We start from the raw sequence: 72,089 nt of genomic DNA, 5'->3' as shown, positions 1-72,089 counted from the left end.
AAATAATAACAAGATTCATCTTAGGTTTCATTCCCCTTAGGTATTTAGGGGGTTTAGCTCATAATTGTAAAGGAAAACATCTCATAAGAATAATAAATACAAAACATAATGAAAACCTAAAAACTCCTGAGGGAAATTGAAGGGAGATTTTCCATCTTGAATGTGAATCCGGCTTCTGAGATGGATCAATCGACTTTCTTCGAGTAATTCCTTGCTTTCTACTCTGTATGTCCCCTTTAATCCTCCTCTAGGGTGGTTATATAAGCTTTAGAATGCCTCCAAACCCTCAAAAGTGGCCTTTTTTGAATAGAACTAAATTTAGGCTCGACAGTGACACCCCGTGGGCAATAGCTTCAAGCTGTGGTTAAGGCTGTTAAATAGGCGCGGGCATGTGGTCTACCCGTGTGAGGAAGCCCAGGCCATGTTGTTTTCCCATGTTGGCCTGTTTTCTCCGTTTTTTTGCCAATTTCTCACTCTTTTTACTCTCCTATGCTTTCCTGAGAATAAAACATGAAATTAAAGGATTAGGAGCATCGAATTCACCAAATCTAAGGAGAAATTATTCATAAACGTAGTAAGTATGGGATAAAAATATGTATGAATTACGATTTCTCAGTGGGCATTCGAAATAAGGACACACGGCCGTGTCCCAGCCCGTGTCCAAACTTAGGAGCTCTCTAACTTGGGTCAAACAGCCAAGCCGCACGCCCATGTGTTAGGCCGTGTGAGCATTCTATTTTGTGCAAATTAAATATACAGGGGACACATGGCCGTGTCACCTGGTTGTGTGTCACACACGGCTGAGACACATGCGTCTCTGCCCGTGTGGGCAAAAATAGGCCATTTCCAAGCCATTTTCTCGCCCAACTCGTCTTCAACCTAGCTCAACAATTTTAAACATCAATAAGTCATAACAAGGCATTCTAATCAAGCCAAAATCAAGTCCTAAACTTGTGTTATCACAACATACAACCAATATGCCTTTAGGCACCTCAAATAACATCTTATAACATGTCAATCAACATCCACAATCACCTATTGGTCCAACCACTTATCTACATAAGTATGCCAAATATACCAATTCAAACTAATCATCAATATACTTATAAGTTCACCATCACTCAAACATATCAAACAAACATCAAACATGATAAGCCATATATATATACATATATATATCAAAATATAACAAACACAAGTCATTCAAATGGCTAATCACAACAAAACATTTACATACCAACATTTGGCCAAATTAACATATACATGCCATTTAATCAAAATTGATTTACTAAGTATACCGAAAAGGCCGATGGATAGTGTGAAGTTGCTCCGACTAGCTTCCAACCAAAATGAGCTTCTGAATTACTATAAAATATGGAAAATAAAAGAGTAAGCATTTAATACTTAGTAAGTTTGTATAATATGGGATCTAACTTACCATTATTTCACATATAAGGTAAACATACAAGAAATATCCAAATCAACTTGGCCAAAAGCCTAAGCACATATCCTCATCATGTTAGCCATGTAAACACATATAATAACCCATAAACATGGTTGAACATAGTCACCAAGCAAGTTCCATACATGTATCATCCATCTCATATTTCAATATATCATGTAATATCATTTCCTTGTAATTTCATGTATCTACTGATAATAGTTCGTATTGAATTCACATTTCTTATAACAGAACATTGCTTGTTGAACCTTTTAAAATATCATTGGATACATGGGTAGTACACACGAGATGTACAAATCTGTAATCCGTCAATTCATTTACAGGTATGCCCATACGAGCATGTAAATGGGAAGCTCTTTCGAGCCATGTAACGGGAAGCTCTTGCCAGCCAAATATCGGGAAGCTCAAGAGCGCCATTAATCGGGAAGCTCATGAGAGCTAAATATCAGAAAGCTCCTGGGAGCCATGGTGTGTCCACAACACATGCAGGACCACAACCAATCAAGAACACTTAATGACATGTCATTTGTATCCATCGATTTTTTAAGGTTCAAAAGGGACACGATACTTATCAGATATGTGATCAAGAAATACACATGGCAATTTATACAAATTTCATACAATAATATTCAATTTAAAACATATAAATATAAAATTTAGTTACACGAACTTACCTCAACAAGTGTGCGTAGATTCGTAGGCTACTAATCCGATACTTTTTCTTTGCCCCGATCTAACTCTGCATTGGGTCTATCCGGATCTATACAAATGAGTTTAACTCAATTTAATATATTTACTATTCAATTCAATCCAATATACATCTTTGGAAAAATTACCCTTTTGCCCCTATACTTTTAATTAATTATGATTTAGTCCCTAGGCTCGGAAAATGAAATTCATACAATTTAATCCTTATTTCAAGCTGAGCCGATTTCCATATATATCAATAGCAATCTATGAATTTCCTAAAATTTAGAATTTTTCCATGAATTTATCATCTTTTCAATTTAGTCCCTAAATCATAATTTCATCAAAATTCCTTAACAATATACTTTTAAATATCAATCAACATCTCAAATTCATCATTTAATAACTAAAATCATATAGATTCATCAATTGTCACTTCAAAAATTTTGAACAAAATTAAAAACTAAGGTAAGGTTTAGTTGGACCTAATTGTAACAATCTTAAAAACATAAAAAATTTATAAGAAACGAGTAAGAATTGAGCTCACATGAAGCTAAAATATGAAGATTGTTTATTTTAGGCATAATTGTTTCTTAAGTCATCCCTCATTTATTAATTAAACCATTTAGTCACTTAATTATTAAAATTTGCAAGTTTTGTACCTTTTTTAATTTAGTCCTTTTTAATTAATTAACTATCAAAACGTTAAAATTTTTCAATGAAACTTTAATACTACCTTAATGACACTCCGTAAATATTTATAAAAATATCTACGGCTCAGTTTATAGAAACGAGGTCTTGATACCTCACTTTCTAAAACCACTTGACCTAATAAATCATTATAAAATGCAAATAACTAATTCAAAAACCTTTTAAAAACCATATTTGACTCGTAATATTTAATATTTATGAACTTACTTGCCGAATTTAGTGGTCTCGAACCATTATTCCCGACACCAATGAAAATCGGGCTGTTACAATTCTCTCCCTAAATAATTTTCATCCTCAAAAATCTTACTACTAAAGAGGTTCGAATATTGTTTTCTCATAGTTTCTTCGGGTTCCCGGGTAGCTTTTTCTATTTCGTGTCGCTGCCAGAGAAGTTTTACTAAAGCTACCTTTTTATTTCTCAATTCTTTCACTTCTCGTGCCAGAATTTTAATCGATTCCTCACCGTATCTCATGTTAGACTAAATTTCAACTTCCGTCGGAGAATAACATTGAAGGATCTGATAGATACCATCGTAACATAGAAACATGAAAGACATTTTGAATCTTTTCTAGTTCTGAAGGTAAAGCTAATCGGTGCACAACAGGTCTGATTCTATCTGTAATCTCATACGTCCCGATAAATCGTGGACTCAACTTTCCTTTATGACCGAACCAGAGAACTTTCTTCCAGGGAGAAACTTTCAAAAATACTTTGTTGCCAACTTGAAACTCTATTTCTTTACGTTTGAGATCCGCATAACATTTCTGACGATCAAAAGCTAGTTTCAAGCTATCTCGAATTACTTTTACTTTTTCTTTAGTCTCGCGGATCAAATCAACCTCGTGTATCTTTTTCTCACTGAGCTTAGTCCAATATAACTGAGTTCGACATTTATGACCATACAGAGCGTCATACGGTGCCATATTTATACTCGACTGAAAGCTATTATTATATGAAAATTTGGCTAACGGGAAATATTTCTCCCAATTACCTTTGAATTCTAAAACACAACACCGAAACATATCTTCAAGAATTTGGATCACACGCTCTGACTGACCATCAATCTGAGGATGAAATACAGTGCTAAAATGTAATCCGATACCCAGAGCTTCCTATATCTTTTCCCAAAATAGCGATCTGAATCTCGGATCTCTATTAGAAATAATGGAAAGTGACACTCCATGCAGTCAGACAATCTCCGAAATATACAATTCTGTTAATCTGTCTAGAGAGAATTCCATACGTACCAGAATAAAATGTGTAGACTTCGTCAAACAATCAACGATAACCCAAATGGCATCTTTTTTTTTAGAGATAGGGGTAACCCCAATACAAAATCCATTGTAACTCTATCCCATTTCCCTTCTGGTATCGTCACTGGCTGTAACAGTCCCGAAGATACCTGATGTTCAGCTTTTACTTACTGACATATTAAACATCTAGATACAGAATCAGAAATATCACGTTTCATTTCCGGCCACCAGTACATCTGTTTCAAATCATTGTACATTTTATTACTTCCCAGATGAACAACCATACTACCATTATGAGCTTCGTGCAAAATTTTATGTACAAGCTTTGGGTTCTTCGATACACAAATTATGCCTCTAAATAACAAACAATCATCGGGTCCTATTTGAAATTTTGAGAAGCTTTCAATTCATTATCACATTTTTAAGCTTCGCAGATCTACTGTAGAAACATCAGTTTAGCCTTTAGCTCGACTAAAATTGAGCCATCATCAGACAATGACAATCGGGTATTCAATGCTCGTAAAGCAAACAAAGATTTTCTATTTAGAGCATTTACAACTACATTTGCTTTTCCCGGATGATAATCAATAATCAACTTATAATTCTTCAATAATTAAAGTCATCTATGTTGTCTCAAATTAAAATCTTTTTGTGACATCAGATACTTTAAACTCTTATGATCGGTAAATATATGACATTTTTCACTGAACGAATAGTGCTACCAAATTTTTTTCAGTGCCAAAATAATAGATGTCTAAATCATATGTCAGATAGTTCTTTTTATGTGGCTTCAACTGTTTGAAGGCATAAGCTATTACTTTACCGTCTTGCATCAAAACACAGCCTAAACCATTTAATAACGCGTCACTGTAAATCACAAATTCCTTACCCGATTTAGACTGAACCAGAACTGGTGCTTCAGTTAACAGGGCTTTCAACTGATCAAAGCTTTGCTGACATTTATCAGTTTATTCAAATTTCACATCTTTCTGTAATAGTCGTGTCACCGGTGTAGCTATCATCAAAAATCTTTTTGCAAATCTCCGATAATAACCAGCTAATCTCAGAAAATTTCTGGCACATTTTTTGGTGGTTTCTAGTTAACAATAGCTGAAATTTTATTCGGATCAATTTTGATGCCTTCAGCCTATACTATATGCCCTAAAAAACTAACTTCTCGAAGCCAAAATTTACATTTGCTAAATTTAACATACAGTTGTTTATCTCACAAAGTTTGCAAAACAATTCTCAAATGCTCAGCATGTTTAGTCTCATCTCAGGAATATACCAAAATATCATCAATAAATACCACATAAAATCTATCAAAATACGGTCTGAAAATTCAATTCATCAAATCCATAAATACCGTAGGTGCATTAGTTAAACCAAACGACATCACAAGAAATTCATAATGTCAGTACCTGGTTCTGAATGTTCTTTTCGGCACATTATATTCTTTCTCTCGTAGCTGATAATAGCCAAAACAAATATCAATCTTCGAGAACACTGTGGCACTTTTCAACTGATCAAACAAATCATTAATGCGAGGCAGCGGATATTTATTCTTAATTGTAACTTTGTTAAGCTGATGGTAGTCAATGCATAATCTCAATGATCCATCCTTCTTCTTAACAAATAGAACTGGTACACCCTAAGGTGCAAAACTAGGTCGAGCAAAACCCCTATTAGTCAGTTCTTGCAACTGTGCTTTCAATTCTTTTAATTATCTAAGAGCCATTCTATATGGTGCTATCGATATCAATGTTGTTCCCAGTACCAAATCTACAGCAAATTCGACTTCTCTGACCGACGGTAATCTAGGTAACTCTGTTGGAAACACAACAGGATACTCACAAACCATTGGCACTAACTTAATCTTCAACTCAGATACTTTAGTGTCCAACACATAAGCAAGATAAACATTACAACCTTTTCTCACATAACTTTGTGCTGACATAGCTGATACCACATTAAACAACCAGTCCAATTTATCTTATTCAATACAAAGCATTTCACCATTCTGACATTTTAATACAATATGTTTCTGTTTACAAATTACCATGGCATCATGTAAAGTTAGCCAATTCATACTCAATATCACATTAAATTCATCGAATGGTAATAGCATCAAATAGGCCGGGAAAGAATAACCCCGTATCATTAACGGATAATTCTTGTAAATTTTATCAACCATCACATACTAGCCTAGAAGGTTCAATACTTTAACCACGAATTTAATGGGATCGATAGGTAAATTTTTACTAAACACTAAATTCATACAAATATATGAATGAGTTGAACCAAGATCAATTAAAGTAGTTACATCAGTATCAATAAGAGATAAAGTACCGGTAATAACATCTGGCACAGAAGCATATTCACGTGCACAAATAACATAAGTCCTAGTTGGTGCTCGTGCTTCGGATCCTAAAGTGGATTCTCTTGTCACACCACAACTACCACTCGTATTTCCAGGATTATAAGGTGGTCTACCTCTTGCAACTGTGTTGCTCAGCCTCGAAGTTTGCATACTCTCTTTTTCAGATTTCTCCGGGCAATCTCTAAGACAAGGGTCAAAGGAACCACATCTAAAACAAGCTCCACTCTTTATTCGACATTCACCAAAATGTAGTTTGTTACAGTGTTTGCACTTAGGTTTGATGTTTCTAACACTACCCGTACTCACTACAAATGTAGCTTGAGATCTAGGATTGGAGCGTCGAGTACTTCTATCTCTACCGAAATATCCCGCAGAAGTAGTAGAACGGTCATGATATTTCTTTAATTTCTTTTATGTTGATTGGTATAACTTTCCCATCAGTCTTTTACTTGGATTTTTGGCTTCCATCTCAGCTTGTCTTTTCTCTTTGCTCAGCTCTTAAGCTTTATATGCCCAATCAACCAATACAACAAATTCTTTTAACTCAAGAATCCCAACTAACAGTTTTATATCTTCGTTTAAAGCATCTTCAAACCACTTACACATTGCAGTTTCAGTCGAAATTCATTCTCTAGCATATTTGCTCAATCGGAAAAATTCTCATTCATATTCAGATATTGTCATATGACTCTGTTTAAGCTTCAAGAATTCTTTACGTTTCTGGTCAAGAAACCTCTAACTGATGTATTTCTTTTGGAACTTGGTTTGAAAGAATTCTCAGGTGACCCTTTCTTTCAGCACAACAAAAATTAATGTGTTTCACCACCGATAAGCTGAATCTTTTAACAAAGACATTGTACATTTAATATATTTAACCGGTGTACAAAATAATTCATCAAGAACTCCGATAGTATTTTCTAGCCAAAACTTAGATCTTTCAGGATCATCCTCAACTATAGCTCGAAATTCTTCTGCTCCGTACTTAGACGAATTTATCAACAGGAGGCTTGCCAACTTTGATAAGTTCTGTACTTTAAGAAATATCGGGAACCGGTTGAAGAACAGGAGGAGGTGGAGGTTGTTGTACAGCCGGATTTGTTCGTACAAACTCAGCAAACAATTCATTCATCTTTTGGAAGAAGGCTTCTTTAGCCTCTCCTCCTCGGCCCTTAGATATAGGCCTCCTACTACTCAAAGCTACTCTTTCCACAGAGGCTTGAGCATTACTTTCAGTTTCTTCGGAATCATCTTGGTTGAATGACATTACTATATGAAAACATATTTTAAAATGGTCAGGAGATATCACACTATCACGGGTTATATAATGGCATGTATAGCTAGACTCGTATATGCTACGCTAGTCCAAGAATCGACAAAATTGTAGCTATGATACCAATAAATGTAACACCCCTAACCTGTATCCATCATCGAAACAGGGTTAGAAAGCATTACCAAAATTTACAGAATAAATAAACAAATATTTCATATCATACAACATTCATATTAGAAACGAATCAAAATCAAGCATAATGTCCTTTATGTGAGCCCTCGAGGCCCAAAATACACTTTAGAAACAAGTCGGGACTAAATCGAGTGCTCAAAGAATATTTCAGAAAATATTAAAAATTTTCAACAGTGCAGGGGACACACACTTGTGTGGTTAGGCCCTGTGGCTCACACGGCCAAAAGACACGCCCGTGTCTCAGCCCGTGTGGGCATTTGAAATAGGAACACTTGGCTGTGTCCCAGCCCGTGTCCAAACTTAGAAGCTCTCTAACTTGGGTCACACGGCCAAGCCGCATACCTGTGTGCTAAGCCGTGTGAGTATTTTGTTTTGTGCAAATTAAAGATACAGAGGACACATGGCCGTGTCACCTGGCCATGTGTCACACACCGCTGAGACACACGCCCATGTCTTTGCCCGTGTGGACAAAAAGAGGTCATTTCCAAGCCATTTTCTCGCCCAACTTGTCTTCAACCTAACTCAACAATTTTAAACATCAATAAGTCATAACAAGACATTCTAATCAAGCCAAAATCATGTCCTAAACATGTGTTATCACAACATACAACCAATATGCCTTTAGGCACCTCAAATAACATCTTATAACATGTCAATCAACATCCACAATAACCTATTGGTCCAACCACATATCTGCATAAGTATGCCAAATATACCAATTCAAACCAATCATCAATATACTTATAAGTTCACCATCACTCAAACATATCAAACACACATCAAACATGATAAGCCATATATATATATAAATATATCAAACACAAGCCATTCAAATGGCTAATCACAACAAAACATTTACATGCCAACATTTGGCCAAATTAACCTATACATGCCATTATAATCAAAATTGATTTACTAAGTATACCAAAAAGGCCGATGGATAGTGTGCAGTTGCTCTGACCAGCTTCCAACCAAATTGAGCTTCCAAATTACTATAAAACAGGGAAAATAAAACAGAGTAAGCATTTAATGCTTAGTAAGTTCATATAACATGGAATCTAACTTACCATTATTTCACATATAAGGTAAGCATATACGAAATATCCAAATCAACTTGGCCAAAAGCCTAAACACATACCTTCATCATGTTAGCCATGTAAACACATATAATAACCCATAAACATGGTTGAACATAGTCACCAAGCAAGTTCCATACATGTATCATCCATCTCATATTTCAATATATCATATAATATCATTTCCTTGTAATTTCATGTATATACTGATAACCGTTCGTATCGGATTCACATTTTCTTATAACAAAACATTGCCCGTTGAACAGTTTAAAATATTGTTGGATATACGGGTAGTATAAGATGTACAAATCTGTAATCCGTTAATTCATATACAGGTATGCCCATACGAGCATGTAAACGGGAAGCTCTTTCGAGCCATGTAACGGGAAGCTCATGTGAGTTGTACAACGGGAAGTTCTAGAGAGCCAAATATCAAAAAGCTCGTGAGAGCCATGGTGTGTCCACAACACATGCAGGACCACAACCAATCAGGAACACTTAATGACATGTCATTTGTATCCATCGATTTTCTAAGGTTCAAATAGGATACGGTACTTATCGGATATGTGATTAATAAATACACATGGAAATTTGTAAAAATTTCATACAATAATATTCAATTTAAAACATATAAATATACAATTTAGTTACACAAACTTACCTCGACAAGTGTACGTAGATTCGTGGGCTACTAATCCGATACTTTTTCTTTGCCCCGATCTAACTCCGTATTAGGTCTATCCAAATCTATATGAATGAATTTAACCTTAATTTAATATATTTAATATTCAATTCAGTCCAATACACATCTTTGGCAAAATTATCATTTTGCCCCTATACTTTTAATTAATTACGATTTAGTCTCTAGGCTCGAAAATAAAATTCATACAATTTAATCCTTATTTTAAGCCTAGCTAATTTTCATATATATCAATAGCAGTCCATGAATTTCATAAAATTTAAAATTTTTCCATGAATTTATTATCTTCTCAATTTAGTCCCTAAATCATAATTTCATCAAAATTCCTTTACAAAATACTTTTAAATATCAATCAACATCTCAAATTCATCATTCAATAACTAAAATCATATAGATTCATCAATGGAAACTTCCAAAATTTTTAACAAAATCAAATCTAAGGTAAGGTTTAGTTGCACCTAATTGTAACAATCTCAAAAACATAAAAATTATAAGAAATGGGTAAGAATTGAACTCACATGAAGCCAAAATATGAAGAACTAGCTTAAACTCTTTCTCCTATGGCTGTTTTGGCCTAGATGAAGAAATGTCTAGAAATCCTTAAAATCCAATTTGTTTGTTTTTTTATTTCAATTTATTTACTATTTTACCATTAATTGGTTTTATTTTATTATTTTTTCCTCCTTATGCTGCCTCATCTTTTAATTTATGCATAATTATTTCTTAAGTCCTCCCTCATTTATTAATTAAACCATTTAGTTACTTAATTATTATAATTGGCAAGTTTTGCACCTTTTTCAATTTAGGTCTTTTTAATTAATTAACTATCGAAACGTTAAAATTTTTCAACGAAACTTTAATACTACCTTAATGACACTCTATAAATATTTATAAAAATATCTACGACTCAGTGTATAAAAACGAGGTCCCGATACCTCACTTTCTAAAGCCATTTAACCTACGAAATCATTATAAAACACAAATTACTAATTCAAAAACCTTTTTAAAACCATGTTTGACTCGTAAATATTAAATAATAATATTTACGAACTTACTTGCCAAATTTGGTGGCCTCGAACCACTATTTCGGACACCACTGAAAATCGAGCCGCTACAGTTTCATTGTAACACTTTACTATATTATAATTTGATTCATATACTTGCAGACACCACTGCTTACTTTTAGTTTTCTATCCTTTTTGCTATAGTATTTCTAATTCAAACATTCGCACATCTTGTGACGGTCAACTTCACAACCTGAAATCCAACCTGTCCTTACAACCTGAAATTCAACTTTCCATGCAAAGCGGAACGTCCCATCACTTCTCGCCACCTCGCGAAATGGTTTACAAGGGAGATGTGCAAGCTTGACCTCTCAACCCTTGATTCGACCCATCCTTACAACCCTAAATTTGACCTTCCTCATGAGGTGGAACGTTCCATTGCTTCTCACCACCTTGCAAGATGGAGTACAAGGGAAATGTGCAAGCCTAATCTAGAACCTAACCCTCCTCTCGAGGTGAAAAGCCCTATCGATTCTCGCCATCTCATAAGATGGAGTACGAGGGAGATGTGCGAGCCTGACCTGGAATCCAACCCTCCTCACGAGGTGAAACACCCCATCGCTTCTCGCCACCTCGAGAGATGGAGTACAAGGGAGATGTGCGAGCCGCAAGATGGATCGCCCTACCGATATGACAACCTCGCGAGGTGATCTCATCGCATCTCTCCACCTTGTGAGGTGGAGCACAAAGGACATGCATGCATTGGTCGCTTTTTATGATAATACCTAGGTGTGAATTCTACTAAAAAGACATGTCTAAGGATACGTGTCAAGTCTAAGAGGAGCATGTGTCATATGCATGGCACCTAATTATCTCCTACCATGTCACATTAGGAAATCAAGCCTTATAAATATAGAAGAATTACTCCCAAGAGGGGAGACAAAGACAGAAAAGAACCTTAGCACTAGACAAATAGTTGTCCATGTTCCTTTTAGTCTACACACGAGTTTATTTAAGCTCATTCTAAAATTATAAATATATATAATCATTAAAATTATAAAATATTATAAAATATCAAAGAAGGTCTAATTTATTTATGAAAATTAAATTGGAAACGATACTTAATTTTTTTCATTTATGAAAATTTAAAATATCAGTTAAATTTTCATTAAAAAAATGATACCTTCTCTTTATAACAAGTATTCCATGAGATTATATCATTAAATTACTTTTATAAAATTTAATGATATTTTATAATTTAATAATTTTCTTTATAATTTTAGAAAGAAAATGAACGAACGAGTGGCCAGGTTCAAATACATTTGGACAACCATTTATCTAGATTCATTTTAAACTTAAATTTTTTTAAAATATTTTTTAATTTTTATGAAAAGAATTGATTTTTTTTTTCAGATGCGGCAATACTAAATCAGCATCCATTGGCTATTTAATGGCATTTAACGGTCATGTCAACATTGTTGTTAGTTTCTAAAGATTAAAATTGATCAAAGGATTTCACCAATTAAAATTGTCCGATTCAATTTAATGAAAAAAAATGAGAGAAGCTTAATTTAAAAAAATAATCTTTTGACAATCTTGTATACCATTACACCTTGTAAGGCCCAATTTTAGCCCGGGCTAAACACACCCAAACTTTAAACCCAATTTCAAAACCCAAAGCCCAACTAAACCATCAACCCAAACTAAACCCCAACTAAACCATCAGCCCAAACTAAACCCAATCCCAACCAAACCCAAACTTTAGACCCAATTACAAAGCCCTAAACCAAGCCCAACAATACAGCCCAAAATCAGAAAAAACAAATAATAATAACTAAACCCTAAGTGCGCCGCACCTAGGGTCTTCTGATCAGCCGCCACTAGCCACCGCCCTCTACCATTCTGACGTCGCCACTGCAGCACCGTCAGCACTGCCCGTTTACCTGCAAAAAAAAGTAGAATAATCATTTTAGTTAAAGCAAGTTATAAATGGCTATAAAGCCATATGAACCCAATGTATTTTGATTCGATTTTGGGGACAAAAATACAACAACAAAAAAAAACACAGATTCAAGCACACCAAAAGAAAAATAGCAAGTATTTGAAAAAGAATAAACAAAGTTAGAAGCGTGCTAAGGTCTTTCTTTTTTTTCCTTGTTTTTCCTTTTTTACAAAACCGTTTATATACACATACATATTTCTTTATTTCTTTTTTGTAAAAAACTACATATATATATCAAAAAGAGTAAAAAAAAATAAAAAAAGAAACTTACCTCTTTTGATTTAGCCAGAAAAAAGGGTGACTTTTCGCCTTCCATCTTCGGCGACCGGCAACCGGCGCGGTAGTTGGTGGTCGAACCTTTGGCCGGATTCTGGAGAGGGAGAGAGGATTGAGAGGTTTTCTTTGTTTTTTTGGAGGACAGTGTTAAAAATGAAAAAAAAACCATGAAATTTTATCTTAAATAGCAACCATTAAATGACGGTTTTGAAAGTTGAGTTCATAGGCCAAAACGACGTCGTTTTGGCCTCTGACCCGTGACTGGACCAATTTTCCCTCAGGAACCATGTGTTTTTAATCGAAAGGGCTAATTATGCTTTTAGCCCTTCCGCTTTTTTATTGTTTTACAACAAGTTTCTTTCATTTTAATTTTTTCCCTTTAATTTATTTCGTTTCCAATTTGGTCCATCTTGAAGCTGTGCGTTTTGGGCGTGGGGATTATTTCTCATTTTGGTCCCTCATTTTTATTCGCGCGTTCAATTTGGTCCTTTACCTTTTTTTTAATTTTTGATTTTACCCAAAACTCTGTTTAAAATTTCAATTTGGTCCCTCTTTTATTATTATATGTTTAGATTAATTAATTTAATATTATTATTCTCATTATTATTTTCTTTTTTTTTGTATTTCCTTATTTGTTTTTATTATCTTATTGTTAAATTAATTAATTTTACATTATCACTATTATTATTATATTTCTTTTCGTGTTTACTTACCCAATATTTTCTTTAAATATATTTATCTTATCATTTTATTATTTATTCACTTATATCCTTTTATAATTTCAAACTTAGATTATTTACTTTGTAAAGACTCGAATTTTAAGGTTATCAGAAAAATATATTTTCGGGTCTCCGTTTCTAAAAAATAGATTAGTAAATAATTATTAAAAATATTTATGAAGTTAGTCGAGTGGTTAATTAGAGTTTAATTGAGTGAATTTAGCTTAACTAAGAGTAACTAAGAAAAAGGACTAAATTGAATAATGGGTAAAAGTTGAATTATAGATTAATAGAAAATAAATAGGACCAAGTAGGAAATTATGCCTATCTCAATAGATGAGGCGCCATAGCATGATAAAATCCTAGATTTTTTTTAGATTATATTATTATTTTATTGTAAATTATGTTAATTATATTATAATATTATTTTGACAATTGCATGGTAAATAAAATAAATGAAATAAATAAAAGAAAGACAAATGTATGAAAATGATTTGATATAAGTGTATAAATAAAAATATACACATTTGTAATACAAGTATTTGATAATAAATAGATATTTATTTAAATATTAAATTATTGTTATAATTATTAATTATTATTAATATTATATTATATTATGAAATAAATTAAAATAGTGACAAAGGTGTGGTAATTATAAAATACATGTGTAATAAATTGAATACATACATTTGTAATATGTATATTTAATTATTAGTAGATATTTATTATTTATAAAAGATATTTATTAATTAAATAATTATATTATAATATTTTTATGAAATAAATAAATAAAGATATGACAAATGTATGGTGATAAGTGAATACATATGTACTAATAATATACACATGTGTAATTAATAAATAATACTTATTATTTAAGTATAAATAATGTTATATTATATATAGATATAAAAAAAGAAAAAAGAAAAAGAAAGAAAAGAAACAGAATAGGCAAACGTGAAGCAGGGGAAGGGAAGAAAGAAAGGAGAAAAGAAAGAAAAAAAAGGGAAAATTAGAGGTTTGAAGCTTTAAAGTTTAATAGGTAAGTCAGTTTAGCCATTTTTACTTAATTTTGATGTTTTAGAAGCTTTGGAACAAGATTTTGATGAAATTAAGTTGATATTTTGAAAGTTATTAGATTTCTAGATAATGTTCATGGTGAGTAAAATGATGAAATAAGGGTTAAATTGATAGAAATTCAAGTTAGAAATGAAATAAGGATTGAATTGTAAAGTAATTCATAAGTTTTATGTTGAAGGGCTAATTTGAGGAAATTTCGAAACTAGTGAAATAAGCTGAAAATTTAGTAGTCAAATTTGAGTTTGGATGGAACTTGAATAGAAATAGAGTATGAATTAAGTTAGTAAAGTGAATGAATTAGTTAGGACCTAATTGAAAATAAGGTGTAAATTGAATAGAAATTCAATTATTTGTTATAATTAGTGCTAAAAATTAATGGTATAATTATTTTAATTCCTGTAGCTAATGTTGTCTCGGGAAATCTCGACTAAGCAAGGAAAAAGACAAAAATAACGGGAGTTAGCTCGGAAATTATGGTTTGTATTTCTATAATCCGAACTTAATACTTCAATTGTTGGATTTATTATTTAATATATATGTAGTAGGTGTTTTGAGATGATTATTTGAATTGGATTGAATATTGATTATATTGAATTGATTTATGAATATATGTGAATGTTTGAATTGAAATGAATATTGATATGGAAATTGAATAATAAATATTTGTTATATTGGAAAATATATGTAGTTGGAAGTGTGATGAAATTGATAGAAAAATGTGATTATTGTGAAATTGAATATTTATTGGTGAAAAGTGAATGGAATTATATTGAATTGAAAATACATAGTTAATTAATTAAAATATGAATTAATTGAAAACTGAAAAGTGAATTAAAATACCCTATTAACTGGTCGAGCTAGTCGGATACAGTTGGCATGCCATAGGATATGGAAGAGTAGGGTTTTGCCGGCTTACTGATCAGGCACTTATGTGCCGACTGCTGTTACTGTTACCGTTACTGTTACCGATTCGGCACTTTGTGTGTCGAATACTGTTACTGTTATCATTACCGATTCGACACTTTGTGTGTCGAATACCGTTACTTTTACCGTTACCAATTCAGCACTTTGTTTGTTGAATACTGTTACTGTTACTGTTCCGGATTCGTTCCGATGACGTACTCTGTGTGCCGTACTGCTATTGTTACTTTTACTATTCTAGCTTCGGCCGATGAGGCACTATGTGCTGTACTGGTGTGTTGGTTGGATCCGTGTATCCGTTTAGGTTCGAGTCATGTTAATAGGGGTAAATAAAGGAACTGAAAAGATCGACTGTTATTGAATAGTTTAATTGTTACTGTATATTTGATTTTTTACTGAATAATTGACTGTTACTGGATAACCGATCAATTGACTGATACTGAATAACTGATTATTATTGAATAATTGATTGTTACCGAATAACTGACTAGTACTGAATAAATAATTGTTCTGATTGATTTATTGTTAATGAATATTACTGATTGATTAATTGCAATTGAAAAATAATAAATGATTTTGAATTTAAAGTAGACCAAAACATTGGTTAGAAAGTGAATGTTTGAATACTCATTGAGTTTGAATAGTTCAATATATAAAAATTAATTTATTTTATAATTGTTTAAGTGTTCAGATTATAGAAATACCACTGAGTGTATACTCAGCGTACGGTTTGTTTCCGTGCGCAGGTTAAGTTAAGGCTAGACCGTTGAATCAGCATCCCAGGTCGATTCCGAATTCAATAAGGTAAAGTATGTTGATTAATGGTAATGACATGTACCTAGGATGTCTTATGAGAGTCATCTAGGTTGTGAAAGTATTGATGAAATAAGTAAATTATGGTTGACAATGGTGTATAGTATGAAGTTGAAATAATTGATAAAGTAAGTGATGACATCTAGGTTGTGAAAGTATTGATGAAATAAGTAAATTATGGTTGACAATGGTGTATAGTATGAAGTTGAAATAATTGATAAAGTAAATGATATACTTAAAAAGATTTATTGGATATATAGGTTATTAAATGTTTTAGATTGGTAAGATTTGAATATATTTAAGTGTATTTGGATTATTTGAATGTTGGCAAATTGTATTGGTTGAAGTTTTAATTTGCAGGGTTAGAAACATTTATTTTAATAAATGACTATAATTGAACTGTACAGACCGGTAATGCCCTGTAATCCTGTTCCGAATACGGATATGAGTTAGAGGGTGTTATATACTTATTACAAATATTATTATTAGTTATTTATTTATATCCTTTTACAATTTCAAACTCTTTTTTTTTCTTCTCTTTTCTTTCTTTCCTTTATTATTATTATTATTATTATTATTATTATTATTATTATTATTAGCCGTTTACATACCATTTATTTTTGTATTTGTTTACTATTATTTTTAGTTTACTTATTATTCTTTTTCTTATTTGTAATCAATATATTAGTTTCATTTATTTTCTTATTCTCGTCCTTTTATTATTATTGCATTTATTTGGTTATGCATACTAGCATCATGATTTATTTTTACACTTTACCACAAATTTGTGTTACATTAGTGTTTTCCCGTCATATGTGATTTTGTTTTTATAAGCAATTAATATTTCATATTTTGAAATTCGAAAAGTCGTTCCCTAACTTATGGAGTTTTGATTTTCTCGATAAATCTGAATAAACGAACGTTTTTAAAGCATAAATTTTTTAAATAATCTCGGAAATTACAGAAAGGTTGTGTTCTAACTTACAAAATATGATTTCTTTCTAAAAACCGAGATAATCAAACCTCTTCCAAAATAAATAGTTTTCGGTGTTTATTCTTGTTTCTGGGATTTAAGATATTGTGTCCTAATTTACAGGATATAATTTTTTTTCCTCGATTAACGTGGAATATGCTCTTTTCTCAATTTTTTTAAATATTTTAACAAAGGATCGTATTTTAAAAATCTTTTCAAATTCTCAATTCTCGACACTAAGACATTAATTAATCAACTAGGTGTCAATTTTGGGTATTACGAGGGTGTTAATCCTTCCTCGTACGTAACCGAATTCCGAACCCGTTTTTCTGAATTTCGTAGACCAAAATCATCGTTTTAATTAATCGAACTTCTTATTAAAATGATCAAATTGCAAGGTGATCTGATCACACCTCATAAAAAATGATTGGTGGCGACTGCCATTTTTCATTTTCGTTTTCAAAATAAAAGTCGACCCCTTTTTCAAAAAATGGTTTCGACACACCTAAAATCATTTAAATTCCGTTCAATTCATTATAATTAACAACAGCCTTATTATTTTTAAGAATTCATTTCCACTGCATTGCTGCAATATTAACACAAAATCATTTAAATTTAATTATAAAGTGTATATTAATATAAAATAAGCATTTAAAACTTTCAACATGTTTTAAGTAACACAATAGGCATTTAAGTCACATTTAGATAAACATTTTTTATAGTCAGGTATAAACTGCACGAAATCAAAGTTTATTTATAACAATGCACATTTGTTCAAAGTTTATGTATAATTTTGAGATTAATCCCTAATATATATAGGTGGTAAAGTTTAGTTAAATGTAAATACATTTATAATTATATTGAGATGAAAACTAAATCTTTTGTATTGAAATAGCCTTAATTAATTTTTTAATTTTGAAAAAAAATCAAAATATAAAATTCCTATTTTAACAAAAAAAAAAAAAAAGAAAACCCTTGGGCAATTTTGAATTCACCCCGATCTACACACGTAGATGGCATAGTATCTCAAATTTTCATCTTTCTAGAGAAAACCCTTTTTCTTTTGTATTGTGATTCACAAAGAAATTAATTGACACTGTGTTTGAATGAATATTAAAAGACATTTCCCATAACTTGTTTCCTTGCTCAGCCTTCTGAAGAAAAAGATTTCCGAATTAAAGAGAATTTCAGTTGAAAACATAAAGAAGAATATACATTCATTAATCTAATGCTAACTAAATTAATGGCAATCACATATTGCAACTTCAGCTTCTTTCATTTAACAACTTTATTCAATAATATAAATGCGAATTATTGATTTACAATTGGCAAAGGTTTATCGTCTATAAATTAATTTTGTATACTAATAACAAGTGGATGAATTTGGTATTTTGTATAATTTAAAATTATATTTAATACATTATTTGGATATGTTTAGGGGATGATATAATAATTCCTTATGAAAAATGTCAATTAACATGACAATATACATTATAAAAAATTAAAATTTTGAAACTTTTAATAAACAAAATTTAAACTTTGTAATTATGATATAAAAACAAAATTGTTAAAAAATAATGTAATTTATTCTTTGAGATATAATGAGATATATTTTTGAAATTTTCGAAATATACAACTTAAATGAGCATCAGGTGAAAACTACATGCCAAATTACAAAGTTTAAATATAATAAGCTTACTTGCAAATGTTCAAGGAATTATTTTCCATTAATGTCACCCATCACTTTTTCTTGGATGTGGAATTAGACACTGACGTATCTCTTTGGAGGTTCAAACTAAATAATAAACATATATCAAATTTTACTTTTAGGCTTTATAACATGCTAAGAAAAAACTTTATTTCTTTTAATTATGAAACAGATGTAAAAATTAGCACTTACCTCCGATACCACACAGTCAATATGTGAAACATGGTTGCATTCTTTGCAAGAATAAATGCATGTCATGCTCTGGGTTTCTTTTTGTTTCACATGTATCACAATAGTATTCTTCATAATTATCTTCAATCACTAAAGTTGTGAGTACAAGTGGATGCAAATGACGTTTGTTCTTGACGACGGAAGGTAGTGAAATGCATTCAAGATGTATATAAAACATACACTTGAGGCAGCTGAACAACGTGTCCTTACAAGCTTCACCACATGAATCACATTGGGGAGATTCATCACCGAAAAAACCTTTCCCCAAATGTAGAAGATGGTGATCGGCATGGCAATTATGTTTTATCTCACGAAATTGATACTTAGCGCATGAATAGTGCATTGGGAAATTGCATGCTACACAAAAGAACAGCATGCCTTCAACGTCTTCATTGCAGGCTTTGCATGGAGGTCTCCACTCAGATTGGAATGGAAATATGGGAAGAGGATGTTGTGGATGGAACGAGCTCTGAACTTCCTTCGGTATGTGCTTGAGACAAAATTCGTGTAGAAAGAATCTTAAACAATAAGTGCAAGCATATATTATACCGCAAAGGCGTTGTCTACGTGCCATGCAAGTCAAATCAAAGTTTGGCTCTGTTTGTAAAATGCCGATCTTGCATTGTGTAATTAGATGGGGGTGACTAAAATGGTTGAATATGGTTTTGACTTTTCTCACTTTTTGGGTTTCATCTTTTGAAGTAGCACATTTGTTGTCAAGGTTGAATGAACAAAGTTTACAGCTATAACGTGAACCAATACATAGTTCTTCACATCTGTCACACATAAATATTGTTTCTTCTTCATAATCATCATTTCGTATCAATGGGTGAGGATGAAAAGAAACACTTAGTATCCGAGAAAAAAAAAAGGAATTGTTAGAGATAAGGATAATTTATTGTTTCTCCGCTTTCATTTTGGAATTTTAAATATATTATTTCAATTCTACACATTGTCAAATTGTGATATGATTAGTATATTAATAATCTTTGAGAACTAAAATAATAAATTATTACATAGATACTAACCATCTCCAATCCCAAACTTCCATCGTCAAAATTCTCTTTTCTTTGAGGATCTAAATGCATCTTTTTCGGAGGCTCAAGTACCTAAGCACAAATGTTTAGTTTCATACTTGTACCAAATACAACAAAACCTTCGTAATAAGTTTAGGATAGTGAATAACATCGGTTTTGTTTTGGTTTAAAACTTAGTAATTATACATGTGCCATTTTTTTACCACGCACATTTCTATTGTGAGTTAAACGACTACTATTTTAGCTATTACAGTTGTCTTACCTCGGAAAGGAAACAATGAATATATGCAATATAATTGCATTCTGCGTAATAATAAACATGGTGTAGTCAACCAATTTTGTCCGGGCCCATTTAATTTATTTGCAAATAAATAAACCCAAATAAATGAATAAAAGTCCAAGACTAAATAGTTCAAAAAAAAATCCATTTACAAAACACTAAATAACCCATGGCCCAAAACCCAATTCTAATAAACCCATTTTCTAACCAAATACCCCAAAACTTTTTAGCCCAATTACATAATGTCTGGCCCAAATTGTATATTTCCAAAACCCAATAAAAATTAGCCTAAATAACCCCAAAACCCGAGGCCCAATGCACCTAGAATTATTTCAATTTCCTGAGAATGCTAGAAGCTTCTAGAGTAAGCCAGAAGGACACCAAAAGGTTAGCTTCTCACGAGAAATTTCCACGCTCAGCCTCCACGTCACCAGGGGGGCTCCTCCGTACGGCCGTTCCCGCAAAGAATACACGAGAAGAGAGATAACAGAATTTACAGAAGATGACAGCGATGAACATAGAATTTCATTTTTTTACTTTATTCTGTAAATCCAGGCTATAAAAAGCCTCATTTTTGTACTCCAGAGATTTTTATGCACACAGAATATACATCTACATATGCACACTAAATTCTGAAAAAAGGTATTTCGAAAGCAAGTTTATAAACGTGATTTTCAGTTTTTTTTACTGGCTTTTAGTATTTTTCGTTGAATCTTTTCATTTTTTTCTCAATCTTTCGATATTGTATTTCAAAATAAAAAAAGAAACGAAAAGGGGATCTTACTTTTTCAAATTCGCCACGGATTCTTCTTTGCTTCGTTGAGATCGAAGTATGAGGAATGATCTTGAGGCCGCAAACTGGTTTCTGGATTCTGGAAGTTCTATTGTTGGAGGCGGTATGCTAAAGGAAACCCTAAAATAATGGGCTGATAGCATGATTCATTTCAAAAGGGGAAGGAATTATGTTTTAGGTTAAAAAATGATTCAAAAAGAGGGGGTTAGCAGCAGGCCTAAAACGACGCCGCACAGGGGGGAGGGTCCGCGCGTTAACCCGCCTAGAGCCCCGAATTTGTGCCTTTGCGCCTGGAATGGTATATTTTCGCGGAAGGTCCCTCCTCCTTGTACCGCGGCGCAATCTGCTCCCATCTGCGTTTAATCTGCTTTATTCTCTTTTAAATTATCCCTAAAATTTGAAATACTTTTATGTTTTAGTCCACATTTCAACACAATGTTTCAAGATCAGGGATTATTTCAATATTGATCCCTGTAAATTCATGTGTGTTATATATGTGTCTCCTTTAATAGTTTTACTTATTTTGTAAATTTTCTTTTTATTTTACTTTAATTTCGATTAAGTATTTTATTAGATTTATGTTATAAATTTGGGTTTATTCACTTATATATTTTCAGTCTTTTTATTAATGTTGTATATTCATCCTTGTTTTATTTTCGTTTTTTATTTGTTACTGTTTATATCGTTTGTAATGTTAATATTAATGGTATTATTTGTATTGTTGGTTACTTATTTGTTGTAATTTGGGATACTTGAATTTCCATATTGTTGTACATTATTTTATGTGTTATTATACATGTATATACCTCATAATACTTGGTTTTATTCCATGAACATTATTAACATTAAAATTAACTATTTTTTCACATATTGATGTTATTAGTATTTGTTTTTTTAAATAAAATCGCATGTTATATACATTAACTAAATTTTAACTATACATGTACGAAAATTATTGATATACATAATTTAAATACCTTTTTAAATATTAGTATTTTTATGCATATAATTTCTTTTAGATTTATTTACATATCTTTCTTCTTTTTAAAAAAATCCATCATATTTTGTGTATTATTTAAGTTATTATTAAACATATATTTAGAGCATATATTTAATTTGTATTCATTATTAAAGCCAAGATATTTTTATACATATATATATTTTTTGTAGTAAACTCATATAATTGTGTTTTTAAAATTATTACGTATATAAGTTATGTTTAATTCTATAATTCATATTTTAATTAAATGATATTTTGACCTATAATTATTTCTAGCATTTTTACATGTATATGGTACATATTAAATTATTTTTACTATGGTACATGTTATTAATTTCATATAATTTTGTGTAAATATTTTTTCTATGTATATATACATCCTCTCTTAAAATTATTTATGTGTATAATATTTTTAAGAACCCTTTTAAATCATATAATTTATTGTATTTCATATTATTTATATATATATATTTACTTATATAACTTATATATTTACTTCATTTTTTTATTAGTTTTATTTTTTATCAATACAAAGGTTTCATAAATTGACTTTGTATATTATTTTATATCATATATTGTTATTCCTTCATATTTAATATATTATTTAAATTATCTTGTGAATTCTCAATTTTTGAATAAATTTATGTTTTAAATATTTTGTGCATGATTTGATTTGAACTTTGAAATTTATAATAATTATTTCAATAAACATATATCCCAAGTTTTATGCAAATGTGTCAACTTAGATATATTATATGACCATTAATCCTTCATTTTGTTTCATACATATTTTTGTACATCATTTTATTTTGTGTTATGATCATGTATACTATTTTTTTTATTATTCATTATCCATGCTTAAAGAATTTTTTATTACATTATACCTAGAATGAATGTTAGACATATTAAGCAAGGTTTATTGTATTTCGAGTATATTATTTCATATTTTTTTTATTTTTTATAATGCATTAAATATTTCATTAATTTTTAAATGAATAAACATGTTTTTTGAGCAAATTTCTAAATTTCAATTATTTAAAGTTTTTGAAATAAGGCAATATCTAATATTTGGGGAATTCGGAAAAATTATGCTCAATCGTACTGGGTATGACTTTTCCGACGAACCAAATATTTAGATAACCTTTTATACTTTTAATGCATAAGTTTTTTTAAAAAAATTCGAAAATCGATCGTATCTTAAAGGTATAAGTAATCGTATCCAATCGTACTGGGTATGAAATTGCATATCTTCGGAACGGGAAATTTTTGACAGCTAATTTGAGCTATTAAAATTTTTTTTATTTACTTCGAAAAATATTTTTTAATCTAAGGACAGCATCAAATCAATTTGGTACCAGTTTTTTGGGCGTAATGAGGGTGCTAACCCTTCCTCATGCGTAACCGACTCCCGAACCCGTTTTTCTTTATTACTCCTAAACCAAATTTATTTTTCATTGAACAAAGCATTTTAATAGGTGGTCCAATCACATCTAAATCAAGAGATTGGTGGCGACTCCACACTCGGTTTTAAAAGTCGATTCCCATTGTTTTTTAAAATAAAAAAGGGGTTTCGACACATGGATTTTTGGATTCCTTTCTGTCTCACACATATCGCAAAAATAATCTCCCGAATCATCTTCAGCAAAGGGACTTACAAGTGTAAGTGGATGCAAGTGACGTTTATGCTTAAAACTAGACGGTAGTGGCATACATTTAGGATGTACATTGAAATCACACTTTTTGCATTTTATTCCTTAAACGATCTCGGATTATTAAAAGAGCTTTTGTAAGTTCGTTTTAATCTTGAAATTGATTATATAGTTGGTGTTAATAATGTTTTAAACTTGTTAGTATGTATAAACGGCTAAATTGAATTGTAATTGATTGTAATTGCTCCGGAAATGAATTTGGTATCCTGTAGCTCAAACCTGGCAATCGGGTCGGGGATATGGGGTGTTAAATTTAAAAAAAAACAGTACAAGTTCAATATTTTGGCTAGAACTTGAGCTACAGAACTCTATTTTGAGCCTATAATATACCAATTCAAAAGGAATTTAAAGATATAAATATAATTATTTTACGAATCAAGCCCAAAAATGTTAGGAAGGCATCCAAAAATGGCATGAAAGTTTGATGCAAAAATTGGCAAGAAACTTAGAAACATTATCATCGGTCTCTTTAGAATGATCCTACTTGATGCTTTCTACTAATTTTATAATTTTAAGTAGGTTTTATTTTTGTAGGTCTCAATAGTCTAACACACACACGTGTATATATATATATAACAATTTTCACCATGTTGATGTCATGAATTAATTCACCGGGAGGAATTACAAAAATAAATAAATAAAATTATGGATTAATAGTATAAAACGCCCTCGAAGAATTTCGAAAAAAAATCAATTAAGCCCATCTCAACTTTTTGCTCCCAATTGAGCCCAAAAACTAACAATTTCGACCAATAAGACCCTTTGATCAACGTTAACCATTAGAAACTCTATGTTCAGATTCATTCTAAACTTTATTTTTTTTAAAATAATTTTTTATTTTAAAAAAAATTATTTTTTTTATTTATGTGGTAATGTCAAATCAGCATCGGTTGACTGACTCTGTGGTATTTAACGATCACATCAGCATTGCCGTTAATTTCTAATAGTCAATATCGATCAATATTATCCGTTTATAAACTCAATTTGATTAAAAAAATTGAAAGAGACTTAATATTTTCTTTAATTCTTTGAAAACTTTTTATATCACTAAACCTAAAATCATTTAAATTTTGTTTAATTCAATATATTTAACAACAACCTTCTAAATCTAGTATATTATTATTTTTAAGAATTCTTTTACACTACATTGTTGTAATATTAATATAAAATCATTTAAATTTAATTATAGAGTATATATTAATATAAAATAAACAAAACAGTTAATTTAAGTAACACAATATTCATTCAAGTCACATTTAGATAAATATTTTTTTATACTCAGATATAACATGTTACAAATCAACTAAAAAAATAGTTTATAATGTAAATATAGGATAAATCTTAAGATTACACATGAATTTTAATTTAATGTGCAATTTGACATATCAACTTTGATTTGGTATAATTATACATATGAAACTTTGATTGTAGTTTAAATATATAAATGAAACTTTAATTTTGATTTAATTGTACACATTTAAAAAAGACAAACACTTCAATTTACCCATATATTGGATAAACATAACGATTTTTGAATGTAATATGTAAACATAAAATGGTTCTATAATGATAATTGTGTAATTAATTTATGAAAATTGAATCAAATAAAAATCTCATATACAAAAATGTATGAAACCAAAGTTCATGAATAACAATGCACATTTGACATTTGTTCAAAACTTATGTAGAGTTTTAAGATTTATCCCTAATATCTATATATATTGATGGTAAAGTTTACTTAAATATAAATAAATTTATAACATTTTTAGTTAGAAAACTAAATCATTTGTGCTGAAATTGCCTAAATTAATTTATTAATTTTGAAAAAAAATATAATTTTTCAATTTAAAAAAAAAAACCCTTGGGCCATTTTGAAGTCACCCGTGTTTACACACATAGATAGCATAGTATCTCAATATTTCATCTTTCTATGTCTCAATCTCTAGACAAAACAAACACTTGCCTTTCTTCGTTTGTATTGCAATTCAATATAGCCTTTTGAACTTAACCAAAAGAAAAAGATTTCCGAATTAAAGATAATTTTAGTTCAATACATAAAGAAAAATATACATTATTCATTAATCTATATTAACTAAATTAATGGCAATCACATATTGAAACTACAGCTCAGTGGCGTATCTAGCCGGGCTAGCAAGGTCAAGGCCCCGACCCCCCTAAAATAGAAAATTATCCATTTAACATTTTTAGAAATTTTAAAATTTGAAATTAGTAAAGATAAAATTGTACTTTGCCCCCTTAAAAATGATAAAAATTTGATTTAATCTTCTAAAAATTATAAAAATATAAACTATTAAAAGTTACAATTTAATTTCATCCCAAAAAAAAAATTCTAATTTCATCCCTACTTTAGCTTCTTTCATTTAACAACTTCATTCAACAATATAAATGTGAATTACTGATTTACAATCGACAAAGGTTTATTGTAAATAAAATAATTTTGTATACTAATAATAAGTGGATGATTTTAATATTTTTATAGTATAAAATTATATTTATACATTATTTGGGTATGTTTAGGGATGATATAATAATACAATATGATATATGTCTAATAACCCGATAATATACATTAAAACGAACCTTGAATTTTGTAATTATGATATAAAAATAATTTAGTGATTAAATATGTAATTTAATTTTTGAGACATAAAAGAGACATATTTTTGAAATCTTTGAAATAAACAACTTAAATGAGATGATATTTTTGAAATCTTTGAAATAAACAACTTAAATGAGATGATGAAAGTTTAAGTATCAATTAAAAATTACATGCCAAATTACAAAGTTTAAATATTATAAGTTTACTTGCAAATGTTCAAGGAATTATTTTTCATTGATGACCACCTTTTTAATCAATTTCCTTTTGAACGTGGAATTAGACACTGAATTATCTTTTCCGGAGGTTCAACCTAAATAATAAACACATATCAAATGTTAGTTTTAGGCTTTATGACATATCAAGAAAAAGCTTTAACTCTTTTAATTATGAAACAAATGTAACAATAAGCACTTACCTCTGAAAGCACACAGTCAATATGTGAAATATAGTTGCATTCTTTGCAATAATAAATGTCATGCTCTGGGTTTCTTTGTGTTTCACATGTATCACAATAGTATTCTTCATAATCATTTTCAAACACCAAAGTTGTGAGTACAAGTGGATGCAAATGACGTTTGTGCTTGACGACGGAAGGTAGTGAAATGCATTCAAGATGTATATAAAACAAACACTTGAGGCAGCTGAACAACGTGTCCTTACAAGCTTCACCACATGCATCACATTGGGGAGATTCATCACCGAAAAAACCTTTCCCCAAATGTAGAAGATGGTGATCGGCATGGCAATTATGTTTTATCTCACGAAATTGATACTTAGCGCATGAATACACTACACCAAAATAGGCTTTTAGCGGCGCTTATTTAGGCCTTTAGCGGCGTTTTTTAACGCCACTAAAAGTATTTGCTGCGCTTTGAGAAGCGCCGCTAAAAACGCCGCTAATGACAGCGTCGCTAACTTTAGCGGCGCTTTTCCCATAAACGCCGCTAAAGACCATGATCTTTAGCGGCGCCTCCCTACAAATGCCACTAAAGACCAAGACCTTTAGCGGCGCTTCCCCACAAACGTCGCTAAAGACCAAGACCTTTAGCGACGCTTTTCCCACAAACGCCGCTAAAGATATTGAGCTTTAGCGGCGCTTTTTCCCACAAACGCCGCTAAAAATATATCGTTTAAAAAATATATTTTTTTCAAATAATATTTATTTCTATGATAAATATTATATTATGTTTTAAGGATAAATAAAAATATTATTTAAATTAAATTTTCTACGAAAATTTTAACTTTAAAACTAAATATAAATATAACAATTAATGAATTTAAATTTAGAATTTAAAATAATAAATTAATAACACAATTAAAATCCAAAAGTTAGACCACTTAAGTAAAAATACAAATTTAGAATCAAAACTAAAATAAATAATATATATGCAAGGTAATAAAATATACAATGCATTTTCTTAATCAAGTAAATCTTGGTAATAAAAGATATAATACATTTACTTAATCAAGGAAATCTTGTAATGAACTCAAAGCAATGAGCCTTAGAGAAAAACTTTTGAGCATGGCTTCGAATTTGAACCGCAAATTTGGCTCCTACATGCTCTGCAAGAAAATAAGAGTAACTTAATTTGTTCAAACCATAGTGAACATGGCAAAGATACGTAAATCAATTCAACTTTTTAAGATAGTTTTATAATGTTATAGTAAATTAGGTGTCTTATAATGTTATAGTAAATTATTAAAAAATACATCTAAAAAATATATCTCAACTTTTTAAGATTGTTTGTGGAATAAAAAAAGTACACTACTGATATATCTACTCACTTAAGTCAATATAGGTGGAAAGTATTCATCAATATAAATTTAAAATATTAGAACATATCATGCTTAAATTCCAGTTAAACCCTTAAGCCTATATTCTTAAATTCCAATTACCATCAACAATTGCAGAATCTCCTAATTAGCTTCTTTGTAGAATATTTGAACATGATATTCCATAGTCAGAATACATACATCAACAGGTTAAATCAAAGTATTAGAACATATCATGCTTAAAGATAATAATTAGATTTATCTAAAATCAAGCCCAATTTAACTAGTACTAAGTAAACCTATTTCAAGTTTTTTTTTTCTGGGCAGCCCAATTTTTGGAAAAATTTAGAACAAACCTCAGGTAAGCATAAGTGAACGTTATGGGATCCTTTCTGCCATGCAGAAAACATAAAACATTAGTTCAGAGAAGATATATACAATTAAAAATACAATAAATAATAAAACAGAAGAGTAATTTTACTATTGAAGTGTGATGAACTTGAAACTCAAAGCATACAGCACAAATGGTGATGCAAGAAATTCCTAATCAGAGTGTTTTACAAATGTTTTCACTTCTAGAACTTGTTAACACTTTGAGAAATATATAGGTGTTTGATTTACCCAACAGCTCTGCCCATGATGTATTTTTGTTGCAACCAACGATTACTAGATGTGTACAACATTCTGTCATCGTAGAGATTAGCGTCTCTTGATGAATATGTCCAGTCAAAAGATTAAAAAGGTTAGCATACTCAAGCAGTAGCTGTACATATGAAGATATTTAAAGAATGATCAACCACACACACACGCACACATATGAAAAAATGAGAAGAACTTGGAATGTATTTAAGACCATTCCACAAGTAAACAAACAAAACTATTTGGAAGTGTCCACTCTCCACTTCATTGGTGGGGAAAGAGATTTTAATAGTCAGAAAATATTTTCATGATTGATAATAAAAAGTTTAAAGTTCGTTGAAAACAAATAAACAAACCACAACTTGTATTTGCTCACATTCAACTAGCTTGATATCAAGGATATGCTACCTTTAGTGAGTATATCAGCTTCTTTGCTATATCGCTACTCATGAACCTGACAAAGCATAACCAAACATGCAATGTACTAAATCCAGCATACAGAATAACCAGGCGGGGACCCGTTAATTCAAATAATTTACAGCCATAACACCTATATAAATTTCAGAAAGAAAATGTTCAACCACTAGTACACAGCTCATGAACAAGACTGTTAGAGTTGACCATGGTGTTAACCTTATCAAAACTATTTGTTTCTACTTTCTAGAGATTTTCTACATCAGAACATGAGAACCTTCTGTCACTTGTCGTTCAAGCAGTTCAACATTTGGCAAATTTAAATTTATATGACTATCACAAATCAAAGCTCAAAATTTTTAAATACTTAATTTTAAATACATGTAAAAAATTGGCTCACTCGTTTGAAACCGGGTTTCATACTCCCAGATAGCACAACCACCACCGGCGACTCGCTCCCAATAATGCGCAAACATAACAAGAATAATTTAAACATACTCGATTAGTTTGAGACGTAAGCTTAATTTGATTAATTCCTCTAAATCGAATTCATTTTCTACTCCGAGTATATCCAACAATTAGATTCACTTTTAATGCACATACTGAATGCACCTAATAAAAATGATTATATATATAAAAAAAACTTACATGAATTATGTACCAAATTGCAAATGTTAGGCAAGAAGCTAAAGCCAACAAGGAGCCTAAGACTTGATCGCCAACAGCAGCATGTTTGGTGCCAGTATGATGGTGTCCACCATGTTTGACTATGTTTATGTTGGTTGACCAAAGATTAAGTTCTTGAATTATTCTGGTATCAAAACCTATACACTAAAAAAAACAGATTATATGAGGAATTGTGAAAGTTACCTTTCAAAGATGAAAGCAAGTGGAGTTATACAAGCAGTGGCGAAGATGAGTCTGTAAGCAATGAGTGCTCTCATGCTCATTCCCTCAACTACAGCCAATTTATAGAACGCAATCACACCTGCAAAATAAAAATCAATCATCCAAGAAAATAAATATTGGGTCACAGACACCAAAAAGCTTCTGGTTACTCAAAGGGTCTGAGAGTTGCCTTTGGCTTCTGAACCTCTGAAACTGGACTGGAGCAAGCTACCAAGCTCCTCTTCCCCCGAATCACTACTAAATCGCGGCGTAATTGAAGTTCAATCTTTTCGATATTTCTTCTCCTCAGCTGATGGTCGATTGGCCTGACACTTCCCCCAGGTGGGTGACTGCCCTTATCGTGATTCCCTCCTTCTTTCGGGTAAAGGTTAGAGTGATGAAGGGAAGGCTCGAGGTCGAGGTGGAGCTCCCACCATTCCCTCTTTTAGTGTTATCAAGTCTTCTGTGGAGGTAGGAAGCCAGCTTCTCCCTTCTTTGACGCTCCGCTTCAACATGATTTAGAGGCTCTTCTCTTCCATTAGTCGGTTTTCTCCCCTATTTTCGAGGCCTCTTTTCAGGCTCTACGACTGGACTACTATCGGCCTCCTTAACAACGGAAGCTTCAAGATCAGAGTGATCTGAATCCCCGACACCCCATTTGATTTCACCACACCAGATGAAGGTAAAATTACACTTGAAGTAAACGAAAGCATAGCTTCTCCGTTGCTCCCTCTTGAATTAGGCGACCTCTTCTTGTTCTCCACGGCGAACGGAGATTTTCCTGTGAACAAATTCCCATTCCCACTTCTCTTACTCTCACCAAAATTCAATATCTCTCCAGATTCAGGTTTCAACAAATGAGAAGATGAATTCCCATTCCTCACACTGCTACTCTCATCAAAGAAGATGAATCGTCTTTGGTGCCTCCATTTTAGGGGGAAATTTGGAGTTTTTTCGTTTTTGGGTTTTAGGGGGGAAATTTGGGAAAAAATCAGCGCGAAATTTTTTAAGTAAAATGAATTTTGTGGCGTTTTTATAAAAAACGCCACTAAAAATAAAATTAAATCGTAAAATTTCACGTTTTGAAAATTTTCGTATTTGCGGCGTTTTTATGAAAAACGCCGCTATTGCTTACATTTTGCGGCGTTTTTCTCATAAACGCCGCTAATGATTGACTTTTTCTTACAATTGTATATTTAATTATTATATAATTCATATCAAATTTAAATAAATAAATTTTGAAAATTTAAGTAATATTTAAAAGAATTAGATAAATTTTAAAATTTTTATATAATTTTTTATGTAAGAAAACAAAAACAAAAACAAAAAATTTTAAAATATGAAAAAAAACTTTAAAAAACTATATCAATGATAATTTTAATAAATTAAAATTCATATTATCTCTTTTATTGTCAATCTGTTACATTAATTTATTTATTTATCAATTTTTTCAAAAATCTAATATTTAAATATATCAAATGATTTAAACCATTTAATCTAAATTTAGATTAAATATTTTTAAATATAAAAACATTAATTAATTGTATAAAATTTCATCATTTAACAAATCTAAAGTAAACCTTAAATCCTAAACCATTTAATATGTATAAAATTGATCTATTATCTCTTATATAATTTAAACTATAATCATAATTTTAATATATTAAAATTAATATTATCTCTTTTACAATTATATAAGAAATTATTTAATATATAAATTAAAAAATACCAATTAATCTAAACCCTTAACCCCTATCTCCTAAACCCTGAATCATAGAACATAACCCCTAAACCCCTAACCCCTCTTTTACAATTATATAAAAACTTAATTAATATATGAATTAAAAATACTAATTAATCTAAACCTTAAACCCTAACCCGACCCTAAATCTTTAAACCCTAAATCACTAACTCTTAACCTCTAACCTTTAACCCCTAACCCCTAACTACTAACCCCTAAATCTTATTTAATATATAAATTAAAAAACACTAATTAATCTAGACCCTAAACCCTAACCCAAATCCTTAACCCCTAACCCCTACACCTTATTCAATATAAATTAGAACACACTAATTAATCTAAACCCTAAACCCTAACCTGACACTAAATTCATAAACCTTAAAATACTAACTCTTAATCTCTAACCCCTAACCCCTAAATTACAACCCTTAAACTAGAATCCTTAATCCATAATACATAATTCCATAATCTAGAAACCTTAAAATTGTAACTCCTAAACCGGCCTTAAATCCTAAATTAACCATATACCCTAAACCATATATATTAAACCCTAAACTATAATGTTAATTAATTAAATATTTTAAAATTAATATTATCGTCTCTTTTACAATTTAAGTTTTATGATATTTTATTTTACTCATAATTTAATATATTTTTCTAGTAAAGTAGTTTAAATAAACTGTGATTGAAAATAATAATAAATAGTTAGGAGTTAGGACTTCTCTTTAATAAAAAATTTTTGTATTAAAAAATATTATTTGTTATCATTTAAATGTAAATTTGACCAATATATAATAAATACAACGAAATATCTATTTTTTTAACTTATAATAAAAAATAATCAAAAGCGGGCATTAGCGGCGCTTTTTCAAAAATGCCGCTAAAGGCCCAAGCATTAGCGGCGCTTTTTAAAAAACGCCGCTAAGGCCCGAGCATTAGCGGCGCTTATTCAAAAACGCCGCTAAAGGCCCGAGCATTAGCGGCGCTTCTTCACAAACGCCGCTAAAGGCCCGAGCATTAGTGGCGCTTATTCAAAAACGCCGCTAAAGGCCCCAAAACTCAGAAAACGACGTCGTTTGGCTTAGGTTTTTGGCGGCACTTTTTGGAAAACGCCGGTAATGCTTATTTTTAGCGGCGTTTTCCAAAAAGCGCCGCTAATGCTCGACCTTTAGCAGCGTTTTTATAAAAGCGCCGCTAATGCTTGATTTTTAGTGGCGTTTTTTATCCAAACGCCGCTAAAAGCCTATTTTGGTGTAGTGATAGTGCATTGGGAAATTGCATGCTACACAAAAGAACATCATGCCTTCAACGTCTTCATTGCAGGCTTTGCATGGAGGTCCCGACTCGGATGGTAACGGAAATATGGGAAGAGGATGTTGTGGATGGAACGAACTTTGAACTTCCTCCGGTATGTGCTTGAGACAAAATTCGTGTAGAAAGAATCTTGAACAATAAGTTTAAGCATATATTATACCGCATAGGCGTTGTCTACATGCCATGCAAGTCAAATCAAAGTCTGGCTCTGTTTGTAAAATGCCAATCTTGCATCGTGTAATTAGATGGGGGTGACTAAAATGGTTGACTATGGTTTTCACTTCTCTCACTTTTTGGGTTTCATCTTTTGAAGTAGCACATTTGTTGTCAAGGTCGAAAAAACAAAGTTTACAGCTATAACGTGAACCAATACAAAGTTCTTCACATCTATCACACACAAATATTGTTTCTTCTTCATAATCATCATTCCGTATTAATGGGTGAGGATGAAAAGAAACACTTAGTATCTGAAAGAAAAAAGAAGAAGAAATTGTTAGAGATAAGGATAATTTATTGTTTCTCCGCTTTCATTTTGGAATTTTAAATATATTATTTCTATTCTACATATTGTCAAATTGTGATATGATTAGTATATTAATAATCTTTGAAAACAAAAATAATAAATTATTACATAGATACTAACCATCTCCGATCCCAAACTTCCATCGTGAAAATTCTCTTCCATTCTTTGAGGATCTAAAAGCATCTCTTCCGGAGGTTCAAGTACCTAAGTCCAAATGTTTAGTTTCATACTTGTACAAAATAGAACAAAACCATTGTAATAAATTTAAGATAGTTAATAGCATTGGTTGGCTGTGGTTTGAAATTTACTAATTATATGTCCCTTTTTTCAGTATGCATATTTTTATTGTGAGTTAAAAGACAACTATTTTAGTTATTACAGTTGCCTTACCTCGGATAGGACACAATCAATATGCGCAATATAATTGCATTCTGCACAATAATAAACATGGATTTCTGGATTCCTTTCTGTCTCACACATGTCGCAATAATAATCTCTCGAATCATCTTCGGCAAAAGGACTTGTAAGAGTAAGTGGATGCAAGTGACGTTTATGCTCAAAACTAGACGGTAGTGGTATACATTTAGGATGTACATTGAAATCACACTTTCTGCAACTGAAAATGGAGTCATTGCAAGTTTTACGACCACATGCATGACAAGATATCCCTTTGATAATGCTCTTCCCCAATTGTAGAAGATTGTGAGGATGACAACTATGCTTTGTAGCACGAGTTCGATACTTGGCACATGAAACGTGAAAGTCAGCATCGCATGTATTGCAATAAAAGCTGAAACCATTGACTTTCTTCCTACAAGCATAACATCGAACTTGTTCTCGTGCATTAAAGAAAGGTCGAGGGTGAAGAATGTGGTGAGGGTGAAACGGACTGCTTAGAACTTGCATCGGCATGTCATTCATACATGATTCATGTATCAAAAATTTACAAGGAAGACAGATAAAAGATAATGTACCTTGGACCTCCAGTTTGCATGCAACGCACTTCAACTTACTTGACTGCCAAAAGGTTTTAAATATATTTTCTCCAAGCTCGCTCATTGGCGAAACCTTGCAACGAGTCAATTGATGTGGGTGGCTGAAATGGGGAGTTGTGGTTCTTCGGAGATCCTCATCATCACGTTTGGCTATCTCATTCTCATCATTTATAATAGCCACTGCACATTTGAAATCGAGGTTGAACTCACAGTATATGCACTTGTAAATGATGTAATTTGCCGAGAATCTTCTACATGCATCACACACAATTATGTCTACCAATTTGAATTTGAGTGGATGGGGGTGAAAAGCATCTTTTTGTATTTGAGGCGGCATTGCAGCACATACTTTGTGCATTGCAAAGCCTTCGTCTTCACAAATATAAGCTGGACCGTTAATGACATCCAGGCACCCGGCGCATTCATACTCCTCCTCATACGCCTCCCTAAAGATGAGCTTATGGTGGTGGGAAAAATGTTGGAACTTCATTTTAGAGGACCGAAACAAAGAAACAATGAGAGGACCGTAACAAAGAAACAATGACAATAATTGAGAGAGTGAGAAAATTGATTGTAAGTTGAAATTCTTGATTGATGAAATATTTTTAGTTTTTTACCTATGATTTATTTTTCCTTTAACGAAAAGTATCTACTATTACTTTTAATCTAATTTTGGAATCCCCAAACAGCCAAAACCATGCTTCAGAAGATTGACTTTAAATATTCTTCCCTTTCAAAAAAATTTTTTTGTGACAAGCTGGAGGATTAATTGAATTTTGAACCTATATAATAAAATGTATAAGAAATTAAAATATATTGTAATTTAAAACAAAGTTATAACAAAATATAGAAAAAAAAATTAAATGGATCTATTTTAATTCATTATAAATTTATATTAAATTTTTATTATCATTTTAATTATATTTTTACATGAACGTCAAGATAATAAAATTAATATAATTTGTACATGGACAAACTTTCTACATTAATGTATTTATCATGTTTATTTATTTGTAAGATATATAAAGTTAATGTATTTGTTACTTTTTATTCTTTGTAATATATAATATTAATGTTTAAATATAATTAAAGTAATTAATATAGACGTGTCAATGTATCAGATGATTTTTTTTTACATATGATCTAATAGTGAATTTTACATTTATTTGAATCAACAGGATAAATGGGCTGTCCCCATACTATTAATAATTTTTAATTATTAAAATTTTAATTCCTAAATATTCATAAAAAGATTATGCATTACTAATTAATTAAAATGTTAAATTTTAGTTTTTAAAACCACAATATTTGAATGGTAACTATAAAGATTTTAATTCAAAGATAATAACATTAGATTATATTTCTTAATTAGCAATAAAAAATTTAACAATATCTTTCTTTCCCCAGAAGAAAAAAGAAAAATTGTTCTTTCACAAGTGAAGCATAAAGTCTTTCTCGGGCAATCAAATCATAAAGTTATTCTTCCAAGCTTCACTCAAAGCAAGATGCTTTAAGTAATAAAAACAATATCTTGTATTTTATACATATGATGATATTATAATGGTTTTCGCAGAGTTGCTGCGAATTCAATGAGTTGGTGAAATTACATGTTTTTTGACCCAAGATTTTTGAAGTATTTGAATTTTTTCAAAAAACATATTAAAAATTTATATATCTTTTATATGCGATTGAATCCTACACATTAAAATTTCAATCAATTAAGAAAAAAATTATGTTTTCACATAAAGTGTTGTTTGAGCAAACAGAGGTACGTCTCTTGCATTTTAATTAAAGCATAAAATTATTCTTCCAAGTTTCACTCAAAGATAGTTGCAGGTGATCAAAATTTAATTCGATTCGATTCGAAAATTTTGAAAAAGAATTTGAATAAATTGAATTTCGAGTTAAACAAATTGAGTTATTTGAATTAATCAAATTATTCGAGTCAACTCAATTTCTTTTTTCAAGGTTTTCACATTTAAATAACTCAAATAATTCGAATAAACCGAATAATAAACTATAATATTTTATATTTTTACTTCAAACTCCTCTACTTTCCCTTCAAAACTTTTATTTTCCTTCCCATCCCACCCCTCTTTTACTCCAAACTCATTTCCCTCCAAATTTTTTTTTAATACAAATTTTGCTCCACATTTATTTTCCTCCAAAATTTTATTCCCTCAACTCCAAAGTTTTTTATTTTCCCTCAAAACTTTTTACTCCCATCCCACCCCCCTTATATCCTATACCCTCCCTCCAATTCTTTTTCATATTCCCCCTCAAAATTTTACTCAACCCCCAAATTTTTTTTATTTTCCTCTTAAACTTTAACGTCTCACATTTTATCCCCAAATCAAAAATTAAAATCATAAAAAAAATCCCTAAACCTAAATAATGATAATTTTATTTATATCTACTATTTATATTATTAAATTAAATTTCACATTTTATACTATTTATATTATTGAATTGTTTAATCATATTGAATCTTTATAATTTTTTGTTAAAATTGAATTATTGATGATGCTATAAAACATTCGTGTTAAAATTTTACGTTGATATCAATTTCACATTTTATCTTTAAGATAAATTTTATTAAAAAAATCACATTTTTTACAATTAATAAATTTTTTATTTCAAAATATATAGTGACAAGAATCAAAAGATAATTGAAGCAATTAAGCAAGCAAAGAAAGCTAACTCGTATATAACAGATTAATAAATAAATTATGAGAGGATGAAAGTTAATAACAAATTTGATTACGGTGACCAATTTTGGTTACGTTGGGTGAAAGTGATTAAAAGAACTCAAAATCGTTTTTCTTTAATTTAATTCAAACATATATATTTGATTTGATTTGAATTCCATCACATTCAACTCGATTTGAGAAAATTTCAAATCGAGTTAGGATGATAAAATAGGATTCGTCAACTCAATTAACTCGAAATTTTTTCATTCGATTCAATCGAACTCTCACCCTTACTTTAAATAATAAAAATAATATGTTGTATTGTATACATATGATATTATAATGGTTTCTGCTTTAAGTAATAAAAACAATATGTTGTATTTTATACATATCATATTATAATGATTTTTGCAGTGTTGGTGTGAATTAATTAAGTTGGTAAAATTTAAAAAAAATACAATAAAATCACTATTTTTTCGCTTAAGGTTTTTAAAGTTTTTTAATTTTTTCAAAAAAATTAATTAAATTCCTATACATTTTAAATAATAAAAATAGGCATTCTAGTCATATCTATATAAACAAATTTTTGTTACTCAATGTGACATCCTTAAAACCCCTTAAGTCAAGAATAGTGTTAATACAAGATGATATGTGTTAGAATTTTCCGAGACAATTAAACAGAAACTATTAGTTTTAGTAGAGAAGGCAACCAAATATCGGAAGAAATTGAAAGGACTAGTGTATTGAGAGAAATAAATTTGAGGTATTGACTAAATTGTAAAAAAAGTGAAAACTGATGAGGTCAAAGTGTGAATATTCAAAGGTTGAGGGGTTAAAGTGTACATTTAGAAAAAATAGAAGGACCAAAAGTGTAAATATCCCAAAATTTCTTGTAACAAACTTTATAAGTATGGACTAAATTGAATAAATGAATAAATATAAAGGATTAAATCCCAAGCTTATCAAATAAAGTGGTGATTCAAATGAGGAATTGTAGAAATGTTGAGGGGTAAAATAATCATTTTTTAAATAGGATATTTATCATGAAATATTTTAGTATTATATTTTGCAATTCTAAAGATGCAGGGGACATGCGGCCAAACCACACACCCATGTGCTAGGCTGTGTGTCACACACGGCTGAGACACACGCCCGTGTCTCGTGTAGACGAAAATAGGCTATTTCCAAGGCCACATTACTCACCCAATTTGTCTTCCACCTACAACAACACTTTAACACATTCTCAAGCCAATGCTAAACATTTAAATCAAGCCAAAACCAAGTTTTAAGCATGAAATAACATCACATATGTTCTAAAATACAAACTTACCTATTTGTCCAAACACATAAACTTACCGAATTAATCAAATGCATACTTATACATGTTCATCAAACATGTCATCACTAGCCATTCTAATGGCTAGTTACAATTAAAAACACATATATGCCAAAGTTGGGAAAATTACCCTATACATGCCATTATAACCAAAAATTTAGTTTGTTACATATACCAAAAAGTCCGAGAGATAATATGATGTAGCTCCTACCCACTTCCAACTTTTATGAGCTTCTGAGTACTATAAAACAAAAGAAATAAAATCAAGTAAGCATTATATGCTTAGTAAGTTCGTATAACGAGAAATTAACTTACCATTCATTTACATTTAAAGTAAGCATACAAAATAAATCCATCATTTTGGCCAATAATCTAAACACATAACTTCATCAAAATGTTAATCATGAATTACATATGTATATCAAGAAACATGTATGAGCTCATTGAATATCAAATTTCCATGTATATAAACTTTTCACATCTTGTGTTCATATATCAATTTCATGTAATTCAAGTATGTACGGGAAATGATTTACTTCAATTTCATGTTGTCTATTGTCAGAACTTGGCCTGTTGAATTATTTAAAATATTGATGGATACATAGGTAATACACTTGAAGTGTACAAATCTGTAATCTATCAATTCATAATCGGGAATGCTCATAGGAGCATTTAAATAGGAAGTTCTTTTGAGCCATATAACGGGAAGCTCAATAAAGCCATATTCAGGAAGCACATGCAAGCCAATAACGAGTAGCTCTGAAGAGCCGTTAATCGAGAAGCTCCAGATATCCATATACTGGGAAGTTCAAGCAAGCCATATCGGGAAGCTTCGAAGAGCCTTTAAACGAGAAGCTCCGAAAAGCCATTTATCGGGACGCTCATAAGACCTACAGTGTGTCCACAACATATACAGGATCACAACCAATCGGGATGCTCTGAAGAGCTAATAACGAGAATCTCGCAAGAACCATATAATAGAAAACTCATAAGAGCTAACAACGGGACGCTCTTTCGAGCTATGGTGGGTCTACAACACATGCAAGACCTCAACCAATCGGGAACCCTGTATCCATCGAATTTCATGTATTCAATCGGGACTTAATACTTGTCGGATATGTGTGATCAATAATATACATGGCAATTTATAAAAATCACACACACAAGAATTTTCAATTCAAAACATACAAATATATACAAATTAGTTACATGAACTTACCTTGACAAATGTTTGTGTATGCAAAAGTCTACTAATCCGACACTTTTTCTTTTCCACGATCTGACTTCATATTTGATCTATCTGGATTATATAAATGAATTTAACATCAATTTAACACAATTTACATTCAATTCAATCCAATTCACATCTTAGGAAAAATTACCATCTTGCCCCTATACTTTTGATTAATTACGATTTTGTCCCTAGGCTCGGAAAATGAAATTCATGCAATTTAATCCTTATTCAAGCCTAACCAATTTTTACCTATAACATTAGCAGCCCATGTATTTCATAAAATTTAGAATTTTTCCAAGAATTTTACATCTTTTTAATTTAGTCCCTAAATCATAATTTCATCAAAATTTCATTTACAAAAGTTGTTTATCTATCAACAACCTTTTATTTTCTACCATAAATTTCATAATTCATCCATATTAATCCATGGAAAAACCCTAGTACCTTGATAAATTTACAAATTAATCCCCGAGATAGCTAGATTAAGCTATTACGATCTCGGAAACATAAAAATTACTAAAAACGGGACAATGATACTTACCCAATTAAGCTAAATAAGATTACTTGAGCTCTTTTCTTTTAGCTAGGGTTTCCATGTATTTTGTTTAGGAAAGATGATAAAAAATGATGATATTTTGTTTATTTTATTATTTATCATCTTTTCATCTTTTTCTTTCCAATTTCATCATTTTCTTTATTTAATTTTCCATGGATGAATCATCATATTTATCTACTAACTCCTCTTAATGGTCTAATTACCATATAAGGACCTCAAATTTTGAATTCCATAGCTATTCGATACTTATGGCTACTAGAACTCAACTTTTGCATTTTATGCAATTTGGTCATTTTTATCATATTAGACATAAAATCAGTAAAATTTCTTTATGAAATTTTCATATGATATTCATATTTTAATGCAAATCATGAAATAATATTAAAATAAATTTTTTCCTAACTCATATTTGTGGTCCTGAAACCACTGTTCCGACTTCACTAAAAACGGGTTGTTACATATGGGGCCTTAAAAATAGTTTGGGAACATTCAGGCACTAGTTTGAAACAAAACAGAAAAATTTAGAAAAATTTAAAAATTTTAGAAACATGGGTCACACGGTTGTGTGGCTAACCGTGTACAATTCGAAATATGAGACACACGGTCATGTCCCAACCCGTGTGTGCCCCAGTATGAGTATTTGAAATAGGGTCACACGGCCGTGTAACTCTCTGAGACCGTGTAACTCTCTGAGACCGTGTCGACCAACCTGTACCTAAAATTAAAAAGGACACATGGTTGTGCGGCAGATCGTGTCTTAGGCCGTGTGCTACCAAAATGACCCCTAATGCAAGCCATATCACCCTCCATTTCTTGGGAACCAAACCAAACCATTTCCAAACACATTCAAACGAACATAAATCAAGACAAATCAATTCACCTATGTGCCTAACCAATATGCCATTACCTGGCACCACAATTTATACACCAAACCAATTTAAACATAATGCTACAAATTCACACCTTGTACATGTAACAAACATACCAATTAGTCATTTCATTCTCACACTATTCCACCATAACCATCTTACTTTCAAAAGGCATAACCATAATTTTCATATAACACATAACATAGACATTTACAAGCCAAACCAAAACGACATATACAAGTAGGCTATAAGTATGTTCAAACCACACCATATTGACAAAATAACTTAAAACACCTATTACATGACCTTTATAACCATCAACATAATAACCAAAATCTACCAAAATGAGAGACGAATAGTGTGAATGTGCGCCATTAAGATTCCAATCAATCAACCTTTTCGATGATCTACAGAAGAGAGAAAGAAACAACTATCATAAGCAATTAGCTTAGTAAGCTCGTATAATGAAAACTTAAACTTATCGAACACATTATGTTTAAACCATTCAAGCCTAATTTTATTAGATCATGAGCATACTTTTCTTTCCTATACACACCACTTCACAAGATTAGTTGGTGTGTCAAAGAACATATAAATCCAACCAAAACATGAGACATCTCATAAAAAAGCATTTCAAATACATATTTCATCCATCATATACTCAATAAACACCTTTTATGCTTTAGCCACTCATTGAACCAAATGAAACAACATCAGATACTCGAGAAATGTTCACACAAGCTGTAAATATAGCATGTAATTGTATATGCTCACACGAGCTATGAAATGGGCCTGCTCACACGAGCTGTGGGTCAAGATGTTAAGCTACACGATGTTGCTCACATGAGTTGTAGAGAATTTGCAACAAATGCAGGATCTCATCCATCGGTAGGACATCTGAGACCAGCACCCGAAACTGTAAATAACCCCTAATGACAAGTCATTTGTATCCTAAGTATTCACGAGGTTTAAACGGGACCATTGTACATATCCAAATCCTTTAATTGCATTCCATTATACCATTTCAAACATACTTCTATGAAATGCACATTTTTCAAAGATAACATTCAATTTGATTAACATCATAATTTGATCCACAATACCAAAATATAATACAACTATCAATCTAAGCTATACATAGCATAATATTTATTAACATTTCATTCAAAACATCAAGTAATAAATTTAATCATTATACAAACTTATCTCGACTAAAACGGTTGCAAAAAACAAAGCCGACGACTAGTCCGAAACTTTAGCGTTTCCTCGATTTCAATCCGATTGGTTCGTTTCTTGATCTCGATAATAATTTTCATTCAATTAAACCATTCAAATAGCTTAAAATAATTCACTCAAACCTATAACCCTTATCAATGTGAATTTACCAACTACCCCCAATGTTTTAACCTTTATGCAATTTAGTCCCTAAATCCAAAACTTACAAATTTATCATTTTTAGCTACCAACCATGCTAGCTGAATTTCTTAGAGCTTCTAATCATCCCATATTTTTCATAATTTCACAATATTTACATGAAATTTTACTATTTTCACAAATGGATCCTTAAACATCAAAATTATCAAAAATCACTTAACAAAATACTTATATTTAAATACCAACCTTATTAATATATCAATTAAGTTCACAAATATACCCAATTCATTCATGGTAAATCCCTAAACTTTTAACATTTTTACAAATTGACCGTAGGGTTAGCTAGGTTAAGCTAATATGAACTCAAAAACATAAAAATCATTTAAAACGGGCTTAGTTATACTTACATGTAATTGACCAAATGGTAAGGTAGCTTCAAGCTTTTCTTCTTCTTTTTAATGGTGGTTTTTCGGTGCGTTAAAGAACAATGACAGAGATGATGCTTATTTTGCTTATTTTATTATAACTTAATTTGTCTTTTATTTTAATTAACTAATAAAACATATTTATTGACATAATAAAACAACATCAACCGTACCTACCTTCTAATTATGGTATATTTGCCACATAAACCCTTGTATTCTATTAACTAAACTTATTAACTAATGAAAATTCATATCGATGGACTTTTATGGCTTTTACAATTTAGTCCTTTACACTTAATTAACTAGTTAAACGTTAAAATTTCTTAACCAAAATTTAATATGACTTTAATAAATACTAGTAAACATTAAATAAATAATAAAACATTGACTTACTTTTCATAATCATGGTCCCGAAACCACTATTTTCGATACCACTAAAAACAGGTTGTTACAATAATTATAGGCTAAGTGTTAAATTTTGATTAGGTGAAATTATTTATTACTATTTTAATAATATTTTATTAAGATATTTTAATAATATTTTATTAAGATATTTTATTAATATTTTATTCATATTTAGTTAATATACAAGAAAGGAAAATGAAAAAATTTCTTCATTTCTCCATGACTTCAATATGAGTGGGAAAAGAGAAAGGAGAGAAACATTGCTTTCTTTACAAAATAGTCCTTTTCCATCAATTTCACCATTTTTACCCAAAATTTATGAGAATTTTCATAGCCATTAAGCTGGCATAATTTGATATGGCAAATTAGGCTTTCTTGGTATAGGAGTTTATTCTCGAGCAAAGTAACGTCTTTTTCATAATTTTTCAAAATTTTTAAATATTAAGTTAATAAGTGTAAATGTCTCGTTTTTACTCACTGTGTGACCCAATTTGGCCAATAGTGCCATTAGGGGCCTAATGTGTGAATGAGTGGTGTAGGGATGTAACGTCCCAAAACTTTAACATTTGATTGTTGAATTTCTGTTGTAATTGAATCTCTGTATCTGTAGTTCTATACTCTGCTTCTGTTGTTGAGGTTACAAGATCGAGTCGCAACATTAGAAATTTTGTTATTTATTTTAGGATAAACTTTATTTTGGAGTAGCATATTTAAGTCTAATTTAGTGTAAATCTGTGTCAAGAATGAGCCTGCTGGTTCACTGGTTAAGCATATGTATTCTGTTTGGTCCTGTGTTCAAGTCCCAGCTATGCGTTAAGAAATATTTTGCTAACTGTCGGATTTCTGGTTGGAAGTTAAAACAATTAATTTAACGTTCCTCTTCCTTTTTTCCATTTTATTCTCTTTTCTTTTTCTTTTTCTTTTTCTTTATATTTCTTTCATTCACTCGTCGTATTATTGATTTCATTTCTTTTTTCTTCATACCGTCTGCTTAGATTCGTGCTTTTTGCCTATTACTGTTGTTGGTAAGTATGTTTTCGGCAAACTCCGTGAGTTGGTTGTGCAATATCTAAATTTCCTTTTTTGTCAAGAAAGTAGTTTCATGATTAATGATGAAATCATTGTTTACATGTTCAATTAATGACTTAGGAGAAAGCCTTGAGGACAACAGTCGTTCTAATGCTCGTAATTCATAATCTTTATCTATGTGTAGAGGTCATGGTTATGTTGAATTGGGGTTTCATTGTTGAAATATGTTGATTACATATTAATCTTAGTAATTATGATGATTTCGTTGTTAATTGGCTATTGGCCGTCCATTTTGCTAATCTCCTAGTACTAATCTGTTCACTGATTACCAGTGCCATCACCTTCAGGAGTTTTGCATGAGCTCCTGCTTTGCTTTCTGAGGCCGGCTCTATTCCCTCTCGCTATAGACATGGAATTGGAACCGAGAAAAGCACTTCGAAGAAGGTTTCACAGCAGTCCCTTAGGCCTCTCTCTTCGGGGCATTTCTCTCATATCTGTTTCGATGCCTAGTGGTTTTGGAACAAGAGGGGATTTCGTCAGGTGTAACACATTCAATCAAGGTCAAAGTTTCCTCATTATTGCTTGACTAAACCCTCCAGTCACGATCAACAGAGAGAGATTCATGGTCGGGGAGGAGAAGGCTTTCTCCGTTGAACAAAATCCTTCTTCTTTAAAGGGGATCATCTACCTCTTGCGAGCGCTTCGGTTCAAAATAAAGAGCCTTTTATTTTAGACACACTCATCACAAGGGTCTTCGAATAGGAGAAGAAAGGCAGAGGTGCCTTCCTGTCAAAGCATAGTTCTTATCCTTCTGGTAGCCAATCAGAATGAACCCAGAGCTATCAGTGACATCAGCCTTGGAAAATGGATAAATGAGCCTTGCTTTACTGACCTCGCACCGAGTAAGTTTGGCCTTTGTCGACATCGTCCTGGTCCACCCAAAAAAGGTCAATCGAACAAAATCTCAGAGCTCTCTCTTCCTTGATAGAGCCGTCGGATTCTACTACCTCTTACCGGTTTACTGATCACATGCTGGTTATCAGAGTAGAAGCTGTATCACTAATAGCGGATGTTGATGATTTCGTTGTTAATTGGCTATTGGCCGTCCATTTTGGGCCTCAGAAGTCCATTACGTTGTTCCTGTACCAAAACTACTTCAGGTGTGTACCGAAAACCCTTAATTCTACGAATTTCAAACACCGAAAAACTACAACATGTGCCAAGCCGTGTGGTTGGTCGTGTAACTCACTGTTCATCGAATTAGAGCCATATAGGCGTGTGTCCAAGCCATATAGTAGGATTCACACGAGCAACAAACAGAGGTGTGTGTCTAGGCTGTCTAACTCACTGTTTGTGATTTAGGACCACTCAACCGGAGACATGGGCATGTGCCTAGACCATGCTAGTCACACGGGCAAGGACATGGGCGTGTGTCCAGGTCATGTAACTCACTTTTACGTTTTAGAACTACACGGGCAGAGGACATAGGTATGTGTCCAAGCCGTGTGGTTCACACGGGCAAGGAAATAGGCATTTGTCCAGGTTGTGTGAGCCATATGAGTAAGCACATGGGCGTATGTCCAGGCCGTGTGGCATATAAATAAGGTCCAAATTGTAACACCCCAAATCTGGCCTAGACGTTATGGCCGAATTTGGTGACATCCCATGGAATAATTTTGAATACAGGTTAATTTAATTAACTACTCACTTTTAAAACTCACATTCCTTCGTGTTCATTACAGAAAATATTATTTTAACCGTTTATTTTCCAAATCACTTATTACAGCAGAAGTTACACAAAATTAGTTCATTTAAGAAATCCGAATCATACTTTTGAAAACCTCATTTGGTGTGAATTGTGTTTTCATAAAACATTTTATCAAGGCATGCAAATTATAAACAACTTAACAACCAACAATTAAAAATTATAAAGTCCATAGAGTCCCAGAAATTATAAACTCTCATAAAATACCAAAATCGTAATTAAAACCATAAATTAATAAGTTTAAGCAATTTTACGGAGGAGTGGTCACCGCTGAGTCTCTACAGCACCAATCCGCTTAAAATTGTAGATTACCTGATAGAACAGAAAAATAGATGTGAGTCTACGTAAACTCAGTGTGTAACCCAATAGAATTAAGTATGCAATCATACGAAATCATTCACACAGTCAGAAACAGATACAGATACAGAGACGGGCTCAGGCCCACTTCATATACAGATACAGTAAATAGAATCTTACCCCCATCCTCTACACACCATCTCCGACCATCCTAACACACCATGTGGGGTTAAAAACACCCACACATCCCTACACACCATGTTTTGCCATTAGGACACGTATCAGATATAGTGCAGCCAAAACTTACAACCACTTACTAAATGAATAACAGAGGCTCTCTCCTCAGCAAAACTTATTACCACTTACCAAACGAAAAGCGCACAATCCGAAAAACTGTGACAAGGAAGCAAGATTTTGTCAAAAAGAGTAACGAAAAAAGAAAAATATTGCGTTTGAAAAAGAAAAAGGAAAAGCAGCAGAGGAGGAGAAAGGAATGCCAATTTTTTTCAAGAAAGAGGGAATTTTCAGAATAAATGTCATTATCCTCAAATCCCCTTTTTTCTCCACTAACGCCCACTCTCAGACTTTCAAAACAATCGAAACTTTATCAGGCAGTAGAACAAAAATTAATACCTACGCTCGCGAAGGGAATCGAACACATGACCTCCAACACACCAACTCCCTTACCACTCGAACCAGCAGGCTCATTCTGATATGAGATTACATACAATTTAATATAAGCCTACTGAGCAAATATATGGCTTAATTTCGAAAATAACAAAAATTACTAAAGGTAAGACTTGAACTTGGACCTCCCACACACACCTAGAATACTTAACCACTGAAGCATACAAATATTTGTATCAGATATTTACAAAAATAAAAATAAATAATTCAGGGCATTACAACTCTACCCCCTAAAAGAAATTTCGACCTCGAAATTTACCTGATCAGTACACATAAGGATACTATTGTCGCATTGACTCCTCAGGTTCCCACGTGGCCTCGTCGGTACCATGATTCTGCCACAAAACTTTCACCAAAGAGATGAACTTTCTCTTCAGAACCTTAATATCATGATCCAGAATCTAAACCAGTTTCTCCTCAAACGTCAAGTCTGGTCTAACCTCATCTCCTCAACAAAAACAACATGGGATGGATCGGACCAGTATTGTCTCAACATCAAGATGTGGAACACATGGTGGATATGATCTAACTCTAGAGGTAGCTCCAACTGATAAGCGACCAGTCCCACACGCTTCAGAATCCTATACGGCCCAAGAAACCTAGGGCTCAGCTTGCCCTTACAATCGAATCTCAGAATTTTCTTCCATGAAGAAACCTTAGGAAAGACGAAGTGGCCCACAGAATACTCAATATCACGCTTCTTAAAATCTACATAGGACTTCTGTCTATCAGAAGCTGCCTTCAGGCGATCCCGAATTAGTCTAACCTTATCCTCGGTCTCAAAACCAACTCTGGACCCAAAACTCGATGCTCACCCAACTCAGTCCAACATAGCAGTGTGCGACACTTACGACCATACAAAGCCTCGCAAGGTGCCATTTGAATGCTAGCTCTGAAGTTGTTATTGTAGGCAAACTCAGCTAACGGCAAATAATCCCCCCAACTACCTCAGAAATCAATCAGACAAGTCTGAAGCATATCCTCCAGTATCTGAATTACCCTCTCAGATTGACCATCAGTCTGAGAATAGAACACAGTACCGAAGTCCAATCTCAAACCCAGAGCCTCATGCAATTTCTTCCAGAACCGAGAAGTGAAACGAGGGTCTCTATCAGAAATAATCAACATCGGAATCCCATGCAATCTAACTATCTCAGAGATGTAAAGTTTCGCTAACTTTTGTAGAGAATAGTCCGTCCAAACCGAAATGAAGTGAGCAGACTTGGCCAATCGATCCACGATGACCCAAACAAAATCCTTCTTGGTGGGTGTCACGGGCAACCCACTAACGAAGTCCATCGTCACTCGTTCTAATTTCCATAAAGTAATCTTAACTGGTTGTAACAAGCTTGAAGGCAACTGGTGTTCAGCCTTAACCTGCTGACACGTCAGACAACGAACAACAAAGTCGATAACCTCACGCTTCAGACTCGACCACCAGTATAGTTCACAGTTATCGTGATATATCTTATTACCGCCTGGATGCATAAAATAAGGGCTACTATGCGCCTCTCTCAGAATCAACTGTCTCAAATCAGAATTTTTTGGTACACAGATCTGACCTTAGAAGTACAGAACCCTATCATTATTCAACCCAAAATCTGAAGTAATGCTACTCTCAATCTGCCAAAATCGCAAACCCAGGGACTCATCCTCTAACTACTTAACTCGAATCTGATCAATCCAAGTCGGCTTAACTTGCAACTCAACTAACAAACCCCCATCATCAAATAGACTGAGTCGAGCGAACATCACCCTCAAATCAGACATCGCCCTACAACTTAAAGCATCAGCCACCACATTAGCCTTACCAGGGTGATATTCAATCATGCAGTCATAATCCTTAAGCAACTCAATCCATCAGCGCTGCCTGAGATTCAACTCCTTTTAAGTGAGAAAGTACTTGAGGCTCTTGTGATCAATGTAGATAATACACCTCTCACCATACAGATAGTGCCTCCAAATTTTCAACGCGAAGACAACTGCAGCCAACTTAAGATCATACATCGGATAGTTCCCTTCATGTGTCTTAACCTGACAAGAAGCATAAGTCGCAACCTTATCATCCTGTATCAGAATACAACGCAAACCAACGTGCGAAGCATCTCTATAGACCACAAACTCTTTCCCAGATTAATGATGTATTAGAACAGGAACCTGAGTCAGAACAGAAATTGAGCTTCTCAAAGCTCTCTTGTTGTGCACCAGTCCAGATAAAAGAGACACCCTTACGCAGAAGCTTAGTAAAAGGAGCTGCAATCAAAGAGAACCCCTCAAGAAATTGCAAGTAATAACCCGCGAGACCCAGAAAGCTGCGGATTTCAGACAAATTCAGAAATGGAAGCATGGGTCGAAAACCGATCAAAGAACATACCTTAATCACAATCAAAAGGAGCCGAACCCTAAAAGCTTTTATTCTTTTCTTTTTCTTTGTATTTTTGAAAAATATAAACATTAATGGTCTAATTTCAAACATTTTTTTATTAATAATACATTAATTTCACATTTACCTTATTAGCCTTAATAAATAAATAAAACATCACTTAATGGTTGTCCATAAAAATCCATTAACCATGTTAATGGTCCATTTCCTTAATAAGGACCTCACACCTATTATATCATAGCAATTCGGCACTTCATCAAATAGAACACATCTTTTGCATTTCATGTGATTTAGCCTTTAGCCCTTTTATCAAAATTAAACACACAAACGACCAAATTTTCATACGAAACTTTTACACATGCTTAATTACATATTGCAAGCACAAAAAATAATATTAAGATATTTTTCTGACTCAGATTTGTGGTCCCGAAACCACTGTTCTGACTAAGGTCTAAATCGGGCTATTACAGATTTCATACTTATTTATGTATAAACTCACCTGTTGTGATCTATGTTTCACAGGAATTCTGTTAAGAACCTTGTTGACAGGAATTTGGTTTATTAGTATTTTTATTTGAATTATTATGTTTAATTCAATAGGCTTTATCGTTTAATCGAGAAACTTACTAAGCTTTATAAAAGCTTACTCGTATTTGTTATGTTTTTTTTGTAGATAACATTTCATGGATAATCGGGCGATCGGATCAACTCGAAGATTCACAGTATCTCGAGAATTCTTTTGGTAGATTTTGTGAACATCTAGGCTTATATGGCATGTAGTAGGGTTAATGAAATTGTTATAAGTTTATAAGTATGCATTGGTTGGTTGGTTGGTTGGTATGTTGTTGATGATATAAACTTTAGAAATTCCTGTAGTATGCCATGTTAACTCTTAAGTTGTGCTCAATGTTTAATCATGAATGGTAGTAATTGGTTTGGATCTAAGCATGGTGTTTGAGGTCAACGTAAGCAAATTCAATGTGTGTATAGTGGCTTGTATGTTTGATTTAAGAGATGAAGATTATAAGTTCTATATGATGTGAATTTCAAAAACAACTTGGTTAAGCTTAGGTGAGCATAATTGGCAAGTTTTGGTTGTCGTTGATGTGTTTTAGGGTGTTACAATGCTAAACTTTGGCTACTAGCTTGACTTGTTTCAGTATAAGTCCTCAGGGTATCAATAGAAGTCCCAGGCCAAAATTACCTTGCTCACTAGAGTGCGTTCTATTGATAAAAGTCCGAGTTGTATTGGTAGAACCCAAAGTTCTATAGCCTTTTCAAGGTCTTTCCATTTTTGAGTTCTACCGATACTTGTCCACTTAAGTATCGATAGAAATCCTTCAGACTTCAAAAATTTGTTAAAAATTAAATTAATTAAATGATTTTTTAAAATGTTTATTTGTCCAACATTTGAAGAAAATTTTTAAGTCCTCATAGGCTCGATTAAGACCCATAAATTAATGTATTACTCCGATCTGAATTATTATGAAATTGTGTTAATTAAATTGGAAACTTGATGCTATTTGTTATTGATTGTTCTAGATTGTAAGATAATACACTGTAACATTAATCTGGCGACGGATACGGGTTATGGGTGTTACAGAAACTCTTGAAGAGATAAAAATATATTTCTCCAAAATTTTCCTCACTCATGAATTTCAAAAGAATGTTCATATAAGTCCTTAGCAAATACTTTCAAATGGTCATTTGAAAAGCTAGTATTCAAGATTGAATATGTAGAATATAAGATATTATGTGATGTTTTCATGAGGGGGAGTAAATACGCGTTGTACTCTTCTTTCCTTAACCAAGGTTTTGTCTCATTGAGTTTTCCTGGTAAGATTTTTAATGAAGCAGCATGTTTTGCGTATTATAGATACGTGTACTCTTTTTCTTTCACTGGGAATTTTTCGGGTTCTCATTATATTTATGTTTTGAGGGTTCTTTATTTTTTTTGGGTCTAAGAGTTTAGTTTTTATCTCCATCTTTTTTTACTCTTTGTTCTTTTCCCGTTATAGTAGAATTATCTTTGCCCGTGATTTTTTATCCTCTTTAGAAGGGTTTTCCCCGTTAAATTTGTATGTTAAAATTTTCAATTTCTTCCACTATTTTTTACTTGTTCGTTGCTTAATTGGGTCGATCCCCAACAAGAGGTATCAAAGCTAGTTTAATATTCGTAGATCAGCCTGTTAAGAGATGGCAGCAACAAGGTTTGACATTAAGAAGTTCGATGGTGTCACAAATTTCAATCTGTGGCAAGTTTAGATGATGTCTAGTTTAGACCAGCCTGAAAAAGGTCATTACTGTGAAAAAGCCTGAGAATCTAGATCAGATAGAATGAGAAAAGCTTGATGTAAAGGCCCTATTTTCAATCCAGTTGTGCGTCATGAATAAGGTACTGTAGGAGGTATTGATGAATAAAACCTCATCCACATTGTGGAAAAAGTTAGAAACTATTTATGCGACTAAGTCATTGGCTAACCATTTAGTGTTGAAACAACATCTATTTACGTTTTGCACGAACGAAGGTGAGCTTCTTAGAGATCAAATTAGTCAATTTATTTCTCTTTTGAATAATTTAAAAACTATTGAGATTAAGATTGACGATGAAGATCAGGCTATGCTCATATTGTGCTCTTTACCCTTTTTTATACAAGTCTATCAGAGAGACCCTGATTTATGGTAGAGACAAACTTTCATTCGAAGATGTGAAGGGTCATTTGTTGATTAAAGACTGTAATGACATGAAATTTACGAGTATTGGAAAAGTGCATTTTCATGTCTCCGTTTTCGTAAAATAGACTCGTAAATATATATTAAAAATATTTACGAAGTTAGTTGTATGGTTAATTAGGTTTTGGTTAGGAGAATTAGCTTAAATTAAGAGTAATTAGGTATAAGACTAGATTGAATAAAGGGTAAAAGTTGAATTATAGATTAAAGGAAAAGTTAAGGGACTAAATGAATAAATAAACCAAATTGTAACAATTGTATGGTAATAGTTATAAACATGTGTAATAAATACATGTATACATTTGTAATACATATATATTTACTTATTATATAAGAAAATATTATTATATTATATTATTATATTATATTACTATTATAATTAAATTAAAGTAAACAAATAAAGAAACAAAAGAAATAAAATGAAAACAGAGAGTGAAACGAGATAAGGGAGAAAAAGAAATAAGGGAAATTAGGGTTTTTAAGGTTCCAAGTTCAATTGGTAAGTCAATTTAGCCCCTTTTTTCTTGTAATTTGGTGTTTTTAGGATCCTAAAACAAAATACTACTTGATTTATGTTAGAATTTTGAAAGTTAGTAGATTTTTAGATGTTGTTCATGTTGAATAAATTGAAGTATTAGGGGTTAAATTGATAGAATTTCAAGTTAAAATTCAGAAAATGATTGAATTGTAAAACAAATCATAAGTTTTGAGTAATATGGACTAAATTGAGAGAATTTTGAAATTAGGAATTTATGGTGAAATTAGAGAGATAAATTTAGTTTTATGTGGTAATTGAATGAAAATATGGAATTAGTTTTGAAGAAATAAAGCTAGTATCGGTTTAAGGACTAAATTGGAATTTAGGAAAAAGTTAAGTATAAATTTAAATATTTAATGTGAATTAGTGTTGTATTGATAATTTTTAATTCTTTCGATTTTCGTAGCTAACGTTGAGCCGGAGACCTCGGCTAGAAAAGGAAAAGACAAAGTTAATGAGAAGTAGCTCGAGAATTCTGGTTTGTATTTCTATAATTCGAATGTAGTAATATTAATTGTTGTATTTTGATTAATATGTATGGTAAGTGAAATAAGGTGAGTATTGATATTATGATATTGAATTGAATTGAATTGATTATGTGAGTATATGTAATTATTTGAATTGAAATGAATGTTGTTTGAAATTGAAAAGTGAATGAAACCCTATTAACTGTATCGGGCTAAGTCAAATATAGTTGACATGCCATAGGATTGGAAGTGTTCAGAGATACTTCGACTACGAGTCAATAAGACACTAGGTGTCAAACTATTACTTCGGATAAATTCGATGAGGTACTAGGTACCAATTTATTTCTGCAAGGCCGATGAGACACTGGGTGTCAATCTAATACTTTGAATTATCCGATGAGGCACTGGGTGCCATACTGGTGTGTTTTGGTTGGATCCATGTATCCGCCAAAGTCCGAGTCTTGTTAATACGGGTACATAAATGAATTGGCAATATGAATGATATTGGATGGTTTGAACATGAATTGGATTGAGATATTAAATTAAGTTATGAAACTGAAATGTATGAACCAAAAGGTTCATGAAATAGTTATTAACATAATGAAATGATATGTGTATTCTATTAAGAAAAGTTATTTGAATATCAATTATGAAATTGAAATAGTAAGAGATGAGAATTGAAAGTGTTATGAATTATGTGTTATGAAATTGATTATTTGTTTAAATGACTTTTGCAATGTGTGTTTATATATATAAATATTATAAATTCTTGTTTAATAAGTATTCGGATTATAGAAATACCACTGAGTTTATACTCAGCGTACGGTTTATTTCCAGGCACAATTTAGGTTAAAGTTCGATCGTTGAATTAGCATCTAAGGCCGATCCCAAACTCATTGTGGTGAAGTACATTTCTTGTTGGTAAATGGCATGTACCTAGGATGTTATGTTTGTCACTTTGGGAAATGATTGTAATGATCTATAATATGAAATAGGTTGGATATATATATAACATATGTGTTATGTTAAGTTTATATAATGGTATGTTTGGGTTAATGTATGAAAGAATATAATATAGGCATATTTTGGTTAAATTTGGCATGAATTTAGACTTAGTCTCTTATAGTAAATGGTGAATTGTTTTATAATATATTTGAAATGTTTATAAAGTATATTGGTTACTTCATTAGATAGTTTATTTTGGCATGTTTTTAAATGTATTTGAATGTGTTTTGAATTGGTTGAATGATTGGTTTTTAAATTGCTTGGTGTTCAAGGTTAACTACGTTGGTATACTTGATGTGTAAGATTCATTTTGAGTCCACACGGCCTAGCACACGGGCGTGTGACCAGACCGTGTGAGACACACGGCTTACACATGGATGTGTGGATAGGCTGTATGTCCCCTGCAACTTAAAAATTTCAAAACAGAATGCTCAGGTTTTTCCACACGAGCAGAGACACGAACGTGTGTCTCAGTCGTGTGAGAAACATGACCTAGTACACGAGCATGTGCTCTGGCCGTGTGAAAATTGCACTTAATTTTTGAAAAATAAATTGACCACACGGCCTAGCACACGGATGTGTAACTTGGCCGTGTGACATAAGTCAGGGAGTACATGGGTTAAGACACGGCCTGAAGCACGGGCATGTCATAGGGTCACACGGGCGTGTCCCTTAGCCACACGGGCATGTGTGCCCTGCACCTAAGAAAAATTTTGAAATTTCGCGAAAAATTCTCTGAGTTTCCAATTGAGTCCTGATTTGTTTCTAACAAGTATTTTGGGCCTCAAGGACCCATAAAAGGGACTATATGTTTAATTTATGAAATGTATGCTAATTGAATTATGTAATGTTCGTATTTGTTCTAAAAAGTTTGATAATGCTTCGTAACCCTGTTCTGACAACGGATAAGGGTTAGGAGGTGTTACAAAGACAAACTCAACAACGAGTTTGGTTCAGATAGCAAGGTAGATAGGAAAACTTCCATTTTGGTAGAATCAAAGAAGCGAGACAAAAGGTGTCACTATTATAAGAAGTTAGGTCACATCAAAGCAGATTGTTATAAACTGCGAAATAAAAAGGCTGCTGAGAGTAACGAGGAATATGTAGCTGGTGCTAATTTGGCTGGAAAAAGTGGTAATGATTTCTTGTTAGTGTCAACGAGTGATAGCTTTGAGCTTACGTTCGAGTGGATCCTAGATTCGAGATGTTCTTTTCGCATATGTCCTAGTAGAGAATGGTCCTCCACATACAGTTTGGTTGAAGGTGGAGTTGTGCACATGGGAAACGATTTATATAAAATGTTACCATTAAATCTTATATTATGTTATGATTTATATGAAAATCTGTAAGTATGCATGCTATATGATTTATGATATATGATTATGATTTTCGTGTGTTTCGGGGTGGTTTATGATATGATGGAGGAAATGCTATTTGGCAGTTTGTACTACTATTATGGCGGCTAGACCGTAAATTTATTTACGGTAGCTCAGCTGCATTTATACGAATGGCACACTGCAACCTATTGGTGTGATTGGATGGATAGGCTTTAGTAGTCTTATATGATGTGATTGGTTGGACAGAGATGGTATGTAGTGGATGGGGATATGATATGATATGATATGATATGATAATATATGTTACACTATGTTATGAAATGGTATGATTTGTTACAATATAATATGTTATGACAAGAAATATTTTGATATGAAATCTGATACGCTATGAAACAAATTGATGATTATGATTCCTGTATTGAACCCTTGGGTCAAATCACACACTGGGCTTAGAGCTCACAATTTATATACTTTGTTTCAGGTAATCCTCTGACTTAGGAAGAGACGGCGACTCAGAAGCTCGGGTTTCATAAATTTAAATTAAGCACTACGGACTTTTTCATTTGTTTTATTATAGATATTTTGAACTGTTTGAGGGTTTTTATTTTGGTTGGACATTCTAATTTCTATCTAGTTCGTTAGGATTATTTTTTATGTTCATTACACGAAAGCTTTTATCATTTGGGAACGCTTAACATAAGATAATTAAAATGAACTGCAGTTTTATATACAAAAAGCTAAAAGGTTTTCCGCTACAAGGTTAATTGAAATTCTCTCAAAATGCTTTAACACACAAACGTGTCCAAATACATCGGTTTTGGTCTTTAATTACAAAATTAAAATGGTGATTTCAGAATTACTGTGATTTTCAAAAGTATAATCCAATTGAATTTTCCTTCCGCTGAAATTGGTTTCTATCAAGTCAAACATTCATCTCTTTTTGCATAAACTTAGTGATCTTTATAATCCGACCATAATGTTTAGGCCGAGTGTGGGATGTTACAATTTTAGACTCGAAAGGTTGTAGAATCAAAATCGAATAGAGCGGTGGCTCTCGTTTGGAAGGTCTGACCGGTGAAATTGGACATCCCTCGTCCGTTACGGAGTCAAAGTCAACTCATTTGGAGCGAATGCAACTTGGTCACAGGAGGGAAAAATGTATGACCATTTCATTGAAGAGATATTCTTTTTTGGATGCATGTTTTGATAAGTTAGGGCGTTGTGTTCGTGAAAATCAGATCCGAGTTAGTTTTGATTTGGCAGTGCACAGTCAAAGGCTAGAAGTCTTCAAGCTTCTAAACACAGATTTGACTTAGTTAATTCCCTGCATAGTTCAAGATAGGCCCGTGGCTGGCTTTGGCAAAGATGGCGTTGTGGAAATACGAGTCAAGGTGGAGATCTGTTGAGTATGCCTCATATTTCAGTCAAATTTGAGAGATAATCTCCCAGTTAAACCATGTTTATTTGTTTTCTTTGAACTCTAATTAGTCTAGATTATTTTATTATTATTTGACCTGCAAATTTAACCTATAAATAGGCTCTTTTACTACATTAGAAAATACACCCATTAAAATATTAAAACTCATAATACTTTTGGAGAATTTTGTGTTTACGTTTGGAGGGTTCTTTGTTTTTTGTTTAGTTTTTATCTCCATCTTTTGTACTCTTTGTTCTTTTTCCATTATAGTAAAATTATCTTTGCCCGTGATTTTTTTATCCTCTTTTGAGGGATTTTTCTACGTTAAATTTGTGTGTTCAATTTCTCAATTTCTTCCGCTATCTTTTACTTGTTCGTTGCTTAATCGGGTTGATCCCCAACAAAATCATTCTTGGAAGGCATTGTCATGATAAAGCATAGTGTTGTACTGATAAAAGTGGAATATTTGATGATGAGGAGTAGGATAGTCCATTTGAGACTTGGTCTTTTGTGCATCATTGATGCAATGGTTTTCTTAGAGCTCTTGGTAGTGGTTTCTTGGTTGACCAGAGTTCATTGTTAGATTGGTGTGATGATAGCGAGGCTAGAATTCAAGTTTTAGCGATTTGATCAACATACTGCATCTCTAGTTTGTTTCTAAATTCTTCCTATATTGTGGTTATGGGTAGTTTTTCTTTCACCTCTTTGCGAATTATTCTACATGCTATTTGTGCATCAATTTAAAATGTCTTATATTATCTTTTGTACTATATATTATGTCTTTATATTTTTATTGTTTATGACTTTTATTATTTAAAGTATTTTCTTAAATTTTTAAAAAAAAATTCATTTGTTTATATATATATATATATATGAGAGGGAAAAGTCAAAAAACAAACAAACAGCGAAAGAGAAAGAGAAAGCAAGTGAAAGCCAAAGGGTTTTGGGCATCATCAGTGAGATAAGCAGCATTGATTTCAGATGATCTTTTAATTGTTTTTTATGGCTGCCTGCTTGTACTTAGCTCTTCAAATTCAAATTCAATTCTTCCTCTCAGAATTGGGTCCAAAATGGAACATATAATAAAACCAAATAACGCCATTTGTTCAGAACTACTTGTATTTATTACCTCTAATTAAAATTAATGATTTATTCATAGTTTATTGTTTCCAGGTCTAAAGAATTTTATATTTGCAAGACATAATAGAAAAGAAGATGATTGCTGTATATTTTCAATTTCATCTTCTTAAAGTATTGTTAAAGTGTGAGATAATTCTCCATTAATCCCCTAGATGATATAAAAATTAAACTCTATATATTATAATTTATTGTTAAATCAGATTAAGACATTACTGTGAATTTTTTTAAGAAAAGTATTCTAATATAGAAAATTTCCATCAAGATAGAATAGTAGAGAAATTAAAGTTTATGAAATAAAAATATAAAAACTAAATCTCAAATTTAAATATAATAAAATGATGAGGATCATAATTTGGCTGAAGACATTTTATACCAATATAATCATCTTTAATATATATATATATATGGGGTATAATAAAAAAAATTAAATATTCAATCTATACCAATATTAACAAATATTTAAATACATGATTACCAAACCCTTGGTCATGGGCAAAACATTCTAGTTTCCAATAATTTGCAATTGGCAATATTTATTATTAAATCCCTTGCTAATCTTATTGTATGTAAGAGACAATAATAGAAGATGAATATTAGATATTCTTCAAACCTATTGTATTTAAGAAAATAAATATTGGAAATAATAATGATAGATAAAGAGGATTTTTAAGAAGATGAATATGAAATATTTGGGTACACATTTGACACAATTCTCTTTAAGTTGAATACAAAATAATACATCAATCAATAATGTTAACATACATTAATTCTTTTCATATATTTTGGGATGATTTGATAAACAATACAAATTTAAGGTCTAAAAGAGGTGAAAAATTAAATGAAATGCTAAAATGACTTTCTGAAAAGTTAGAGGGCTAAACAAACCATTATACATTTTATATATTTAATTAAAAAAATTAAAGAGTATAAAATTTGATATATTAAATATTAATGATTCACATTATACAATTTTGATAACTTGTCTAAAAAACATCATTACACAATTATATAAGACCAAATTGGAATAGAGTTAACATTTATTATTTTAAAAATATCATTTATTATTTAACATACTTAATATATTTAAAATCTTAATCGTTCTGTAAATAAAATATTCTGTTTGAAACTAAACTGCACTTGAAAAGAATTAACTTTCAAGGTATTTTTTATCTAATAAATATTAACTCTATTATATTTTGAACTTATTTGATTCTTTTTAACGATATAAAAATTAAACTGATTCATTTAATAATAATAAAAAACGAAATTACTTTAATCCTAATACTTTAACTAACAAGAATTATTTACCCATCCTTAAATAAAATGTTGGTGTAGTAGACATTTATCATAAAGAAAAAGTTGGTATGGTAGAATTTGAGACCTAAAACAAAATATTTACAAGTCAAATAAGTGATGTTGAAATTAAAATTCATGGGTTCCCATAATATATGGCATCTATGACTAAATTTATTTTGTTTCATATATGTGACTAAGAGAAAAAAAAAAAAAAAGTTTTAGTGGGGGGACAGTCCTTTGAGTTGAAGTGACAACCCAAAATGTATGGGCCTTGATTTTAGTAAAATTATATCCAAAATTGAAAATCTCAACTTGGAAACAGTCCAACTTCAGTGTAAAGTAAAAGAGAGTGTAATGTTTGATCACATTTACACATAACTCTTTTGACTAAAATTCTTGTTCCTTAAGTGACTGAGATTTGACTATAAATCCATAAAGAAAGGGATACATCCTCTATTAAAAGACTTAAATTTTTTTTAAAGGAATCTGTCCAGTAATCAGTTAAATTTTATATTGAATTACTTTTATCCAATTAACCAATAAGGCAAATAGGAAATTTATTACTTTACTTTTAATTAAGTATATTTCATAAAGCATCTATATTAATTATGTATTATCTACCAATTATATTATGATTAATTGTTTGACTATTAAGAAAATATAAAAAATTGAAGAGTGAAGAGTTTAATTTACAACATATCGATCTTTAATAGTTTGTTGGAAAGCTTTAATGATGATTAGGAATTTTTTTATTTGCATTATATTTAAATTATTGAACTCGGGTTTAATTTTTTTTTAAACAATTTCTACCCTTTTTTTAAAATTTATTTAGTTTTTGTAAGAAATATTTCAAAAATAAATTTTAAAATTTATCAAATTAATAAAAAGAATTACTTAATAAAGTTTGGCTTAATGATAAGAAGTATACTTGTTATTAATGAAATCAACAAATAATTGATTTGATTTTGAGTGAAAAATATTTAATAAATAAATAAATTCCTCAAATTGATAGAAAAAAGGGCTTTAAGATTATTCAATAAAAAGCTTAAAAGTACAATTATAAACCATATATATTAGAATTAAGCGGCGCATCAGATTAATAATTAAAATATATTTAAGTTCAAATTAAAATAATTCTAGAGAATATCCACATGGTAAAAAGTTTAAAAATAATACAAATAATTTACAAGGGTGAGAATTGAAGTTGGGATGCCACTATGTTTATATTAAAGTCATGTAATAATTGATTTTTTCAAAGGAAAGTAATCATTTTTTTATTAGTTAACTCATATAAATGTGATTTAATAAAATAATAATGAAAGTTTTTCACAATAATTTAATAATAAAATAATAAGAAATAGATAAAATTATAAAAGTTTAGCAAAAAATAATAATAATGATAAAGAAACAGAGAGAGATGAAGCAGAAATTGTGGCATTTTGTTAGGAAGGCGGCAATTTTGAAGCAGGATAATTTAACACAAGTCAAAAGATGCTTTTCATAGAGCAAAAGCATATTCCATATTGGAATGGGTCCCAACGACTTTTCTATTTTTATGGAGAATTTATTCACAAAACAAAAATCTACAAATTTTCATTTCTTTTGCAACCTTAATTAAGTTTCCTAGTAAATCATAAATCCCATTTTTCTTTTTCGCAAGAAGCTGCAATTAAATTATAATTTGTTAGTAAAATTGAACTTTTAGCTTTAATACTTGGATAATTTTTTATTAATTTAAAATTTAATCCAAGTGATAGATTCCAAAAATTTATATAACTTTAATTAACTTAATTTGAAAAAGATGTCACTCAAGAGTCGAATTTCAAATCTCCAATTTTGTATTTCTTTTTTAGGTTTTATTTTATAATTACTTTTGCTATTTAATTTATCTCCTAACATTACTTGTTATACTCAAATTCTATTATCTTATTTTAAAATCATTTTATTTCAACTATTTAATCTTATTATAATTAGTTTTGGATAAAAATTTTACACATCTTGTTATTTTCAACAAATTAAATGGATTTTAAATGACTTCAAACTTATTTTAACTTATTTTGGACAAAATAATACTTTGATATAATTATTTCAACTATTCTTTTTCTTTGTAAATCAACCCTCAATAGTCATAATAATTTATTTGGTCCTCTAATTTTTTTAAAAAAATTATTTTTGGCCCTCCATTTAATTTTTTATTTTTTTTAGCCCTTAAACTTACATTGTTTGTCAAATCACCCCAAAATTAATAGAAAACTTAATGTCTGTTAACTTTGTTAACATGACATACACGTGGATGTTATGTCAACAATTAATTAATTTTAAAAATTTTAAAAATAATTTTAAAAATTAAAAGGTATATATAATTATAAAAAAACATTTTAATAATTTTAATTTTTTTTAAAAATTAATTAATTGCTTATATGGTATACATGTGAATGCCATATCAATAAAGTTAAAATATGTTAACTTTTCTATCTATTTTGAGCCTTTAAGGTGATTTAACAAATAATACAAGCTTAATAGTTAAAAAAGACAAATAAATAAATAACTATTTTATAAAGTTTAAGAACGAAATAAAGTGAATATACTTTTGAATATTAAGTGATATTTTTTAAAATCAATTGATGTTCACAAGTTCATCCAAGTAATAGTGATACTTATAAAAATAATGATTTTTTTTTCAATTTTTTAAATATTTAATAAAAAAATGTGATTGGATTTTGTAATTAAAAAAAGAAGGAACTCTGATTATCTGACCAAACCTTAATAACCCCAAAACATGTGAGCTTTGCTGGATTTGTTTTGTCCCAATTTTAAAAGTATAAAATCAAAATAACTGAGTGCTGTTTATGTTTAGGTAAAGGAGGATATTTGTATTATAAATATGAAGTTAGGTGGCCTGTCATGTCCAAAATCCTAACACTTTTGTTTAATTACATTACCAAATTTAATATTTAATGGCTGCTCCACCCAACTTAATTTTTTTTTTTTTAAAAATTTTGAATTAAAATTTATTGTGAATACAAATGGTATTGAAAGTAGACATTTTCTTTTCTAAATAAAAAATAATTCCTTTCAACGGTCATAAAAAATCACAATAAAAAAACATACATCTGTTATTATTCGTCAAATATGACTTATTACAGAAGGAAAATTTAATAATAATAATAAAAACACCGTCCAATATTTTGTGTTATTATTCCGATTTCCACCTGATTTTGGAATTCTAGAAATTAATATTTTAGCAAAAATATCCAACAAAGAATATGCTGAAATGAGCATAAAAAGAGGATTCCAATTAAAAGGCATTCACACACTCAAGCATTTTTCATGCACTCCAAAATTTCAAAAAACTTTGTTCTCCATCTTTTTCTGTGGCTGGAAAACACCAGATTTTTGTTTTCCTTGTTGCTTTACGCCAAAGTTGAAAGCATAAGTGATGAGTGTGACATCCTCCGTAACCTAAATCGTACCAACATTTATATTCCCATACTCTTATCAAACATTTATAAGCTCTAATAAAAACTATCATAAAATTTATTATATTATTTTTTTTATTTTAATAATAATAAATTAATCTTTATACATTAGACTAAATAATAAATAATATTAACTAATGTTAAGTATAAATAGAGCTCATTAATTTGATACATTTAAACTGGCCCGATTCATAAAATTCACGGAGAAACTCATTTACTTAAAGATCTTAGTGTCTCAATAAAACACTCAATAAAATTAGAGCTAGCAATGTAATTAGTGTAAATCCTAATATTGTAGGTAGACATTAATCTCAATTGTTGATGTATAGATTTTAGGTGCTCAATTATAAATAGAGATATTCCCTCTTATTTGTAATCACTTCATCCAATCGTATTTTATTCTTGAATTAAAAAATATATTTAATACCATTTACTCAAACAATTTATGTATATTATGTTCTTGTTATTTTTTTGTTTAATTCAAATGCTTTTGTCTTTTCCAGTTTAAAAAGTTTTCTTCCTAAATTCTCATTTTCGATGAATTATAACTAGATTTAAAGTAAAAAAAAAATCATCTAAAACAGTGTGATTTACCGAATTTAATTATAGAAAAAGCTTAGTTAATAAGTGACCAGGGATAACTTATCAATGGTCAAAGAAAATGGCTTTTTTTTTCTATTTTAAATGCTGTTTTATTAGGAGTTCTAGAAAGAAGGGGAAATTCAAATTAAATATAAGAAATTGTGAATTAGCAACCACACTGATATGTCGACATCTTGAACCAAATTTCAGGCACGTAAGCTCCTCGAAAACAACATTGCTTTTCACAATTTCTTACACATAACTTCACAGCTTTAATGTACCGTGTTTCCTACTATGTCCAAACCTAACCCAACCTATAGCTTTTCCTGTTTGCTCTTTTATTCACTGTTTTTAATCCTGTTATAGTTTTTAGAATCTTTTTCTATTCATGGTTTTTTCACAAATATTATTGATTTTAATTTCAATGTATTTTTATTGTATACATTCTACTATTCTAGATGAGTCTTTTGATTCTAGATTTCAAAACATGTCATGTATGACTTTTGATTCAATAAGGAATAATAAAGATTAAATAAGTGAAATTTGAATAAGAAAAAACAATTATGAGGACAATAGAAGTCATCAATATTGACAAAGACCAATATGAACCCCTTCAACCACAAATAATTTAGCATTAAATTATCCATTAAATTTAAGAAAATATTTGAAAAAAAAAACTATAGTAGTCACATGGTGGGACCTAAATTTTAAAGGTGGCACATGGAGTGGGTCTAAAGCATTGATGGAGTTTGGGCACTACAACCTTTTAAGAAGCAATGGATATTACAAAAAGTACCCAACAGTTTATTTGTTTGGTTGCCAAGAAAATTTTTCCCTAAAGTCATTACAATGTCTCTTTGCTCATCTTCTTCTTCTTGTGTTTTGGTCCCATGTAACAGATTAAATCTTTAGCCCCTTATAATCTTATTCCTGCAAAAGTTACACTTTATTTGAAATAATGTATAGAAATTATTGAGTTAAATAGTCTCTTAAGAATATTGATTAGGTTTTTATCCGTAAATTTTGTGGTTTAATAAGAAGTGTGATAACTTATCAAAGATGTTGCCATATGGTATGCATGTGAGCCTTAACAAATTATATTTTTATTATTATATTCTACCAACTACCATTATTTTTCTTCTCTTCATTATCAACTACCATATGATATGTTACTTCACTGATCTACCAATACATTTCTTTATACTTGCATGGTTTTTTTTTTTTTAACCCAACTTTAAAAATGAACCCTTGTGAGGACCCATGAACAGAAAATTGAAGGAGAATATTGTCCTTTAGGAAAAAAATTTCTTTTTCTTTTTCTTTATTAATTAAAAAACTTGTAGTGGATACTGCAAACTGGTATCAGATCTAAGTAGAATTGCATGTTTTTTCCCCCACTTGCACATGCCAGGTGTTAAAGATTCCAGGATTCATGTTCAAAATAGATTGGTTCTAAAAGCATATATTCAAAGTTTTGATAATAGGGCTTGAGTTATTATTATTATTAGCATAATAGCCTTGATAAGTGCCATTCTTTTTCTCTCATTAATTACATCCACCTGCCATCTTAATTGCACATCCTTTAATGTTCTGGATTTCAATAACTCCTCTCTTCTTCACCTTTGTACAACCAATCCCCATCAATGGAAACCATTTTTAGTAGTTAAAATCAAAGAAATTATAAAACTCACTCAAATCTTGTATCTTTGTAATTCTATAGATAGAAAAACATAATATTAAAAGGGTTTTGCTTCCCATTGAGATTTTAAGAGTATGAAAGTGAAATCACTAGTGTATTTCCCACTCTACAAGCTATAAAATGCTATAGAAATCAGTGTGTAAGTTATGACCCTTTCTTAACAAAAAAAAAATCAACTAAGAATTATCTTCTACACGTTTTTCTTAGGCGAAAGGGAATAAACCAAAGCATAGGCCAACAAAAAAAAATCAACTTTTTGTCAAATGTCAATGTGGAAAGAATAGTCATATCATATGCCACTTCACAATCACATTGCCTTTGCAACAATTCTGCAGATTCCTTGAAACCCAGTTTTGTTCTTCACTATATGCTCAAGTACATGCTATTAGTACACATGCACCATCAACATTTGGATTCCCAGAAATGGAGATTCCAAAAATGAAAAATAAATGAAAAAGTTATAAGAGATACCCTTATTTTTATATATAATAATATATGAAAAGAAGAGGCTTTTCTCACTTCCTTCATACTTTCATTAATAAAAAAACACCAAGTACAGGAGGTGGAGTCTCAACTTACTGTTTTTATCTATGTACACTCTATATGCTTAGTTCTTAAAAACATTAACCAAAAACAAAAACAAAAAACCAAAAAAGATATTAATAAAGACCGGTAGGTTGATCATGGTGGTTGGTTTGGACCCCCCCATGTGATGAAACTCTGCTCTCTTGTGTGTAACTTCCATGGCCTTGCAAAAACTGGAAGCTTTGCTTGATTTTGACTTTTGCTTTGTAGAGATGCTTACTTGGGGGACCCTTCTTATGAGGATTCTTGATATGCAGACAGTGCCTAATATTTACATTGATAAGCTCTCTTCTTTTTTTCTTTTTTTTTTTTGGGGCGGTGGGGGAAGGGGGCAAGGGGGAGGGGGTGTTCCTAATAAGCTCTTATTTATGCTCTTTTCAATACTTTGATTAAATCAGTCCATTGAAATTGTTTCCCCTCCATTCAAGATCCATGGGTGCCCTGCATTTCATAACAAGCAATTTTCAATAAACCAAGATCAACCCAAATTGCCAATTGATTTCAATATGTAAAAAGCCCCAAACAAAGAGATTAAAATGAAGAGAGAAAATAAAAGAACTTACTCAGGACTTGTTCAGCAGACCATCTCCTGGAAACATCTCTGCAAATCATCTTCCTCAACAAGTCCTTAACCTCAGCAGAGACTGACCTGAAAATCCTAGATGGAAACCTTAAATTCCCTCTCAGAACAGCCTCGAAAATCTCATCCGCCGTTTCACCGTAAAACGGTGGAACACCGGCTAACATAACGTACAGAACCACACCCGCACTCCACACATCAACCTTCTCATTGTAAGCCCTACCCATCACAACTTCCGGCGCTACATAATAAGGCGTACCCACCAACCCATCGGCGGTCCCAACTTCCCCTAACCATGTGGAAGACCCGAAATCCCCAATCTTCAAATTACCTCTAAAGTCGAAAAAAATGTTATCAGGTTTAATATCTCTATGAACGATCCCAAACCTGTGACAATGAGCCAAACCCAACATAAGCTGTTGCATGTAAGCCGCGGCTTTAGGTTCAGACATATCGGGTTCCAGAATCTTGTCGTAGAGGGTAAAAGGCTGGCAGAGATCAATGATGAGTTGAAGGGTATCATCGGATTCAAACATGTCGTAGATTTGAACGATGTTGGAGTGAGGAGACAAAAGGGTCATGACTTTGGGTTCGTTCTCCAGACATTCTCGATCGGTGGGGTCGGAAAGGAGGCGTTTGTCGATGGATTTACAGGCGAAGGAGGATTCGGTTAAAGGGCAAAACACTCGAGAGATAACCCCAAACCGCCCTCTTCCGATCTCTTCACATAATTGGTACTTGTTCTTCAATGTCTCACTCAACATTTTAGGGAGCTTTTTATGATCTGGGTTTTCTGTTTTGGTCGATTTTTAAGGGGGGACTATTCTTTTGTTTCTTGTTTTGGTTTTAGGGAGTTAAAAAGGGGAGGGGAGTGGGATTTATAGAGAGAAAGGAACGGAATTGAAGAGAGGAATATTCGGTGGGTTAGGAGGAAAAGCAGCTAAGACACAAACACGTTTGTTTGAGGACTGTATAGCAATTCCCCTAAAAATATTGTATTTTATAACATATAATTCTAAAATTTTATACTTGACCCCCCGAAAAATAAGCTATAAAAAGGGGGGGAAATACAACTTGACTCAGGGAAGAAAAAGACCAAATATTTGGTTTTTACCTGCATATGTTTGAATTTTGTTTAAATATTCTACAAGACAACCATTTTATTGGTAGGAGGGGGAGTGAAGCAAAAACTATTTTAATAGAATCAAGAAACAATTATTTCATTTTAAGATTTTCTTATTTTTAATATTTTAGTTTTTTTTTATCGATTGAGTCTTAACTTGATTGGTATTAGTATTATTGTCAGCGTAGGAGGACGTAGGTTTGAGTGCGCTAAAGCGCATTATCCTCCTATTTAAAGGTTGGGGAGGGAGTATGGATAGTTTTAGGAATAGTATCAAAAATAATAGATATGATAAGAATCTATAATGAGATTAATATTAAAAAAAGGGTAAATTACATCAACAATCACTCAACTTTGACGTAACCAACAAAACAGTCACCCTGTTTCAATTCAGTGACTCAACTTTTGAAAAATGACAAATCGTTCACTAACATTATCGAAAAGTGACAAATCAATCATCCACTAACATTTTCCATTACAGACCTATCGAGACAACTGACGTGGCCACATTGGATATGTCCACGGTGGAAACCCACCCAATTTAGGAAGAAATTAAAAAAAAAAACCCTAATAGCAGCAACAGAATAAGAAAAAGAAGAAGAAGAAGAAGAAGAAGAAGAAGAAGAAGAAGAAGAAGATGATGATGATGATGATGATGATGATGATGATAAGATATTGTAAAATCCACAAACACGGTTCTCTTTCCATTGCTTCTGACTTAAACTGTAACACCCCAAAATTTGAATGTTTGACTAAGAAATACTAGCGTAGTTAAATCTATATATCTATGACTATGTGCTCTGTGTCTATGTTTGATGTCAGAGGTTTGATTTGTACTTTTAGAAAGTTTTGCTATTTATTTTAGTGTAACACCCCAAACTCGGCCAAGAAGTTTAAGCTGAATCTAGACGAGTTGCACTAACATATTGAAAACTGATTTCAACAATTATCCAGAAAACATTCAAAACTTTACTTAATTTGTGGTAGAAAATATTTTCAGAGTTTAATATTGAAAATCAAAATTCATTTTGTCGACTTAAGTGGTTTTATAGTTTCGTGTTAAAAATTATCAACTACTAACGAATTTAGCAAAAATCAAAATGAGCTCAGAAATAGACTACAAACCCAAAAGATTAAAAGCGCTTTTACTTTATTTCAAAACAATCTGAGTTCCCACCCGCCGTCCGGTCCTAAGTTAGAGATGTACCTGAACACACAAAGATAAAACCAAAAAGTGAGCTATAAAGCCCAATGTATAACCCACGTCAATTATAGTTAACAAAACATAGTACATAAATTAGAGTAAACACATCGAACTTAATAGTAAGTGTAATATAACAAAACAAAACAACCCAGCCAGAGCAGGACAGAGCAAAACATAACAGAACAAAGTAGAGCAGAACTGAATAGAGTAGAACTGAATCGAACAGAACTACACAGAGGATGTATGTTATGTAGATGCGGTATTTTTCAAATAGATCAAAATGCAAATTTATCAAAAAAACATCCTACCCAACTCCGCTACACACCAAAATAGAGTTCCCTCAAAACTCATCCAACCAAATCACACCAATAGATAATTGTGGACAATGCCACCAGAGTTTTGCAATTAAAACTACCAGATCGATACATGTTGTCAAGCCACTAAATTGCAGCCAAGCTGCCAGGACAGAAACATGGATAGGCCACTAAATAATGCAGATAATCAAACTGCCAGAAACTTCCTCCTTTTACATCATCCTAAGTCTGATGCAATGTGTTATGGCATGCTGCAATGTGTTATGGCATGCATATACAGAAGCAGAGTGATAAGCATGTAAGTCATGCTATCGTACAGCAACATAGTTAGTAGGCATGAAAGTTCATGCGTTATATAAATAGATTTATCGAAACTTAACAAATAATATCAAAATTTTCATAAAGTCACATGCATGGTTATAGATCAAAATTAGTGCCAATAAATTCAACATATTCAGATATTACATGTTCTTAAGCAACAGAGTCACGAAAAGGCATACCAACAAACTTAAAAGAATACAGATCGTACATAGATAATTTGCATATATTATACAATAGCGCATTATGTTCTGACAGATCTTATGTACTTAGGTTCAACATAGCAGACATACATATAGTTCTCAAGTTGTTCATCGTTAGATCATCAGATATCAAGTTATATAGTCTAATTCAGATCGTACGAACCCTACAATAGGCCTACATTTACTTCGAACGACGCTTGTGGCTTGAGAGAAAAATTCTAAATATTGGTTCACATGTCCCTATGGATTCACACGGCCTGGGAAGCTGGCTTGTGTGACTCCCCATGATCTAGCACATATATGTGTGCTTGCCTATGTCTTACGCACCCTAATACACGCCCATGCCACCTGTCCGTATTGTCCTAATTCGCAAATAGTAAGTAACACAGCTTGGACACATGCCCGTGTCACTAATCTGTATGAACCCTACACATCTCATAATCCACACACAATCTAGGCATATGCCCCTGTGCCACAAATTTTTCTGAAAAGTAAGTTACACAACCTGGCACATAGTCGTATCGCATCGACAGTCCTATTTTTTTACAACTGAAATCCAAAGAAGAAGGGGTTTTTGATATCCACCTGATATGGATATGATATAGAAACAAGAAAGATGAATTCCCGTCCCTAAACAACATTACAATAACAGATTAGACGACTTATTCGAAATCAATCACTAAAATTAACACCCAAAATCGAAGTTATGTCCAAGAACTTCAACACACAACTCCAAATCAGACTATGCGCTTATCGACAATCGAACTGTAATTTCGCAGACCTTATGTCATCGAGAGAATGTTAAACTCGAGACCTTCACCTGATACAAAATTACGTAAGTCAATATTTTTATTACATAAATGAATTACAACTCCGTTTAATAATAAACTCACGCAGGAACTTGACAGAGAATACTTACATGACTGACTACAGATGAACAACGTAATGAGTTAGAAGGACAGATGTCTCAAAGATTCAACAGAAAATCTTCAGTGGAAGAATTGACAAATTGTTACGATCTCACCTCATTTTGGTGAGTTGAGTCATTTAGTTGTCCGATCGTCTAACGCAGAAGTGTCATTCGCATTGAGAAGCTTGAATGGAATTAGGCTTAGTTTGGGGTTTAAAAACAAATATGGGTTCAAAATGGTTAAGTTTGGATAGTTGTAGGTTCGGCTAACAAGAAATAAAGTATAGATGATAGCTTGTTCAATTAGGTTGGTATTTGTGGATGGATGGAAAAATAGTCTCATGACGCAAGAATAAACCAACACTAAATAGGAATGCTGACCCGACACTTATAATGTCTTAAGGTGAATAAAGATGAAGAATGAAAGAACCTTGACCCGTTACCTAATTAGGCAAGAATCAAAGGTAAAAAATTAGTCAACGCTATACTCAGTTAAAAGTGATAAGTTCGGGATAAGAAAGACTAAGGTTGACGCCACTGACAACAGATAAGCCAACTAAGTCTTAAAACGAAATTTTGAGAGAAGTAAAATCTCACAAAAATGACAAAATTTCATTCAGATTGACAAATGTTCTTAAACATATAAAATGAGCTCATATTTATAATGTCTATAAGGCTAGCCGAATAGGCAAAAATATGAGTTGAATGGTCACTTAATTTAGCTTTTAAATGAGCTAAAAATTCCAGAATTTTTAAGAAACTTCCAGGATGCTTCTCCACCTATTTGGAACGCTATTGGACAGCTTCTAGATGAAGTTGGTTCAGTTGAAATGTATTTGAAGCAATTGGAAGTTGATTGGCTATGTCCACATTCGGCCAAGGGTGTGGGAATCCTTTAATGAGCTGCCTTGATCAGCTGGA

General features: G+C 31.5%; 2 protein-coding genes and 1 long non-coding RNA gene across 3 annotated transcripts; all 3 read right to left on the bottom strand.

Annotated features, from left to right (window-relative positions):
- Positions 1–28,303: 28,303 nt before the first annotated feature.
- On the bottom strand, positions 28,304–31,591 carry LOC107962402 (uncharacterized). The gene is made up of 3 exons (XR_001701611.2): positions 29,296–31,591; positions 29,031–29,066; positions 28,304–28,464 (listed from the first exon to the last, which is right to left on the bottom strand). It is a non-coding gene; the product is annotated as an uncharacterized lncRNA (long non-coding RNA).
- A 1,496-nt stretch (positions 31,592–33,087) lies between these two features.
- LOC107889573 (uncharacterized) lies at positions 33,088–35,767 on the bottom strand. Its single transcript, XM_041081644.1, has 3 exons — positions 34,584–35,767; positions 34,314–34,397; positions 33,088–34,137 (listed from the first exon to the last, which is right to left on the bottom strand). Exons 1-3 carry the CDS (start codon positions 35,676–35,678, stop codon positions 33,814–33,816), a joined length of 1,503 nt encoding a protein of 500 aa, XP_040937578.1. The 5' UTR covers positions 35,679–35,767; the 3' UTR covers positions 33,088–33,813.
- A 30,660-nt stretch (positions 35,768–66,427) lies between these two features.
- On the bottom strand, positions 66,428–68,116 carry LOC107889586 (phosphoenolpyruvate carboxylase kinase 1). The gene is made up of 2 exons (XM_016814067.2): positions 67,080–68,116; positions 66,428–66,957 (listed from the first exon to the last, which is right to left on the bottom strand). The coding sequence occupies exons 1-2, from the start codon at positions 67,858–67,860 to the stop codon at positions 66,911–66,913; spliced, it is 828 nt and encodes a 275-aa protein (XP_016669556.2). The 5' UTR covers positions 67,861–68,116; the 3' UTR covers positions 66,428–66,910.
- Positions 68,117–72,089: the final 3,973 nt, after the last annotated feature.

The sequence above is a fragment of the Gossypium hirsutum genome, chromosome A11 (assembly GCF_007990345.1).
Source record: "Gossypium hirsutum isolate 1008001.06 chromosome A11, Gossypium_hirsutum_v2.1, whole genome shotgun sequence".
Lineage (NCBI taxonomy): Eukaryota > Viridiplantae > Streptophyta > Magnoliopsida > Malvales > Malvaceae > Gossypium > Gossypium hirsutum.
The sequence above is the reverse complement of the archived record's forward strand: the minus strand, read 5'-3'. Positions and strand labels throughout refer to the sequence as shown.

What these genes read in the sequence shown, in the direction of transcription:
- LOC107889573 (XM_041081644.1), bottom strand. Translation starts at nt 35,678, where the DNA reads ATGAAGTTCCAACATTTTTCCCACCACCATAAGCTCATCTTTAGGGAG. An exon ending in TTGATTGTGTCCTATCCGAG is followed by an intron (nt 34,398 to 34,583) that starts GTAAGGCAACTG and finishes ATTTGGACTTAG; the next exon opens with GTACTTGAACCTCCGGAAGA. An exon ending in GAAGTTTGGGATCGGAGATG is followed by an intron (nt 34,138 to 34,313) that starts GTTAGTATCTAT and finishes TTTTTCTTTCAG; the next exon opens with ATACTAAGTGTTTCTTTTCA.
- LOC107889586 (XM_016814067.2), bottom strand. Translation starts at nt 67,860, where the DNA reads ATGTTGAGTGAGACATTGAAGAACAAGTACCAATTATGTGAAGAGATC. An exon ending in GTCTGCTGAACAAGTCCTGA is followed by an intron (nt 66,958 to 67,079) that starts GTAAGTTCTTTT and finishes TATGAAATGCAG; the next exon opens with GGCACCCATGGATCTTGAAT.